This window comes from Peromyscus eremicus, chromosome 10, assembly GCF_949786415.1.
Source record: "Peromyscus eremicus chromosome 10, PerEre_H2_v1, whole genome shotgun sequence".
Classification (NCBI taxonomy): Eukaryota; Metazoa; Chordata; class Mammalia; order Rodentia; family Cricetidae; genus Peromyscus; species Peromyscus eremicus.
Window position 1 is genome coordinate 92,878,996 of NC_081426.1, and position 72,089 is coordinate 92,951,084.

Here is a 72,089-nt window from a genome sequence, read left to right on the forward strand (position 1 = left end):
TCAATGTGAGGATTTATGTATTAAGCTTCCTTCTACTGAGGACTTAATCCCCAGCACTGGTCATAGTGCAGAAAATAAACCACTGTAACAATACCAGCACAAACCTCCCACAATAATCATAATGGGAATAATGAAATAATGGACAGAAGGTGGTGATGCACACTTTTAATCCCTGTACACAGGAGGCAGAGGCAAGTGGATCTCTGAGTTCAAGGCCAGCCTAGTATACAGAGTGAGTTCTGGACAGTTAGGGCTTCCAAGAGAAACTCTATCTCAAATAAACAACAACAAAAAGATGTAGAAGGTAAGATTAGAACAAAGAAAAGAAAAGAGAAAAGAGCAAGAGATTAAAAACAAGACAGCACCAGAACATCATTCACTCTAAGACCGACTGTCTTTGTATGTTCTTTGCCACTGCTAGTCCCAGAGGTCATATGGTCTGTGGTCCAGGTAGACACTTCCGATTGTGGGTTTGTCTAAACAAAGCCTTGTCTACTGGATGCTCTGGGGAAGTGGGGTTGAAAACAGAGCATAGAGTTCTGCAATGAAGAGAAGACCTGGGAGCTGAGCTGTGTGCCCAAGCATTTTCAGATCGTACCAGCAGCAAACCACCATGCAATAAGCAAGAAGCTGTGGAAATGGAGTCATCCTTTCACTTGGGTTCTGAGTTCTTAGCCCCTGTCTGCTAGACACACAAATTGCAGCATGAGGCAGTTTCAGAAACTGAAGAATCTTCCAGCCACCTGCTCAGAACTCTCAGGCTCAGCAGTCGTCCACAGGAGCCTTGTCATTCCCGGTACAGGAGTCAGGGCTGCCTGTCCTCATGCCTCCACAGCCTGAACCAGGAGTGTGTCTGTCAGTCACTCCCACCTGTACTACTGTCCCTCATGGCTGCCTACCACCCAGCGCATCCCAGGGAACCATGACATGTGCTTGATGGTTTTGGATCCCCACCACAGCTCAAACTCAGAGAACAGAAGCTCCTGGTTCTAGCACTGAGAGAGACAGAGCTTGTAGAGCGTGGGCTGTGCCCATCTGTGTTCCTTTGTATTGTATAGGACAGTAGTTTTCAGAGTGTGCCTTGCCCTGGGTGACTGACTCCATTTTATACAGCAGTGGTTTGCTTCATTTTGAAAGCAATGCTGAGGGAAAATGACTCAATACCTTATATGTGCAAATGTTCAGCAAGACAATAATACATAGATTGATAAATAACTTATCAATACAAATGAATTATTCCTACATATAGGCATATCAAGCTAGAAACATCTAGACCCATGATATTTGAAAACCTTGCCTAAGAAACCAAGCTTGTGTGCGTGTCCAGAACACCAGAGCAATGAGCACTGTCTTGCCCTCACTTGGGTCACACCCACTGAGCCAACATCAGGCCACCTGATGTTTGCATCACTAGACACAAGGCAACAGACTCTCAACTCTGACCCCAGGACTTCTGCTCACCAGGACCACATAAGTGAAGTGGCTCACTTGAGCTCCCATTTGTTCAGACCCTTGTGCCTGGAGTCAGCTCTGTGCTATGGAGCAATCTGTCCTTGAACCATCTCTGTATCTTGAACTGACACTGTGTCTTGAACCAACTGAGCATTTATTGGCCACCCTGTTCCAAAATAGCTCTCTCGGCTGCATGTGTATCAACTCTGTTTTTCCTTCCACAACTCTGCTTTAAACCTTGCACCACTGTAACCTTTCTTGATACTGTGTTCAATACACTCTGTGATCTGAGAGACAATATTGGTCACTCAGATGGGAAGGAACCAGTTTACACTTGCCAAAAGCAGAAGCCTCAGAAAAAACAAAAGTGCCTGAGAAGTGAAAGGCAAGAAAGTTGATGCAGCTTGTGAAAGCATTGTTCTTCAATAATCTGACATGTGGACGACATAAGTGTATCCATGCATGTTTTTCCCATGGCATCCCCATGACAGTGATTGGTTCAATGATTTATCCCCAGTACTGCTCTGCCATGCAGGAGACAGTGTCAGGAGGAGATACCCGAGCTGGATTTAAGGCTCCAGAGAGTGATGGGTTTCTCCTGATAGTCTGTTGTCACCAGGGCAGCCTGTTTGACCTTGGAGTTGCTGCCCTGGCCCCCACATACTGAACATGCACTGACCTGTCCTCACAGGCCCAGGCCAGTGATTCTCTATGATCTAGTTGTCTTCTGCAGGTTCCCCCTCACAGGCGATCTTGTTCAGGTACTTCAGACCCTGTTGTCAAGTCTTCTTCTTATGCTCTCATGTAGATCTCTGTCTTTCCAACTTGCAGCTTTTTTTCCCTATGATAATTCTCATCCAGAATGGATTTCATTTCAATATCAATTGTGTATTTTTCCAGTTCTCCTTCCTAATCTATCAGTGTTTAGGTGGTTGCTAAATGCATTTCTGAAATCTTAATTATGATGGTTTTTAAAATAGATTATGTGTCTTGGTATAAGAAATATGTAATCTCTTTCTTTTTATCTTTGAGTGTAGCAATCAATTGTCATATTGTTAATGATTGCTAATCGAAGTCTGGATTACTTGTGAACCTCTTTCTATGTCTCACTCTAGGGATATTTAATCATGTTTACTGACATGCTAGAAATTTGCAATTGAAATTTTGGATAACATTTTTTGAGCAGGAGAAGTTTAATATTCTTCCAGCAATGTCTGCTTAGAGCACACTAATGTGGCAGAGGCTAGGCTCCCTAGTTTGGTTTGTCTGAGTTCCCAAAGCCTCATCAGCCCTCTGGACCTCAAGGCACAGGGTTTAGAGCATGCCATTGTTCTGAGGATCCAGGTTTGCCTGGTGACAGATTGCTAACGGTTTCCCCAGGAGGAACAGGGCATCTGGCAGATGTGTTTAGCAGGTTTTGTTTTCCTGCCTTTCCTGGAGTCGCCCTGCACTTTTGAGGTTTTAGGTGCCCATGGCAGGAGGGAAGGCAGGAGGGGCGGGGCTGGCTCCAGTGCTGCTGTCCCTCAGCCCTGGCTGCTCTGGTTGGTGTCATCAGAGCTCTTCACACAGCTGCCTCCCACCCTGTCTGCTTTAAGGTTGCTCCTGGAGGAAGCTTGCCTGAGTGCCTGGTCCCTCACAGGCAGGAGCTCCCCACCAAGATGTCAGCTCTTAGAAATAAAACCAGCTGTGTTGAAGATGGTATTTTAAACTGTTTGACAAGCTCAGTTCACTAAAGGTCTTACTTTAAAGCAGACATTAATAACTCATGAAATGAGACATTTGTATTTCATTTATATTGTTTTCCTTGAACGTCCTAAGCTGCTTAGCTACTGATTTGGTGTCCAATCATTATCATTTTAAAATCTAAGTCTTGCTGGAATTTCAACATTCCCATTCCATCAATGATGATGTCATTGTCAGCAGTTCATCTTCTTGGAGTCTGAAGATGCCTGATGACCAGAGGTACAGTCTGAGTCTGGAAATACCAGAAATTTCTCCTGATCACTGTGCAAGGCCAACTTATTATTATGTTATAACCCATAACCAGACAGACAGACAGACAGACAGACACACACACACACACACACACACACACACACACACACACACACGTACACACAGGGCATGTAGTAATGATGGTCATGTATCTGCCTCTGAACTTATATTGTTTCACAATGTGCTTTTGAAGTAAGACAAATCTGCCCCCTCATCTGTCCCCTTCTTCCTTTATCAATTATGAATCACATTTATACTCTGCTCATTAGGGCTCATTTGTTTCTTAGGAATTGGGTGTCTAAGGAGAGTCTATGTACTCAATTCCATCTGCTTCTCGTTGGGTCCTTAGGTAATCACAGTGATATGTACATCAAGAAGGAATCTGCCTATGACTGTGCAGTTTAAAACAATCCTGAAGTGTGCTGTGTTGTGTAATAATGTTGTGTGTGTGGACCATCAACTCACTATTGCTGTTTCTTCTACAGGAAGGAAGAACCTCTGGAGATGTCTTCCAATAATGACCCTGTTACAATCCCGATGATAGAAAGAAATCCCAGTGACCTTCCTGGAATGGACACCAGTGACCCAGACACATTGACCGGAGTGGCTGTGTTGAGTTTTCATAACATCAGCTATCGAGAGACAGTGCAGAGTGGCTTTCCATTCCGTAAAAAAACGCGTATAATAGAAAGACTATCTAATATCAAGTATGTTCATGAACTAAAGGGACCACAACATTGAACAACTTTTCAACCAACAGACTTTCTCTTTATCAATTATCTGTGTGTGTGTATGTATGTGTTTGTGTGTATTCAGTGTATATACCTGTTTAGTGTGTGTTTAAGTGTATGTGTGTTCACATATATATATGTTTATATGTGTGTATAAGTGTATGTGTGTGCACAAGTTCACATGTGCACATGTGTGCATGCTATGACACACCCATGGCACAAGGACATCACAGGACAACCTTGAGCACTGGTCTTCACCTTCTACCGTGTTGCAGACAGAGTCTCTCACTGTTCACTGCTGGGTATGCCAGACAAGCAGCCTGCAAGTGTCCTGGGATTCTCCTGTCTGTTTCCCATCTCTCCATAGAGCATGGAGTTATAGGTACCCACTACTGCACCCAATGTCATGTGAATTCTGGATGTTTAACTTAGGTCCTCCCCTCACACAGCAATTGATTCATCCAATGAACCATCCCCCAGCCTCAGCTTGTCATATATACAGATAGATTCATGATCACAGTGAAATTAATGAGATGGAGACTAAAAGAACAGCTTAATGGATTAATGACACAAAAAGTTGGTTCTTTAAAAACACAAACAAGCTTGACAATCTCTTAGACATATTACACACAAAAAACACCCTGAAAAATGATTTTAGTTCAATAAAATTAGGGATGAAAACATAATACCAAACATACTATTAAAATCAACATATGATGAGGGAATATTGAAAATTTAATACCTAGAAATTTGAATATATAAAAGAACTGTATACATGTCTGTACGCACATGCACTCTCATAACTGAACTGAGAGTTTCTGACAGGCTGTCTGGGTCAGTTACAAGTGATGAGATGGAAGCAATGAGGAAGTCCCAACAGCAGAAAGTCTGGGTCCACGTGTATTTGCTCAAAATTTATTAAGAGCTAAGAAGAGCTAAAACCAATATTCCACACATTGTTCCATAACATAGAGAAGGCTTGCTTCTGACCAAATTCTGAGGACAGAGCACACATACCAAGATTTCCCCGCTCACTCTGTATAGACTCTTCCTCCCAACCCCAACCATGGCCTCTATTCTTGGGCACCGGTCATTTCTGCTCCTCCACCAGAACTTCCATCATTTTCTTACTAAGAGGGGAATGGGCAGGGCAAAGGTTTAACACATTGTCTGGATATGAAATAATAAGAAATAGGAACATACCTAAGTTTTCTATAAGAATATGCTTTTTTCAATCTGGATATTTACTACTCTGAATCAACCAATCAGTTTTTTTTTTTGAGACATAATATGTGTTTGTGCTGTACCTATACATCAGTGAAGAATTTCCTCTGCTTGAGGGATGTCTCCCAGTTCTGAACTGATTGTATTCTAATCTCTTTATCAGGTCGGGAAATCATCATTTTGTGGGTGTGTGTTTAGCTTTTCTATTTTGATTAAGGAAGTGTTTTATTTTAGTTTGTTTTGAGTGTTAAACTTGGCCGCGATCCTGTCCTCTGTAGAGCTTCTTCCTAGTCTTTGGATTTCTACTTAATATGCTTTGATCCTATTTTAATAGTAATGACACTGCTACTGATATTCCATAAATCACTGGTTTCTTGTGATGAGGTTTACGAGGGCTGTATGAAGATATTGATCATCAAACATGCGCAAGAAGTTGTTGTATACTTGACACATAAAGCCCATATATGTAATAGAGTCTTCATGAGAACCTGCTACTTGCTTAAAAGAAACTTAACTTAAATGTACCATGTTTCAAAAAAGACAAATCATTTAAATAATAAACAAAAGTGCTTTTATGATATCTGTGGCATTTTTCTGTCCCCACTAGCAATTGACATCTTTTGTAAATAATAGGCTTCTATTATTATTTTAATTTTATGAATTTATACTTATATTCTGTATCAAATTTCAACCAAATTCAACAGCATACTCACTGTAGACACTAAATGAACATAACTTCTTTTAAATAGACAAATCAGCCAGTATGATTTTGTGTTAACAGTGGGATCATGAAACCTGGCCTCAATGCCATCATGGGACCTCAAGATGGGAGCCGATCTTGGTGAGTATAATGGAAAGCATATGCAAGCCCTTTGTATCCAGTTTCTGTGCTATAAAAATCACGTCTATAGGAGTTATTTAAGTATTTTGTAAGTATATCTAGTCTGGTCCCATGTGCTGTGGATAATGTGCAGGAGGGTACATTTTAATTTTCTATCAAAAACAGAAAGTCTTACTAGGTCCACTTTACTGATAGGAAATGATAGAGTGATTGGCATATGTTGTTGGGTCATATTATTATCTAATGTGGGGGAGATAGTATTAAAATTGGGAAGATGAAGCAGAAGTTTTCTGGAGACAAGAAATCATCACCAGGGCTAATTCTCAAAATACAGCTGCACATTACCAGTTTGAGTCCCAAGATAAGATAGCAGGGAGGGATGGTCATATGCATCGTGTCTTGCATTCATAATTCTGGGCTGTATTAGAAAACATACTGAACAGGAATGAGTGTGTGTGCTTGTGTGTATGTGTGTGATCTCAGTTAAACTTTTGACTTGTTTACTACTTAATTTTATGCTTACTTTATATGCAGGATTTTTATTCTGAATAGCTAAAAGGTGATAGCTTTTATTGAAGGGAAAAAGTAAATTATGCAATATATGTAACTCTTTGTAGGTTACTAGATGTCTTAGCTGCAAGGAAAGATCCACGTGGATTATCAGGAGATATTTGGATAAATGGAAAACCTCGACCTGCTAATTTCAAATGTACTTCTGGTTATGTACCACAGGTAAGTGTTGGTGGGTTTGTAATTTTATATTTCTCCTGGTTTTGTATGGTTAGATGCTTAGCTTATAGATTTGTGTGTTTCCAATTAATTATATGACACATTTATAGTCCCAACTTTCTCTGCACCAGCTTTTCCTACTGACTCATTAGCCTGAGGCAGGCATTATTAAATAGGAAGATGGGGAGTATTGGAGTCTGACAGCTGTGGTACAGCATTAGTAACTGCAGCTGGGATTTAATTCTACAAATACTAAACTGTTGTCCGATTTTGCCATTCCTTCATCTTTCTCCACTGCTTAGAAGTTGTGTTCTGCAAATAATTGCAGGTAACAGTCATCTAAATCCCTGTGCTCTACTTGGAAGGCAAATGGAAAGGGGTGCAAATGAATTCATCAGGCTCTCTACTTGAAATTAGTAAAATTGAAAGAACATTTTAAAGTAGAGCATTACATTGGGAATGCTGTATGTGTGACTAGGTTACATATATTACAGTGATAGTCTTACTGATATCTGTTTGTAATTAAATTTAACATTCCATTTAACCTTAAGAATGATGTGGTAATGAGCACAGTGACTGTGAGAGACAATATAGAGTTCTCAGCAGCTCTTCGACTCCCAATGACTGTAACAAGAGATGAAAGAAAAAGACGAATTGATGAGATCCTTGAACTTCTGGATCTGGATAAAGTGGCAAATATCAAGGTAATGTGAAGAAAAATCTTGACTCAGAGTCAAAAAGTATGAGAGAGAGAGAGAGAGAGAGAGAGAGAGAGAGAGAGAGAGAGAGAGAGAGAGAGAGAGAGAGAGAGAGATCCCTGTGTGGATTATATGACCCTCTGTCAGCAGTTTCCTCTAATGTGTGTGGTCCAGGTGGCTGCTCTCTGTATTAATGAGTAAGTGACTGGTTACATGATGTAAAGTGGAGATTGAGCTGGGAAGCCTTCTTAGCAATGGTTAAACCTGGGAATGGAGTGTGATCCAGAAGGGAAGTGTTCCTCACATGGCCATTTCCAAGTTTCCTCACATGAGCCTCCTCTTCCTCAGCCTTAAACTCTTGACTCATGGAGAATCTGGCAAGTGCTTTTTTCTGTTTATTGTCTCTTCCCTGAGGACTTGTCCCTTTGTTGTTTCAGAATGTTTTCTGGACTGACATATGACGTGGGATTGAGGACTCTGGCTCTGTGTTTCACTCTGTATTTATTTCCTCCAGGGTTGTACCTGGTCTCTTTAGCATTTACTTCTGACTTGTTCAGGGCTTGTTATTTTCTGTAGCCTTTCTGTGTTTTTATCCCATCCTGTCTGTGGTGGCTAGTGTTAACTGTCACCTTGACACAGTCTGGAGCCACCTGGAATCATCTAGAAGAGAGTCTCAATAAGGGATTGTAGTCAGTTGTCTTGTGGACATTTCTGAGGTGACTGTCTTGATTTAAGCGATGTGGAAAGACCCAGCCCACTCAGGCAGCACCATTCTTTGTGTTTGGGTCCTGGGTGTCATGAGAATGGGGAAAGTGGGTTGAACACTGACAGGCCTGCACGCATTCATCCTCTCTGTGCTCTTGACTGGCTGTAACCAGCTGCATTGGCTTCCTGCCTGGACTTCCCTGCAATGGTTAACTGTACTTTGAAATGAGTGCCGAAATAAAACCTTTTGCTCCTTGTTTACCTTTTATCTTAGCGACTGGCCCTAAAACTAGGATACACTTTTGCCCTCACTCCCCATTTCCTTATCTTCTGTTAATATTTATTCCCAGACCCTGTGTAAGGTTTTATACACACAACCTTGGGCAAGTGTAACAGTGAGTAGACCAGTGATGCCTCCTGTTGAGACTTGTGCAGGACCAGGAAAGGTAATAAATAGATGAGCAGTGAACTTCACAGCTGACTATTATAATAGCTAGCTTGTTTCTTACTGACATATTAAAAAGAATATTATATAGTATTCTATCCCTTTATACCTATTCTCTATCCATGAAAAATAAGGACATTTGTTTATCTTAATAATTCCATTTTTAACTATCAAAATGAAATAAATCTTGATATACTCAGGCCTGTCAGGCTACAACCATTCACATTTCCCAAATATTTTTTTATTATTAAATTGTTTATAAAACCTGACTAAGTACTGTATTTGCTATATGCTTAGAGATTATACTATCAAGATTGCTTTCCTTTTCTTGTGTTCTCCAAAACATCCTGTCTCTTACAATGACATCAACTCATTGAGAAGTTTATATGTAGATGTCTTCTGAGAAGACATTTGGTGGTACTGATGAAAATGTGCTCCCCAGAATATGATTTTCATGGATTAACTCCTATGGAGGCTCCTCGTTAGAGGCAGTGAGGAACAGGAAGGTAAGGGTTGTTGATTCTCACAATACTTCTCCACAGTCATGTATGAGATGTTTGTCTTGTTGGGAAGAATAGAAAAGTTGATGTTTACCATGCTTTCTTTTTTCCTGAGCGATGGAATTTTGTTTCCTTTGGCTCTGTTTATTTACATGGTTTTATGTCTACAATAAGGTACATTTTAAGGTACATTTTTTAATTTCTTGACAGTCATGAAATGTAATACATTACAAGAATTTTCATATAATTTTTTAATGATAGCTTTCAAAAAAGGTGTGTGTGTGTGTGTGTGTGTGTGTGTGTGTGTGTGTGTGTGTGTCTGCCTGAATGCCATAGTATACATATGGAGGTCATAGGACATCTTTGTCAAGGGTCCATTCTCTCTCCCCACCTTGATTTTAAGTCAGCCTCTGTCTCATTCTGCTGATGCCCTACACACATGCCTAATGCTCCTGATCCACCTCCCATCTCACTATAATTACATCTTGATGGAATTATGGATGCATTCCACTGCATATGGCTTTTTATGTTAGTTCCAGGGATTGAACCTAGGCTTCAGGCTTGTGTGGCAAGTGCATTTCCCTACTAAAACTTCTCTTCAGCCTTTCATAAGATTTTGATTTAAGAAATGTAGAGGCAGTAGGTGGTTTCTGTAAAGTTTGACTGATATATAGCCAGCACATTAGTACACTTGCTAATATCAGCCTCCCGGGCTTCTGAATATTTACAGCATCACACTCACTAAAGCCGTTTCTCACTGCGGCATTTTAAAAGAACCTTAGGGAGTATCTTACTCCTGAGTACTTAATTACTTTTCATCCATAAAAATAAGGACATCTACTTACCTAGAAACTCTATTCTTAACTATCAAAATGAATAATTCCTTTATATCCTCAGCCTTGTCTTGACCACACTCATCCACATTCCCCAGACATCTTTTGTTGTATATTGTCCGTAGGGCTTGGTCGTGGTTTTGATTATCATGTTTGAGAAGAATTGTTCCCTATTTCTGTGACCCCCCTCAACCTTTTAATCTCTCTCACTTTACACAATGACATTGACTGGTGCAAAGACCAGAACAGTTTGACCTGTAGACTATACCACCTTTTGAATTTGCCTTTAAGGATGAGTAATGAATTCTGTAATGCTGTACCAAATAAATATGTCAATTCATGAACTCTTAAGGAAGTTGAAAGGCCCTAATAAGGCAATGTCAGATTTTTGATAAAAAGCAGTATATGTGTGTGTGCTGTGTAGTATGTGTTTTGTTGTGTGTCTGTTGTGTGTATCTGTGTGAGTGTGCGTGTGTTGGGAGGGTGTTAAATGATAACTAAATTACTAGAGATACTTCATCTTCTCCTGTCCCGTCTTCCTCCTCTTAGACAGAGATCTCACTGTGCCAGTCTTGGAGTGTGATAACTCATTACCCTAGAACATGTGACTTGATAAAGAATGAACAGTAACTGTCATTAGCATGGGCTTCATGTCAAGTCTGACCTGAGCCTTTATCTCCTCACTTGGGAAAGAGAATAGTCCTTCTTCTCCCAGGTACCCATACTCTGCTCCTGGGGATAAAGACATAACAAAATCTATTCTTGCCTAGACAGTCTAGTTCACCAAATGACAATGACTGTGATTGTTCTTGTTGATAATGGTGGTCATTGGTGCTCTAGCCTAGATCAAAAGCACTCAGGAAAAGGACCAGTATAGCAATGGAGCTGGTCACAGAGCATCCCATTCTGTTCTTGGATGATCCCACCACTGGCTTAGACTTCAGGACTACAACAGATGTTATCTTGATCCTGAGAAGGTAAGTGCTGAAGAAACATTAAGTTTTATTCACTTAATACCTGGTCACTTGTGTGTATTTTTGGTGCAGGGATTCAGAAGTAAGCATCAGAATTTCTTCCTTGATTGTTAAAGGGAAACTTCAATTAACAAGGAACACACATCAAGACAATGAGACAAGAGCATAGGGAAAGATGGCTGTGGGGAGGTGCAACACTGCTTTAAATAAATGTCCCCATAACCCGCAAGCATGTGACAAGTGAGCTGAGGATGAGTGGGTGAGATCTGAACAGAGTGCTGACAAGACAGAAAACTAATTTTCTGAGGCAAAGCATGTTTAATGTGTCTTCTGAGGCCTGTCTCACTGAGCTGTGGATGGTGTCTCCTTCCTCTTTATGTGTCTATGCCCTGATCTTAAATGGACACCAGTTACATTAGGACATACTAGTAATGAGGACCTATAGGTGCCAGCCCTAAAGGCCTCTTTCAGGGTCCAAAAAAGAAGCTTCAACAAGTGAGGAAAATCTAATGATCTTAGGGTGAAGGAATGAGTCCGCTCACACTGTGCTCTTTCTATGCATGCTTCTTGTTCTCTTGTCTCTGTTTGTTCTCCAAAGTTTCCAGTTTATATACACATACAATCAGTAATTCTCTGGCCAAAACAAGGTCACAAGGCTTGAGTCTTTCAGGGTCTTAAAGGCAGATAGGGAATGCACCAAGGAGTGACTATCAGGCTTTCTTTATGACTCACAGTGGGAGTGACTTGTAAAAGCCTCAGTGAACTCTTAAAATGAACGGGGTCAAATGAAAAGGAGAGAGATCTTAAATCAGTAGAGAAGTCTACAATGGGAAGAGGGAAATTCGTGTGTGTTATTACATTCCTAAGTGCGGTTAGAAATAAGCTAATCAAAGAATGGATGTGAAAATATGTGTAAGGAGATATATGTGTTAAGAACTTGTTTAAGATTAGTGTGAGGTTAGCTTAAGACAATACTTTCCTATCTACTGGCAGGGTGAGTCCAGGGCACTCTTGTTCCCTATCTATGTGAGGGCTGTGAATCAACAAATTCAAGCATGTCATAATTCTATGTCCTTGGGCATCTGTGAATGTCTCAAATGAGAATCTTTTTCCTGGACACTAACATTGACCAACTGCCTGTCAAAGATAATTGAAGGAAAGCAGACTTCTAAGTTTATACTGGGAAATGGAACAAAGGTTTGACTGTATGACTTACTTTCACACATTGCTGGAAAAGTCATCCAGTGTTCCAGTGCATAAGAGAAATTGTGCCCAATAAGTGATCAATACACTGCTAAGCTGTGGGAAGAAATCTCAAAGTTGTAATACGAGGGAAGGAGCTATGGGTTCACACAAGAAATCTACAATAAAAAATCAGCCAATTCATTCGAAAGGCAATAATTCCAATATTTAATCCTCCATCAAAATATCCATGTTTCTAGTAGGTTCATGTTCTAAATAAGAGCTGAGATCTCACTGCATAATCTTGTGGCCTGCAATAGCTCATGTTAATGGTTCCTGACACACTAGTATTCTCATTTAAACTCAATTACCTTTTAAAAGACTGTCTCCAATTATAAAAACATTCTAAGATCTTAGATGTGAGGACTTCAACAAATGAGTCTTTGGAAGGACAGAATTCAGCCCTCCACATTCACAGTTGAAGAGAGGGGGTTGGTTGGGTTGGGTGTAGATTGCCTGGACCACCTGGGCCACTGTTAGGACTAAGGTTTCCATGGCAGGGGATGTGAGAAGGCTTCTGAGTTTAGAGCAGAGCATGCATCATGGAGAAGGTTGTACACTTGCATCATGGGGATGTAAAAATGTCAGCAGGAGGCTGAGATATGCGGGTTCCTTAGCTAGGGAATGGTATGTTTTGAGTGTGCTTTGAAGATAGAATAAATAGGGTTATCTCTGGGGTTAGCTCTGGATGTGATGGCTGAGGGAATGATTCCCAAGGTCTAAGTCCTTCACCTGGGGAAGAATGAACTAAATGAAGTGATATTTCCTTCTTTCAAGAAAGGTGTCTGGGGCTAAAATATTTATAGGGAAAAGTGTAAGAGGTAGGTTTTTACATTTTAAAATATAATAAAAGTTTCACACTGACTGAATAACCCCAAGAACCATATAAGGACTGTCCCATTCCCATGACCTGGGCTCCTGGCTGTTGAACTTTACTGCACTCTCTGTCTGTCCTTCCTTCCCCTTCTTTGTTTTGTTCTAACATCACGGTCCATCACCCTAACCACTCCTGCCTGTCCCTCCAAGAACTACATCATCCACCCTTGCACCTTCCCAGTGATGAAGTCAACACCTGGGGCCTTGTCACCTTCTAGTCTGTAAACTCCTCAGGTGTCACACCTTCCCTGTCTGTCCCCTCTCCTGTCTGCTTCAGGACACTCTAACATCAAGTTCTTGCTCATTTTCAGTAAGGAACACTTCTCTCTGTCCCTGTGTCTCCTGCCATGGCTAGTCTTAGTGCATTGCATGGGGCCATCCTAAGTGTGGTTTCTCCCAGGGTTCTTGGAGTAGACTCAAGCCCTGATATGCTGTGTTCTCCTTTGTCTCCAACAGTCCTCGAAGTGCATCCTAGTGATAGAATCATTTTAATTTTTTAAATTTTATTTATTTATTTATTTAATGTGTGTGTGTGTGTGTGTGTGTGTGTCTAGCATGCATGTAGAGGTCATAAGAAAACTCAAGAAACTTGCTTTTCTCCTTCCACTAAGTGAAGTCAGGTCTTGAGACTTGGGATCAAATGCCTTTATCCATTGAAACATCTTGCCTTCCTTGCTTGAATCTTGGTCATCTAACCATGCTGGTGCTTGCTGGTTATATTATATGAAATTGTAGCTTTTCCTCTGTGATTTATGAATAGTCTTTCTGGGAAAACAGTTGGCTATTATGTCATTAGTCTGCCCCATCTCGTCTCTACCAACCAGTTGTCCTGCTGGAGTTCAAGAAGTACTCTATCATGCCCCACTCTTTTACTCCCTTTTTTCTATCTCTCCTTTCCTCCCTCACTCTCTTTCTTTTGTTCTGTTTGTCTTTTTTTTTTTTTTTTAGTTTTTCAAGACAGGGTTTCTCTGTGTATCCTTGGCTGTCCTGGAACTCACTCTGTAGACCAGGCTGCCCTCAAACTCACAGAGATCTGTAGCTAGAGTTTTCCTGCCTGACCCACAGTCAGGACAAATCTCTCTCACCCGCCAGTCCCACAGCCACTCAGACCTGACCAAGTAAACACAGAGACTTATGTTGGTTACAAACTGTATGGCCGTGGCAGGCTTCTTGCTAACTGTTCTTATAGCTTAAATTAATCCATTTCCATTAATCTATGCCTTGCCACATGGCTCGTGGCTTACCGGCATCTTCACATGCTGTTTGTCATCGTGGCGGCTGGCAGTGTCTCTCTCTCTCTCAGCCTTCCACTTCCCAGCTTTATTCTCCTCCTTGTCCCGCCTACACTTCCTGCCTAGCCAATGGCCAATCAGTGTTTTATTTATTGACTAATCAGCAACACATTTGCCATACAGAACATCCCACAGCAGAGATCCACCTGCCTTTGCCTCCCAAGTGTTGGCATTTAAGGCATGTGCCACCATTGCCCTAGCCTTTCTATTTGTCTTAATGAAACAGAGTCTCATGTAACCTAGGTGGGCCTTGAACTCCTGATTCTCCCAAGTGCTGGGGCATTACAGACATGCCACAATACCCAGCTTTTACAAGAAATGTAATTCTTTATTGGTTCTTTGGGAGTTTTACATCATGCACCCCAATCCCACCCAACTCCCTGTCTGTCCCCCTGTATCCACACTTCACCCTCATGGCATCCCATAAAGAAAAACTTAAAAAGAAAAAAAAATAAGAAAATAAAAATATTAATTAAAAATTAAACAAAACAATACAAAAGAGAGACAGCAACAACTGAAACAACAGAACAAAACAAAAACAAACACTTCACTCCTCTGTCTCTCCCCCTCCCCATCTCCTCTTCATTTGTATTAGTGGCACTGGGAACTGCAGCACGTCATGGAGTAAGACCCTTCTTTCCAAACAGCTTTACTTGTATAACCAGTTGTTGGTGAGGTTCAAGGCCTCTGGCTTCTGGTACACCGTCAATGCAGGACCCTCACTGAAACTCCTCTGGGATATCCTGCTGCTACCCTGAGTCATGGAGATCCTGCAGCTATGGTTCTGCAGGATCAGTCCCTACATGTGCTACAGCAGGTCACAGATGGGGTAGATGTTGGGTTGGGCAAACTCAAAGCCCTGGATGTGTGCCTGGGTGGTAGCTGGGCTGGTCAGTTCAAGACAGATGTGCCACCACACCCAGCTTTTATAAACGTATTTTCAAAGAGTTTTAAACAGTGTTTTGGGTTATCGGTTCTCCTAACAGAAGATATGACTCCCTGAAATGGTAGTTCAGCTTATTTTTTCCTATCTTGGAATTAAACCAACAATCAAATCCCAGGTTTGCCCCTCACTAACTATGACCCCTTGGCCTGCTGCTTGATCTTTTAAGCCTTATTAACAAGAAGTGGGAAGTTGTATTGACATGCCTTATGCCGATATTGTGAAATTTGAGATGAGGTTCTTGCTGAAAGGTTTAGAAGGGAGAACAAGTGGTTAGTAATGTGAATAACATTATCAGAACAATGAAAACCAATTCCTGAAGAGGAAGAACGTGAAAGGGATGGAAGGGAATTACAATCATAGTTGTAATCTTTGCTCTGTCATGGGTTCTCAGGCTTGAGTGAACCTTCTGAACACTGGGCTGCATGTTCGTGATATGGATTCTTTACACTGACTCCCAGATATTCTGATCCAGTGTCTAAAAGACTATGCAGCGATCTATATACTAACACTTGAGTGGACCCCAGACTACGGCTGTCCCACATTTTAGAAGTCCTAATCTTTTAAATAAAAGCTTGGAGCTTGGTTTCTCTATCAAGTGCATAATACAAGTGAGAGGAGATGTTTTTAAGAAAAACTCAAGCTGAAATGGGAACAAAGAGTATACCTTCAGGAATAAAATATTTTGTTAAGAACTTCAAGTTTTCAATGTCCAGTGACTTATGATTTTTCCCTCTTTAAACTTAGGATGTCTATGAGGGGATGGACAATCATCTTCTCCGTTAATCAGCCCCAGTACACCATCTTCAGATTTTTTGATAGCCTCACCTTAGTGGCCTCAGGAAAAGTCATGTATCACGGGCCTGCACAAAAGACGTTGGAGTACTTCACATCTGCAGGTATGGCTGGCTTTTGCTGTGAGAGCTCCTTCATTCTTGGGATCTAGGAAGAGAAAAGGGCTTCTCAGGAGTACTGCTTGACCCTCATGCAGACTTACTGTGTGTGTGTTTCTCCATTTTAAATACCTTTGGTTAATTTGGTGACAGGACTCTGTTAGTTGTGCAGCAGAGGCTTGTTGTTCAGGTCTCTTTTCTTTCTGCTGTTCTGTCTCATGCCTGTGTTACAGTATTTTTCCTGAGCTTCTTGTTCTGTTTTCCAGTTGTGGTGACCCTCTTAATTAACATACTGGCCTCAGGCCCAGTTATCTGTCACTGGAACAGCTTTGGAAAGCCCAGCATCATCCTGTTCTTGTTCAGGTAGCAGATGGTGGTTTTCAGTTTTCTCCTGGTGTGGTCTGACTCTGAGGAGCTGTGGAGATGTTACTTAAGTCAGCAGTAATTTTGCATTTCAGGTTTAGTCAATGATTGGGGGATAGAGTGGCTTAAGTCTGGCTTCTGTGGACTCATGTTTTTCATCTACCCGGTTTGTTCAGAGTCAGATGGGATGAAGACATATTTTGTAATGGTTCATGCTGTCAGTTTCATCTTAGAGAAATATGAATATAGTTATGGAAGATTCTCTGTGACTACAAATATAGGTTTAAAATATTTGCAGTACAATACTCTTTGTTTTTGATTAATCTTGGTCATTTAAAAAGGTGCAAACATTTGTGAGTCTATGGAGTCCAATAAAAATTTAAACCAAATTCAAATGATTCTATCACAGGAAGAGTTCACATATCTATGTCTATGTCCAGCCTATGTCTAGTTCACATCTATGTCTATGTATAGCCTATGCCCATGTCATGTCTATATCTAGTCTAGGTCTATTCTGTGTCCATGTCTAGATTTGTCTATGACCATATCTGTGTCTTGTTTATTCCTATGTTTAGTCTATGTATCTGTCTAGTTGTCTTTGTCTATGTCCTAGGTTATGTCTATTCTATGTCTATGTATTGTATATGTTTATGTGTATATGTATGTATAGCACCAACATACACACGTATACAATAGGCAGTGAAGCAGAGATTGCTGAACAATTATGGGTATATATATAATAGGAAAGGGCAAATTAGTGGGGGAGGGACAAAAGAGGAAAAAATTTGTTGTAGAATATTATTTCAAGCTTTGTTACTTTTTTTGTTTTTGAATGTTTATTTAATGATGCAAAGATGTGTTTGATTAAATAAAATTCACCTGCGGTCAGAAGGCTGAGTCAGCAACTAGCTGAAAGGAAGTGGTAGAGAGGAGCCAGGTGAAAAAGGATTTATAAGGACGGGCAAGAAGCATGAAGGCTTTTTGGAAGATGCCAGCAATGAGGAGGTGAGGTAATTGCTATTCAGCCTCTGAAGAGCAGAATTCCACCTTAACCTTTGAATCTTGAGTTCTTTAGAGGGACAAAGGTTTAGTTAAGTTCCCTTCCTACCTTTGCAAGAGTTGGAGCCGGAGGGAACAGAATTCCCTCTGGCTACAGCCCTTGGAGCCTAACTGCTACTAGTGGTGGAGTTGCAGTTGCTGATTTGGACAGCTGTGGCTTAAAAGGCAGCAATAATTTAAAAAAGACAACAAGAAAACCTTTAGGCTACATTCCTAAAGGTAGCCACCAAGGTCTGTTCCCTTATTTGGCCACTTCTTCCTCCTGAAGTTGACTATCAAGGCCCAGTTATCAAAATATTGAAGTCTAGCAATCAAAAGCCCCATTTGGCTCACTTAATTAACATTCTCAGTTAAAACTAAACACCTCATCCTAACAGGAGGGTCCCCTTTTGCCTTTATAACCCACCTTTGCCTATGAGCCATGCCTGCCTCCTCTCTATCCTTTGTCCCTCTGGGACAAATAACCTTTTGCCCTCTCTCTTACCCCTTTTCTCCCTTGTTACCTTCCCTTTTTCTGGGGCAAATGAATCTCCTTTGTGCTGAGAACTTGATCTTGGGGGTCCTGAGCAGATATTGGTCTCTTACAGCCATCTTATAGTAAAAGCAAATGAGGTTCATTTCTGTTTATGATTAACCCTGTTTCTCAAAACTGGGCTATGCTTCATTTTGGGTGCCATATTGTTGTTGCTGTGTGTCTTGACACGAGTGTGTGGGTTCACTCAGGTCCGTGGAATGAAGACTCAGAAGCATCTTAAGAATGAATCTAGCCTTTCATGACTGCAGGGGGGGGGGGGCAGCCTGGAAGGACTGAAACACTTTCCCTCCAACCTAGGGCATTTTTGTTTCTCTCTAATTACAGATTACCCAATTAATTTCAGTACCTTCAAAGCAACCTGAAAGGAGCTCCCAGAGATAAAATGCCAAGTGCAGATTCCTTGATTTCTCAGGTACCAGGATTTTCCTGGTTTCCTGAATCAAGTTTTGCATAGGCCTTTGATCCTTGGGGGACTCTCTGATCCTTGACTCTCAGACAAGATTCACATAGGGTGATCAGAGAAACAAAAGGTGTGGTTAAAAAAGGAAGGATTAGGACCAGGTGCTACTCTTTGGAGCCAGGCCAGGGGCTCAACAGGATTGCAGCCACAAATTGTTGTTCTTTGTTTTTGTTCTTTTGGGAGGCCTGCCACCCAGCTCCCAAATAAATCACAGAGGGAGGCTTCTTCTTAATTATGAATGCCCAGCCATAGCTTGGCTAGGTTTCTAGCCAGCTTTTCTTAATTTAAATTATCCCGTCTACCTTCTTCCTCTGGGCTTCTCCTGTTCTCTTACTTCTGTAAATCTTACTCTTACTCTGTAGTTGACCATGTAGCTGGGTGCCTAGCCCCTGGAGTCCTCCTCCTCCTCTGGCTCCTAGCTCTCTTCTCCCTCTTCCATTTCTTTCTTCCCACTATATACACTCTCTGCCTGCCAGCCCCGTCTACTTCTCTCTCCTGCCTTACTGTTGACCATTCAACTCTTTATTAGACCATCAGGTGTTTTACACGGTCACACTAGCACGGCTTCACAGAGTTAAACAAATGCAACACAAACAAAAGTAACACATCTTAAAATAACATCCCCCAACAGAAGTTGGTAGATTCTGTCTCTCTTTCCCATCCCACTCTCTGAAAGAGGGTCCTCAGGTTTGTGTTCTTGCCTACCTTTGTAGATTACCAATATGATTCCCACAACAACCCTGAGTACTTCTTCCTGGACATCATTAATGGAGGTTTCTCTGCTATATTAGACACAGAGGAAGATGGCCATGAAGGTATGTGAGTCTTCTAGAGTTACAGGTTTTCGACTGATTTCATTAAAACACATCCATAAGTCTCATTAGAATATAACTTTGTATGCTAATTAACTGTCCTAAAATTAGCTAATTGCCATTGCTGTTACTTAGTACTGGGTGTTTTTTTATTTAATTTATAAAAGAACATTTATATGATATTGTCACAAGGGAAATTTCTGTTAAAAAGTAAATGTAATTATTTGTCATATTATTCTTGTTATTATTTTGGATAGAGTTTGCTCATGTAGCCAGGCTAGATTTGAATGTGTGCTCTTTCTACCTCACCTCCCAAGTGTAGGTACTACAGGGCTATGCCACCATGCCTGACTTTGTTTATAACATTTTAAAAACAAGGTACTTGGCAGTTTATACATTTGCATATACATTCTCATGTGTCAAAAAGCAAGGACCAGACTTTTATGTTAAGAAGTATAGATCTATAGGGAAGGAAGACTTTGTTAAGACATGGAGTTTGGATAGGAAAAGGCCATTCAGTTTTCTGTATCCAGTAGTCAGGTCAATTAGGGACACTTTTCTAATCTGTAAAGGAATTACACAGGAGTAATTTTATTATGCTCAAACTGTGGTGGGTTGAAGATGAAGGTCAGCTGGTAGAATGCTTGCCTAGCATGCACAAAGCCTTGAGTTTGGTTCCCAGCAGCACATAGCTGTGTGTGAAGTGCATGCCTGTCATCACAGCACCTGAGATAGACACAGAAGGACCTGGAGAAGTTTAAGGTCACCCTTGGCTTTATATCAACTTTGAGGTCAGTGTAGGGCACATGAGACTGTCTCAAAGAAAAACTGACACATAATTTATGTTACTCATGAAAAGTGTCTCAGAAAAATCAGTTAAATTATTGTCTAACTGTTTCTTGTCTTTATCCACTTTTATCCCAAAGCTGACAAATATACAGAACTTTCTATGAGACGGCACCAAGTCACAGAAAAATTAGCCAATATGTATGCCCAGTCCTCCTTATACAGAGAAACGAGAACTGAACTGGATCCACTCTTGGGGGAACAGAGGGCAGGGAGGAGCTCAGCCTTGGAGGAGATCACGTGTGTCACCCCTTTCTGGCATCAGCTTGGGTGGATTATCTGCCGTTCATTCAAACATTTAAAGGATTTTCGACAGGACACTACGACTCAGGTAATCTGATGAATTATTTTAGTTGCATTGTGAAAAACTCAAGCGGAAACAGTTTGTTTCTGAGTCGGTCTACTTCAGGTCACATTTATCTTCTACTCTGTTCCATGTGTTTGTCATCTCCACTCGGCATATGGAAATATTCAATAAAACACAATTGACTTTTTACTTAGGAAAACATTTTTAGTGGTTGTTTTTTATTTAGAGGAGCTATAATGACTAATCCCAGTAGGAAATTGAATTCAGGGAAGGCAACAAGAACTTCAGCACAACTGGGAGTTCCTCATACCTGTCTAGTTTAATTCACCGGTGCATCCTACAAGTTCAAAGTCCAGGAATGAGGAAGAGAGTCAAAGGCTTCTGTCCTGTTGTAACTTTTCATGGGGTGGATGGATGGTAACTAATAAACAGATACAATTGTAGCACATCAGATGAAAGAATGGACTTTGGAGAAAGTTTAAGTAGGAAGGGTGGAGGTGACTGGGGAGGGAAAGGGGGTTGATCTGTAGTTGAAATCATGGGATGAGGAAACAGGGCCATTGATCCCCTCTGAGGGAGCCTGTGCATGCACTGCCTGAGAGATGAGCCCAGTGCAGAGTGCTGTTCCTTATTGGAGTCCAGGGTGAGAGCAGAAGCCACTCAGAGTGCAGTTCACACACAGATAGTGACTGGACTGAACAGTGCTCTTCCCTGTCAGCTGACTGTGAACTGGGAGGAAGTGAGGTTCCACTTTTCTTTAAACCAGCTCTGTAACAAGGATCGTCATGCCTTAAGATTTTCTGTTATTTTAACATGAATGTCACACAGAAATGTGGTTCTTCCAGCTCATAGGGCCATCACTTATTCATTCATATTTATTTCATGATGTTGAGAATTCTGCTGTGTTAGTGTTTGATCCTGGGGCCTCAGCCATGAGAGGACAATCATTCTACCATGGACCTACCTTCCTGTCCCTGTAACCAGAACTTATAGTCAGTTCTGTTGTTAGTGTGTTGTTATTTTATTCTCAGGAATTTAGTTTCTGTTGAACACTCAAAGGTCATGTGTTGTTGACCACAATGAAACACTACTTACTTCTTAACATGTGTGCTGCCCTTTTAATATTTCAATGCTGCTTCCTTCCCTGCATGTATGTGAATTTTCTTATCATTTGAGTTATACTGTCATTTGCTCCAGACACTTTGGCCATTTACCTGGGCATTTATGTCATAAAAGAGGCATTTTTGTGTCCATTTTTGGGGGGGGGGCGGTGAGTTTCAATATGATTGGAAAAAAGTGAGTTACATTCATCAAATTGGGTTACTCATTGTTCAACAGTGAGGCAACATCATGAGATGAGAAGTGTGTGTGTGTGTGTGTGTGTGTGTGTGTGTGTGTGTGTGTGTTAGCAATGCTAGGAATTGAGTGCTAAATTTTTAAATTATTTACTTTTTATGTATGGGTATATTGCCTACATGTATATCTGTGCATCATACGTATGCCCATGGAGGCCAGGAGAAGGCATCAGATCCTGTAGAACTTGGAATTACAGAAGGTTGTTAGGGGCCATCTGGGAGCTGGGAACTGAATCCTGGGTCCTCTGCAAGAGCAGCAAGTGCTCTTAACTGCTGAGCCTTATCTCCAATCTCTAGGATTTTGGTTTCTAATTTATCAGGTTACATGGAAGGATGCTTTCCCTTAGAACATAATAGTGTACTTTTAAAACATCATCAGAGGAATAATAGTTAGATTTTTTCAAATAACTTACAGCATTATGTAGCCTCAGACCTTTGTTAAGTGAAGCACCTTTTAAAGCCATTTTAACCCAAACCAAAGCAGTGCAGGTCCTTGTGACTGTTGCACAGACTGAGTGGATGGAGGTGGATGAGGGTCTGCAGGAGTTGGCAGCTTAGATGAGACTTGAGCACAGGCCGCTCTGGCTGAGGCTGATGGAGCAGCAGTGACAGAGATGAGGGGCAATGGGGCATCAGGTGACCCAGAGGACGCTGTCTGAACACTGTGGTGACAGCAATAGTGCTCGTTCCCACACATGCACAGACTTCCCAGAGGTGACACAGTGAGGACCAGCTCCCCCCTTCTTAGCACACAAGATCCCACTGCTAGGAACTGGGTTGTGAGTCATTTTTAATTTTCTTACAAATGGCGCCACAATGTGGGGCAAGAATTTCCACCTAAAACCTGAGAAAGCTTTAAGAAAAGATTCTAAAATGGATCTAAAAACAGCTTCCTAGTTGTGTCTCTCAGGCCATTCACAGCCTGAGGGCTTGAGCTACTCTATGGTGGGTTACTGGCCTGCAACATGGTGGAAATGAGGTGTCTCCAAGCCACACATGATGCTGCTGCAAGGTGGATTTGCTAATACAGAAAAAAGGAAGAAAAGGTTTTTGGGCTACACACTGCTGGATGGAAGCATAGACCCACTGCCTCCCAGAGTCAGCAGACAGCATGGCTCCCAGAGCTGGCAGTGAATTATCCCTACCATGTTGGAAAGCTGAGGTGGACAGGGTCATTCAGTACTAATCACTGCAGTTTAAAGCAATAGATTCACAATAAAATAGATTCAGATGAAATAAACCTCCAAACGGTTTACACTGTGTGTAAAAATGGGCGTAGGCTTGATAAGAGAGAAAAAGGAATATAGGCAGTTATATTAAAGAAACAGAAAGTTTTAAAAAATAAAGTCTTTAAAGAGAAAGTAAGAGTAATATAAAAAATAAGCCATGTAAAGATGGATATTACACATAGAATCTGGATTGTAGCCGGGCGGTGGTGGCGCACGCCTTTAATCCCAGCACTCGGGAGGCAGAGGCAGGCGGATCTCTGTGAGTTCAAGGCCAGCCTGGGCTACCAAGTGAGTTCCAGGAAAGGCGCAAAGCTACACAGAGAAACCCTGTCTTGAAAAACCAAAAAAAAAAAAAAAAAGAATCTGGATTGTGTTGTCTTTGGGATTTTTAACTACAGAAAGACATTCCCCTATCACTTAAGGGGATCATGGATAGGTCTAGTGTATGTTGTACAGGGCTCTGCCACTGAGCTGTCCCCTGGCCTGGGGTGAACTTGTTTCTAACTAGAGTAAAGAAAGCCTGAGTTCTTTAAACCACTTGAAGTAGAAACTGCACATGTTCGCTGCACCAGAGCTGAGAGCTCAGTTTAGGTGAACGCTTTTGTCACTTACTTTGGTTCGTCCCCAACCTCCCCAGGTGCCTGCATTCTCTCCACCCTGTGTCATCCATGTTTCAGAACCTGAACTGAGCCCTTCACTGGCTGTTCCTGGTGGAGCACTGGGTGAAGTCTTAGCTTTTCCAGGATCTGTACTGTCAGAGCCTCAGATTGCAGAGACCTTAATCTTCAGATTAACACACAAGCAGTCTATTAACATGTGTGTTTTACGCATGAACTGTGAACCAATAGCTGAGGAGCCCCCATGGTACTGGACTAGACCCTCTGGATAGGCGAGACAGTTGTTTAGCTTGAACTGTTCAGTGGGATCCCAGGCAATGGAATTGGGTCCTGTCCCTGATACATGAACCGGCTTTTTAGAGCCTAGTGCCTACGGTGGGATACCTTTCACAGCCTTGGTGCACGGGGGAGGGGCTTGGACCTGCCTCAGCTGAATGTACCAGGCTCTGCTGACTCCTCATGGGAGAACTTGCCTTGGAGGAGGTGGGACGGGGGTGGGGGTGGGGGGGTTGGGGGAAAGACTGGGGGTGGGTGGGAGGAGGGAGGAGAGTGAAATCTGTGGTTGTTAGTCAAATGAATAGAAAATCTCTTAATAAAAAAATGTGTGTTTATATTCTTCCAGGGACTTTGGCCAAAATATAGTGTTTATCTCACTGGAGAGATCTGATTAGGAAGCCATATATCTTAAAATAATGGACAGTGTGCAGAATACTTACTACTCCTAATGGAAGTTTGTTCTTTTCCCCATTTTCCTTTTGAAAGGCAATTATCAGAGTCATAGTGGCCGTGCTTGTGGGCACCGCTTTCCATTTCCTACGAAATGATTGTACAGAAGTCCAGAGCAGGTAAGCAAACTTGGATCCTGATTTTGAGAAATTGCTGTCACTTTTTTAGAGCTTATAAAAATCCATTAAGAATCAGAATTCGTGACAAGAACAGAATAACCATTTTATCATGTGATGGAATGTGTTGTTACATTGAAGGCTGAGTGGAAGAACTCACTTTTCACATGTGTTTGTGTGTAGATATCGTGAAACTGTACACACCACACATTTAACATTTTAGCAGTTTTAGTGTATGGAGTAGCTTCATGTTTTGCAACTATCACCACACTCTAAATATATAGGGCATTTTTTTTATCTTCTGGAATGGAATCTCAGAGCTCTGAAAGACGACTCCCCACACTACCCATTCTCAATTCCTGACATCAGCCATTCTACTTTCTGTCATTGAATATGACTAACGTGGGAATCTTGAATTAGAGTCATAAAGTATCTGTGTTTTGCTGTTGTTTTGTTTTTCTTTTTGTTTGTTTTGACTGGCTTGTTTTCTTGGTGTAATGTCCTCAAGACTCATCAAAGTGTGGCATGTGTGTGGATTTCTTAGGCTTTGTAAGGTGTGGTGATATATTGTGTACCCTAATAAACTTGGCTGAGGATCAGAGGACAGAGCTAGACACTAGACTAGACTTAGATGTCAGGCAGTGTGGCATACAGCTTCAATCCCAGCACTTGAGCTCTCATGCCTTTGCTTGGGAAGCACACACGCCTTTAATCCTAGAGGTGCTGTCAGGGCAGAGAAAAGTATATAAGGCATGAGGAAACAGGAACTCTCTCTATTTAGGCTGAGGATTTGGTAGAACTCATGGCTGGCTGCTCTGCCTCTCTGATCTTTCAGCTTTCACTCTGATATCTGGCTCTGGGTTTTTAATAAAAGACCATCCAAGATTCGAACAACATCTAGTGTCCAACTTGTGGGGCACAAAGTCACAATAAAGCCACTTGCCTGTGGCCTTTTAGGCCCTGGCTCAGACCTGAGCTGCGTGCAGCTGGCGTCTGCACCCCACATAGGCAGGAGTCTCTAACCCACTGGCTAAGTTTTTGTTGCAGCCTCTCTGCAAACAAACTCCATTAGTTTTTTGGGCTCCAAAACCCATAGGTGTTAGCTGCTTTTTCCAGTTCCCTCATGCAGATGGCTGGATCTTTGGCTTCTTCTCTCATGGTGAATTGTGGGCTCTCCCTGGATCTCTAACTTGGGCTGCTACCACACTAGGTAGCTCCTTGAAACCTGCTCGGGCTTCTACTGTTCTACACAGAAGCAGTCAGCCCCACATCTGAATCATCATTGTCAGCAGATTTGGTGAGACAATTAGGGTTTCTTAAAGGGAGAAATTAGTTAAAAAAGAATTTCTTTCCCACATTAAAAATGGGAAACCTTTTTACAATGGAGGGTGTTTGGTCTCTGTTTGACTATACATTAAGCAGTCTGAAAATGGAACAATTAAATGAGAGGATAATTAATGTAGATGGGATTTATGTAATGTCAAATATAAATATTATTTATTTGATCATTTTTGTTTTATCATTAAAAAAGTTGGTTAATATGAGTACAAATATAAAAGTTTTAGAAAAACTTGTTAAAACAGATCATAGAGAAATTCAGACCCAGACAGAAGAATATAAAGATGAACCAGTCTTGGCATTGCATTATAAGGTTACAGAGAAACAGCCTAAGGCTTTCAAACAGCTAATCTTAGTCTATCCAGTAACCTTACAGGAACTGCCAAATGCTCAAGGCTGTGTACAAGCTGATTGGACTCCTGTGCAAATGTTAGATTTGAGGAGATTCAAAGAACCTATAGTGTTATGGTATGTATTCCCTGTTTGTGAAGCAGATGTTAAACTTGTAGTCAACGTGTAATAGAATTATCCCTGAAGACTGGAAAGATTTCGTTACAGTGATCTTAGAGGCTGTTCCTCAATTCCAGTGGTGGAAGGATGAAGCTAAGAACATTGAATAATGAAGTAGGGCTAGAGGTATGGAAATCTCCCAAGATCAACTTCTTGGAGAGAGAGATTATGGTAATATAGAAGGACAATCTCTGTATGATGACCACACCCTAGCTTTATGCCAAATGGCAGCCTTAAATGCTTGGGACAGAAGTGAAGACCTGGAAAGAAAATTGAGCCATTTACAAAAGTTATGCAGGACCCAAAAGAAACCTTCACTAATTTCTTACAAAGGCTGTCTTCAGGAATAAATAGAATGATAGCAAATTCAGAAGCTAGACAGATAATAATTGAATCTATGGCTTTTGAAAATGCTAATGCACAATGCAAAAGGGTAATTAGGTTGTTAAAGGCAAGATCAGCACCTTTGGAAGAATGGATCCAAGATATAATGAATATTGAATCTCATGACCATGATGACACTTGGATAGGAGAGTGATTTCCAGAGATTTAAGGAAAATAATAATGTCAGGTAATTGTGGTAAACAATGTAACTTAAAAAGAGACTGTAAACAGGGCATTCTTAGAAACAATGTTTTCTCAAGGAATAATCCCAACAGAATGCCTCTCCCTTCTGGATTATGCAGAAGATGTGGCAAAGGTAAACATTGGACTAACAAATGTAGATCAATAAGAGACAGACAAGATAATCCCTTTGCCACTGGGAAACTTCTTGCAGGCCTCCATGACAAATTCAGTTCAGTCCTTTGCTGCCATCATGGAAGAAACCCCTTCCCAGAGCAATTAAATAACCTAATGCCTATTGTAAAAAAAAAAAATACTCCTCAGGGTGATAGTATAGCAATAGAAGAGAGAAAAAAAATTCAGCAGAAACTATAATCAAAAGTGATAAAGATTAGAAAGGGACCCTCCCCAAAGTTAGGGTTGGAGAAGGGTTTAGTTTTTATCTTTCAGGAAAGTGAAGGCTAAAGAATCTCAAGAACACTGGACAAATGAGACATCTGAAGAAAAAGGACAAATCATCCAGAAAAATGGTCTTAGTTTGGACTACAAACTGCTCAGGACATTTTCAAGATGGCTAGCTGAGATGACCCAGCCTCACAGACTACTAGAGCAAGGACGTGAGATAAGCCCTGCACTTCTCCATTATGCAGAGACTAGGCAAATGAAATAGCTGCCTCTCCCAGGACTTGACATTTAATCCCCAAATTTTCTTTTCAGGATCCCCTTAAGATACCATTTTCCCCAGAAAGCAGAAAGCAATTTTAAGAAACATGACACCCACATTCCCAAGGGGTGGGGTGGGTGATTTTTGGTTGTTCAATGGGTTATGGATAATTGTCATTGTTTAGGATGGTTGCAAGTTGTTACTGTTAATGTCAGGAAAAAGGATAAACAAAGGAGATTGGATTTAGGGTTCTTGTTTGAAAAAAAGAGAAAAAGAAAAAAGAGGATATAGATATAAGATAAAAGGTAGATTATTGAATCTACTTTGAAAAGAAAAAAAAAGGATATAGATATGATAAGATAAAAGGTAGATTATTGAATCTATTCTGAAAAAAAGACATAGAAATGATGGATAAAGGGTAGATTATTGAATCTACTCTGAAAATAAAAAGAGAATATGGATATGATAAGATAAAACGGTAGATTATTGGAGTTGGGGGTTTAGCTCATTGGTAGAGTGCTTGCCTAGCAAGCACAAGGCTCTGGGTTCAGTCCTCAGCTATGAAGAGAAAAACAAAACAAAACAAAACAAAACAAAAAAAGGTAGATTATTGAATCTACTTTAAAAAAGCAACTATTAGTTTTAAATATTTTATATTTTTGTATATTGTATACAAATTATGTATAGTGTGCTGCGGGCCGCAGGAATATATCATAAGAACTCAGCTAGTTATGGCAAAGTCACTACCTGGAGGGATGAGGGAATTCCTCCAGAGGAAGCCAAATCCCAAGGAGTTTTTGGTGTTACTTGGCTTGTTATATATAGCTGTATTCTGTTATGAAAATCATGCATGCCTTCATAGTTTCCCAATTGACTTTTCCCTAAGAAGGGCTAACAGTGTGGACTGATCACTCTCTGGACATACACATTCCAGGTATTTGGAGAACAGCCTCAGGATGTTTTCTCAAGGAATAATCCCAACAGAATGCCTCTCCCTTCTGGATTATTTCTCTGGAATCACATATCTCCCTTGGCCACTTTCAAGGACTAGCAGTAATAACAGTCCACATGCAAGTCTCCTGATTTAAGGTAAATTCCACAAGGAGACACCACCTAGGTCAGGTGGACATTAAGTAATAGCTTTACACATTTCAGCTCAGACCCTCCTTTCTTACAGCCTTACTAACTTTATAGACTGCTAACTCCTTACCTAACCACTTCTAGGAATATTTAGATAACCTTCTGCACTGACAGCTATGCTCAGCCAGAACCCCAGTTCAAGCCTCCCTGTAATTATTATCATTAGCAGCATCCGGCCAGGTCCATCCCCAGATGGAGGAGAGTACTTTATCAGAGATACCTCTGTATTCTCTAAGAACAGACTTAACCATCCAGGCTACCTGTTTGAGAAGGCCTGGCGGATGTGCCAATTAAGACTTACTTCCTCCTTTCCCAAACCTTACCTCTAGTTCCAGATCTCCCTTTAACTATCACCAGAGGCATCTAGCTGTACACAGGTTGCCTAGCGACTGAGCACACTTTCCCCTACCCTGCAGAAAAACAGAAGATAGCTTGGAGTGATAGGAGCCACAGGAAAAAAGAAGACAGTTTTATTTTCTCCCATTGACCTAGCAACTTATAGATTCTTAACATTTTCTACCAATCACGTTTAAGATTATAGTTGAGCACATAAGAGCCCTCTTCTTAGATATTACCTGAATTCAGCCTTTAGTTAATTCATTTCCCCATCGGTCACTTCCCTTTGGGGTTGCAAATGATAATTAATGGTTATTGCCTCTCAATGTGATATTTTTTTTTTTTTGGTTTTTCAAGACAGAGTTTCTCTGTGTAGCTTTGCACCTCTCCTGGAACTCACTTGGTAGCCCAGGCTGGCCTCGAACTCACAGAGATCCGCCTGGCTCTGCCTCCCGAGTGCTGGGATTAAAGGCGTGTGCCACCAACGCCCGGCTCAATGTGATTCTTATCACCCCTCTGTTTGACCCTGGAAGCCTGGCTTTATATACCAGGACTTCCAGGGCACGGAGAGATGGAGAAGAGAAAAGAGAATGGAAGAACTAGACGGGTAAGAACTTGAGAGGAACAAACTGAGATGGGGAAGAATTAGATTGAAGGGCTAGAGGAGAGTACCAGAGGAATGAGATGGAAGATGAGGAAGAGTCGGATGGAGAAGTACTGGCTGGGTAAGAACAAGATGAAAAGGACCTAGATGAGGCAGAGTTAAGACAAGAGAATTAAGATAGAACTTAGAGGAAGCAGTAGGTAAATATAGAGAGAAATCAGCCAAGAAAGGAGCTAGACATGAGAGAAGAACTGAAGCTGGGTATAAAGGATGTTATGCCAGAGGAATTAAAGCAAGTGGACTATAGAGCTTGGTGAGCTGAGATTCTATTTCCTGAAAGTAGTCCTCGCCATTAGTAGTTCTCTCTCCTGAGCCCCTGGGATGTATAATATTAAGGCTGGACCCTCTAATATTATATAAGAATAGTGATACAAATTTGAGATTGATTTTGTTAGAAAATATCATATATTTGTAATCTTGTTCAAGGTATTGTACCTATACAGTTCATTTAACTATGTAATGCAAATTGCTAGTCATTGAAAACTATTATTACTAACAAATTAAGATATAAAGAAATGCAAGTTAGTAGTTAGTCATTACAATCGAACTTGTAGTCATATTGGGTATGTTTTCAAGGTTAAACAGAAATATATTTTAGATAAACAGGTCATCTTCAAACACTTCAGAGATCAACAGGATATGGAATTTAAAATGTTTTAATAACATAGATTATTTTTCTTATGACAATGAGACATGTCTGCTGCTGGCAGCACCAATCTACTTCAGAGATGAAGGGCATTTAAGAACCTCTCCATATGGAATTTACTTTCATTGCGGCAAGTTAGCCACTGGGCAAGAAAGTGCCCTTACTTTGACTGCTGACAGTGTGCTGTCCAAATGGGACAAGCAGAACACAAAAGAAAGGATTGCCAAACCTTGCCAAGACAAGGTAGGAAGGCCCTTTAGAAAACCCTGCTTCACAGATAAGTCTGTCAGATATGCTAGGCCTTAGGACAAAGATGGGTGCCCCAACATTGCCGAGAAATTTTGGGTGACTGTCCAGGCAGCCAGCTGTTTCTGTCATTTCTCATATTTTTTGGAAGTTGCTTGTTTGCACTTCCTGCTTACTTAGGTAATATTATTTCCTTCCCTGGTATCTGAGGGAGTTGAAGAATAGATAATTATAGTTTTGCTTGTTAACAGATTCAGAAAAGAAACTCACTAAAGTTGTGTAAAGTGTGTAAGTTTGAAAGACATCAAAAGATAGTTTTGGGTTAGTAATACAAGTTAGTATAGAATGTGAATTAGGTACAACATTTAGACTCACCAAGATAGGATAAATAATGGAATATTTTCTCTGACTCTGTCAAATGTTAATGGATTGGACATTGTTAATGTAATTCTTTTTTTTTTTTTTTTTTTTTTGGTTTTTCAAGACAGGGTTTCTCTGTGTAGCTTTGTGCCTTTCCTGGAACTCACTTGGTAGTCCAGGCTGGCCTCGAACTCAAAGAGATCCGCCTGGCTCTGCCTCCCGAGTGCTGGGATTAAAGGCGTGCGCCACCACCACCCGGCTGTTAATGTAATTCTTGACTGTATATATTATATATACTTATTGTAGTTATTGTATATAATTTTTCTTATATTAGTTATTACTTTCTTTTATTAGACAAAAAAGGGGAAATGTGGTGATATATTCTGTACCCTAATAAACTTGCCTGAGGATCAGAGGACAGAGCCAGCCATTAGATTAGACATATAGGTCAGGCAGTGGTGGCACACACCTTTAATCCCAGCACTTGAAACCTCATGCCTTTGCTTGGGAAGCATACATGACTTTAATCCCAGGAAGTAATATGGCATGAGGAAACAGGAACTCTCTCTCTCTTTAGGCTGAGGATTTGGTAAAGGTAAGAACTAGTGGCTGGCTGTTCTGCTTCTCTGATCTTTTAGCTTTCACCCTGATATTTGCCTCTGGGTTTTTTGTTAAAAGATGGTCTCGGATTTGAACAACAGTAAAGTAGAGCAATAGTCTATTGTGTGTATATACTGTGTTGCTTCCCATTCATATGTGGCTGAAAATGTGGTTTGCTCTCACCTCTGGCTACTATGAATGATGCTGCTGAGTGTGCAAGTATATCTGTTTGAGCTCTGGACTTTTGTTCTTTAAGGTAGAAAGCTTGAGTTGCCAAATTATGGGCCATTGTGTTGTTTGAGGAACTGCTACCCTGTCTCCAACTCCACTATACTATTTTATATCCTTACCAGCATAATACAAGGGCTCCAATACATCCACATCCTCACCCAAACTTATGTTATTTCTTGTTTTGAATAAGATATCTAAGAAAAAAGAAATCATAATTCATTGGATAGTTTATGAAGTGTCTGTAGAACCTATTTTCCCATTTTAAATTGGAATGTTTTCTTTCCGCTCCAAAATTATTTATTTCTTTACTTAGTGTGTATTTGTGTGAGGGTATGCGTGTCCCACAGCATGTACATGGAGGCCAGAGGACAATTTACAAGAGCTGATCCCTCCATCAATGGGTTTCAGGATTATACTCAAGATCATCAAGCTTGGTGGCAGTCATCTTAACTGCTGAACTATTTCACTGGCCCTTAATTTTTCCCTTCTATTGAGTTATAGTTATTTTTGTTTTTGAGATATCAATCCCCCAGAAGGTACATGATCCACGTACATTTTTTCCCTTCTGTGTGTTGCCTTTTTATTCTGTTGATAATGCCTTTTGTACATAAATGTTTTTAGTTTACCTATTTATTCTTTTGTTGCTTTGGTGCCAATTTTCTTGAATATATTAGGTTTCTTTGAATGTGAAGTGAGGTAATAGGATGTGATTCAGTTTTTCCTGACTTGTCTTATAGATGTCACCTTTGTGGTCCTTGTCTAGTTTAAGCTATAATGTGGCTTTAAAGATATGCTTTCATGGTAAAACTTTTTAATGACTATAGCATGTGCCAAAAATTGTTTCTCATCAGGATCACAATTTTCAGAATTTTCATTCTAATTTATGTGTGGCACACCACTCTTTGTTCAACTGGATTCTGTGCTTGACACCTACAGCTTTAGGGTACCTCCAAATGGCCAGAGAGGCTTGACTATGGAAGTTCTGCTGACTTGGTGTTTGTGTGTGTATGTGTATGTGGTTTTGTGTGTTATATGTCCAGGTTTGTGTGGGGTGCACTCATGTTTATGTGGGTGTGTGCACATGTGCATGTTGGTGAGCATACATGTATCTGCATGTGGAGGTCAGAGGTTGATGCCAGGTTTTCCTCGTGACCCTCCACTTTGTTTTTCAAGGCAGGTCCCTCACTGGATCTAGAGCTCATTGACTTGGCTAGGCTGGCTGGTCAATGAGCTCCAATCATATACTCTGCATCCTTCACCACTGGAATTACAGAAGAGAAGAACTGTACCTGAGTACTTTTACATGGATCTTAGGAATCTGAACTCAGACCCTTATGGCTGCATGGCAGACACTTTGCTGAATGGGCCACCTTCCCAGCTCCACAAATCTGCTTTGATGTGTGGAAACACTGACTAGTTTTGAAGGAAAGAATAAACATAAAAATCAGTTCTTCTATGAATTGACTTCTGTGTGGATCAGAAGTTAGTCTGCAGTGAGATGACTGTTATAGATGATCCCAGGATGGAACATATTAGTGTTATACCTTAAATGTGTAGCTATAGATTGTCATTTTATAATTATTTATCTAAAAAATCAGATGAGAAAGCAGATGTGGTGTATTGGTTAAGTATAGCCAGGGCAATAAGGTTCCCTTTCTAAGTACTTGGCTTTGTTGATAAAAACATGAAAGTAAACACAGATGTAACTCAAGGACAATTTATTGGAGACAGAGAGAGGGAGAATTCCCTGAGCACCAGGGAACAGATATGTGTGAGAATGGAAGAGTGGAGAGAGAGAAAGTTGTACATTTATTATAGTAAAGTTAAATAGATAAGCCTTGAAAGCAGGATTGGCTCGTTAGGAGAGGAAGGGAATCCCAGGTCCTCTGCTCTGTTTGGTCATGGGGCGCCTAGGTCCTGTGCTCTTTGTTTGGTCACTGGGTGCCCAGATACTCTACGCCGTTTGGACCTTAGAGGCTGGGCCACAGTTGTTACCTTACAGGCCCAGAACTTGTCATGGAGCTCAGGATGTTCAAAATCTCCAACAGTTCGCCTGTCTGCCTCCCAAGTTCCTATAGTCTTGGAGGTCAGACTTCCTGCTCTTCTCAGAGTCTTGTTCACATTTTTTTCAACCCTTTTCTTTAATCTGTTCTTTGGTAGATTATAAAATGGAATTTTTCTTTAATGTAGGAGGAACTAGTCTCCAACAAGGTCCCACCTCCTATGATCTAGATAGCTAACCACCACTGTGTACTTAGATAAAGAGAGTCACTGACCTCTGACTGTCAGTTGAAAAGGTGTTATGTGGCAGGCTGTTAGGACACAATCATGCATCTGTCTAGAGGAACCTGATATGTGTGTCCAGGAAACAGATAACTGCAGAGGGCTTTTTATTCCCCTCCTCCTGCTTACCATCCGCTATCACAGAAACACAAATTACATCTTCATAAATAAGCGTGACTGAGTTTACTTTTTGAGCTCTTTGGAAACCATGCAGGAAGTTGTTGGCCTATTTTATGGATAATCATCAAGCTTTTAAAGATGTTTCTACAGTCCATGTCTGCAGTAAACTGTTGAGTAGAGATTCCCTCCACTGTTTCATGTTTTCATTCTTACTCTTCTGTAAATCAACACAGCCAACTGAATACAAAAACTCCTTGGAGTTTTATTAATCTTTATGTTTTTCTCTTTATACATTAGAAATGATTCTTGCCTATTTTGTTAGTTAAATTGAAGTGGTGGCTTGGGCTGCCATGACTAATATCACAGGCTCAGTGGATTTAAAAGCAAATGTGTCTCCACACTGCAGTGGAGAGTGTGAGGTGAGGATTCTTTCCCAGGCTCTTCCTGTCTGGCCACCTTCTCTCAGCCCTCTCCTGGCAGACACTACATTGCTGTTTTTTCCCATGATGAGGACACAGATGACATTGTGGGGCCCTATTCTCATGATTTCATCTAAAAACCAATTAACTTCTAAATTACATACTCTAGGATCATTACATTAAGGGTCATTATCCAATTGTTGGATTTTAGAGGGCACACTTTAATTAATAGATACTGCTGTGGAGACAGAGAGAAAAATAACTCATGGGACTCATATTTCCTGACTTTTTAACCAGAACAGTTCTACATTTTCCTTCTTTTTTTAAAAAATACTTATTTTATTTTTATGTATATGAGTGTTGCCTTCGTGGTTGTATATGTACCGTGTATGTGCCTTGAGACCTATGGAGATCAGAAGAGGGCAACATGTCCACTGGAACCCGAGTGACAGATAGTTGTGATCCACCATGTGGGTGCTGGCAGCTAAACCTGGGTTCTTTGCAATAGCAACAACCTGTAATGATAGCTTCAATGGGGGATATATATATATATATATATATATATATATATATATATATATATATATATAAGAGGTTCTATGGGGAAAACACACTCACTGATGCAGGATAAGGTAAATCCAGTCGCATAGTCCTTGGAAAGCTGGGGACTGATCATAGACTGCTTCACACTGCCTGAACCATGCACCAGGACCATGCACCAAGAAACCGTTTAGTTCAATAGAGAGCTCAGGACCCCCTCCCACTTCCCTTTTATGAGGTCACATAGACAGGCAAGAAGCACTGCCTCTATCAGGCCAGATAGCTCAAGGTCATGAGTGGAGCAAATTCCAACTGCAACAAGCACTCTTTACTGCTGAGCCATCTCTCCAGTCCTGCCTTTTTTTTTTTTGAAAATTCTATGCTATGTTATTTAATCAATGGAACAAGCTCTGTCGGGGGAAAAATCATTCTAATTCTAATGTTGAATCTGCTGTTTGCTTTTGCTTCTGTTCTCTCCCTGCAGAGCCATCCTGTTCCTCCTGGTCACAGGCTTTGAGTGTATCACAAGCTTGACCACCTGGGAGCTCTTTATGATCAACTGGAATTGCTTTCTGTGAGTAGCCCCTTCACTAGAAGCAGGCATCAGGGGCTGGTGATCAAGCTGATTACATTCATACTTGGGCCTAGGATGTTATCTCATGAAATATCAGTATTTTTCCTTTTTTTTCTTATTTGTTTAGTTGAAAAGTAAACAAATTATGAAAGTTTGTGTTCATCATTGTTGTGGACCCAGGTTTTGAAGTATGTAAAGAGATTACTAATATTAATAAAAAATGGATGGGAAATCTAGAGTGGAGATGACTCCTGCTCAGAGAAAGCTTCAGATTTGGGGTGTGGTCACCAGATCTCGGTGCTGCAGACCACACAGTAGTAGTTGTCTGCACAGCAAATTCATGACCCCCCACACACACCAAATAAGGATGTCAAGGGTTCCACAGAGCTTAAGTGTACAGGGTTTAGCAGCACATTGGAGTTGGAGAGGTACAACTGCACAAGAATGAGAGTCTCCTCTTGATGGAGGGCTGGAAAGATCTAGACAGCAGCTGTGTAGAAAAGGGCTGTTTATCTCCTGTGTTTTTCAAACATGGAAGAAACTTTTCCTGGTGGCCTATGCTTAGGATTCACTGATCTCAAAGATGGCCAACATTTGCCTCCAAGTACATGCCATGAAGAGGAGTCCTCAGAGAGGAGCTAAGGGCCTCAATCAGATGTTAGAGTGCTTGCTTTGTGTGCCCAAAACCCTGTGTTAGATTCACAGTACCACACATAAACCTGAGAATGGCTGTATTTCTGTGATCCCAGAAGTTGGGGGGGAGGCAGGATTTTTGTTGGCTGTTTTTTCTCTTTTGGGAGGCCTACCACCCAGCTCACAAATAAATCATTCACAGAGGCTTATTCTTAATTGGGAATGCCGTGCCTTAGCTTGGTTTGTTTTTAGCTAGCTTTTCTTAACTCAATTTATCCCATCTACTTTTTGCCTCTGGACTTTTCCTATTCTCTTACTTCTATAAATGTTACTCTTACTCCATGGCTTGCTGTGTAGCTTGGGGACTGGCCTCTGGAATCCTCCTCCTTTTCTCTGGCTACTTCTTCCTCCCAGATTTCTCCTTCTATATATTCTCTCTGCCTGTCAGTCCAGCCTATCCTGTCTCCTGCCTTGCTATTGGCCATTCAGTTTTTTATTAGCCCATCAGGTGTTTAAGACATGCACAGTAACACAGCTTCACAGAGTTAACATCAATGTAAACAAAAGTGACACACCTTAAAATAATATTCCCCAACACAGGAGGCTGGTCATTCTTGGGTACATATGGAATTTAAGGCCAGCCAGCACTGGTAATCTTGTATCAAAAAAAAAAAAAATCAGAGATGAAATGAAGACACTGGGATTTGGAAGGGCCAGGAAGGGCAAGAATTAGGTTTGGTATCTGGTAAAGATTCATGGCTGCAAAGAAAGATTATTGAAGGAATACATCTGTCCTACAGAGAGTAGCAGAAGAGAAGGGTGTAGTGTCCTGAAGCTGCACTGTGACCTCAGAGTGACAGTGTCACCTTCATAAGAACTGGAAGTCTCCATGACCACTGTCTGAGATGAGGTAGGAATGAGCTGCTCCTCAAGAAGCCAGCTTCAGAGGGCAGAGACTCTGAGGAGAGGCACATTGGGCTGCTTCCCTGGAGGAGCTGTTGTGTGACCAGAGTGGACAAAACAGGGGAGAGTTCTCTGATGGGGAGAATCCTAGTGAGAATGTCATCAGGATGCTGGCCTAGGGATGCTGGTCCCTAAGATGGGGACGTGTATGGGAGTCGGCCTGGAGCACAGGGGACACTGTCCTGTGAGGCTCCCTGTGGTAGAAGTCAGGGTAGCCAGCATCTCACCTGTACCTTCTGGCATAATCGAAGGGTGTATAATGTGATCTTTTTCTCTGTAGACATGAGCATACCAGTGGATATTACAGAGTGCCACCATATTTCCTTGGGAAATTGCTGGCTGAGCTGGTACCTAGGAGGTTATTGCCAAGTATTATATTTACTGTTATAGTATTCAGCATAGCAGGTAAGTGACTCTGGGGGGCCATCCCACCCCCACTTTTCCCCAGGGTACTCTTGAGCAGGAGCAGTAGGAAATATTAGATAGAAATATAGCTAGAGAGAGACAGACAGAAACATAGAATAGTCTCAAGAGGGTCTGGATCCTTATCCATCGAGCCCCAACTGTCTCTGCCAAAGGGCTTTTAAAGGAATGCCAAAGGCAGGAGCAAAAGGGCTCTACCCAGGCACAACCAAGTGCAGACCAGCCCAGACACCTGGCAACCTTACCTGTGGCCAAATCATCTCCTTATGCAGCTCTGCTGTGTCAAGCAAACTCAGATCTTACAAGGAAACTTCTGTGGGCTCCCACAGGTCCCCCCTATTAATTTTTTTAAAGAGCCCCTCAGGCCCTTCAGGTAGACTGAGATCTGTCTTTCTGAGTACTCAGCCTCTGGCAGGAGGGGATACTAAGCTTATCTCAGTTCTGCCCACGTTTCCCCCGAGCTTACAAACATCCACAGCAATCTCCATAGCTGCCACACCTCCCAGTACAGGAGTAGAGGATGATAGAGATGGCATAACTTTTTCAGAATGGGTCTTAAGATGTCTATGACAATTTTAGCTGTGCCCAGCCCCTTTTCAACTTGAACTCCGATGCAAACTGCATCCAATAAACTACATCAAACTAAAAGATTCCCTTAGCTTTTTACCAAACTTTGGTTCATTAACCTCAACATAATTCTGGTATAAACATCATTATACATATTTAAAACTCTATTAATTGAACTATTATCACTATACATATTTACACTTTTTTTTGCTAACTTACATTAAGCATTTAGACTTACATTTTACATGTGCACTTCTTACAAACTCACATTCAACACCAGCATTTATCTACAAGAGATCTCTTAGAAGTACTATATTTAACAAGGAAACTCTATAGAAGTATTAGAATTTCTTAAGAGAATTTATTTACACTAGAAAGAACTTCTTAGCAGAACTAACTTTTTCCAACCAACACCTAAAAGGAATTTCTTAACTGAACTATTTACAGTATCTTCCAACAAGACACAAAGTAATTTTCTTTGGACTTCATTTAGGAAATAGAAATAAGAGTAAACTGTTAATTATCAAACCCAAAAAGGAAGAAAAGAGGATAAGAAGAAAAACCCCCTAAGGGCATTATGTTTCTGGACTGCTCAGGTAGTAGTTCTACAATAGTCATTTTCCCACGCTGGTCTAGTTGGAGTGAGGTTCCAAATCTGCATCACTCAGCAGGTTCCCCTGCTCGAATGTATTTCTAAGTGACTTCACTGTCCTTATAGGTAGCTCTTTGTACGACATAGTATCATTGTTAAGGCTGTAATCCTTGGGGTAAAGCTAATTTTCCCCACTCGGCTTTCCTGCCAGGTTCTGTCAACCGGTTCTGTTTCAGAACCGGCAGCAAGGTACCCTGCAGTAGATGGCTTTTAGGGACTGTCATTTTTCCCAAGCTTATCACAACTTTCCAGTCGATGCAATTCAGACCGCCATTGCTATCTTAACCCAGCTACTGTTAAAACAAAACAAAACAAAACAAAACAAAAAACAAACAAACAAACAAACAAACAAACCTGCTTTAGGGCAAGGGTGAGACTACTGTTTTTGTTTGTTTGTTTGTTTTGTTTTTAAAACAAAAAAATGCTGCGCAGCTATTAAGCAATATAAGGCACTTTCTCAAAGGAGCCTGTATTGATCTGCCACTGGTCAAAAGTGGTGCAGCTCCAAGCTCCATTTCTTTTCAGTTTGTATTAACCAGCGATGAAACCTCTGTCCCTAACTCCTCAGCAGTCTGAGGGTCCCCTAAGTCTTCTGCCTTCTCCAAACTGCAGGAGAGAACCTCAAATATCAGGAATATTGGTTCAGCTACTTTCATTCCCGTTTCTCTAGAGGAGCGTCATTGGAGCTGACCTTCCTCTGTTCCATGTTCCTTACCAAGTGCTCAATTTTCCCCCTTCTTAATATTTTAAAACTGTTTTAAGTTTACCATGGGCATTTTTTAATGATGTCAATGTTTCTCTTTTGAATCTTAAGCACAACTCAATCTCACAAGCTTTTTTTCACGCCTGAACCCATCTCCCAGTGTGAGGACCGTTTTCCCCTGTTTTCTAAAGGATTTTAAATGACTTGTTGATAAACAGTATTAGCATTTTAATTATCTCTTGTGAGGCAAGCTGTTTGTTCACTCTCAGCTTTTTGGGAAGTAAATCTAAGCTTTCTAGCAGTGCTTAGGAAAGAAACTTCATTTTGAGCTGAAAAAACAGAGTTTTGGGCAGTACTACCATTTATAGCAAAAAAAAAACCCAAAACAAAACAAAAAAAACCCCCAACCAACCACATTTCCCATAATTCCTTTCGGGTCCGGGGGCCAACTTCCAGTTCCCTTTACAGGGCTTGTTTTCCTATTAAAAATCAAGAGCAAATGAGCTTTTTTCTTCACTATGGGAGTTTTCTTGAGTCAAAATATTTCTGTTCAAGCAAGACATGAGATCTCAAGCCCTGGGATTAAAGGTGTGTGCCACCATGCCTGGCTCAGTTTCCAGTGTGGCCTTGAAATCACAGAGATCCAGGTGGATCTCTGCCTCCTGAATGCTAGGATTAAAGGTGTATGCTTCCACTGCCTATGTTTAATAATGTGATTGTTCTATTCTCTGACCCCCAGATAAGTTTATTGGAGTGCACAATATATCAACCACATTTCCCCTTTTTTTGTTTAAAATAAAAAAAGTTACAACTAATATAAGAAGTATATAGAATAAGTATATAGAATATATACAGTCAAGAATTATATTAACAATGTCTAGTCCATTCACATTTGACAGATTCAGACAAAAAAAAATCTATTATATACATTAACAATGTCCAGTCCATTAACATTTGACAAATTCAGACAAAAATTTTTATTTCTTATCCTATTTAAAACAAGTGGTTCCATTTAAAAAGTAGATTCAATAATCTACCTTTTATCTTATCATATCCATATTCTTTCTCTCTCTTTTCTTTTCTGATTAGATTCAAAAGTCTGCCTTTTATCCTATTATTTCTATATCTTTTTTTTAGAGTAGATTCAATGATCTACCTCATATCTATATCCTCTTTTTTTTTCTTTTCTTTAAACAAAAACACTGAGTCTAATCTCCTTGTTTAGCTTTTTTCCTGATCATTAACAATAACTTGTAACCAACTATCATAAACAATGACAATATCCATAACTCATTAAACAACCAAAAAAACACCCACCCCACCTCTTGTGAATGTGGGCATCGTGTCCTTAAAATTACTTCCTGCTTTCTGGGGGTGAAGACATCTTTAGGGAATCCTGAAAAGAAAATTTTTGGATTAATTGTCAAGTCCTGAGAGAGTTAGTTGTATCATTTGTTCAGTATCTGCATAATGGGAAAGTGCAGGGCTTGTCTCAAGTCCATGTTCGAGTAGTCTATGAATCTGGATCATCCTAGCTAGCCATCTCAAAATTGTCCTGAGCAGTTTGTAGACCAAAGCCAATCTTTGGGTGATGTTTGCAAGCTTAGTGGTATTATTATTGTCCACGTGGAATCATTGTTGTGGGGCCCCATCATCTTTCTGGAGACTTCAGATTCATTGTTAGGCCTGGTCATGGTTCCCTGCATAAAACTGATAGAGACTCAAACACAAAAACGTGCACAGGCAGCTAGGTGAAGCCTTCTTTCTAGAATTAATTAATTAATTAATTAATACTCTATATGACCTTAATGTCATGACAAAAGTTTTATATAGTCAGTAACTATATTGAGAGGTTCCGAAAAATCCATTAACACCAACAGAATAGCATACAGTTCTGATTTTTGAACCAAATTACAAGGGCTTTGAACTACTTTACTTAAATTTTCTGATTTGTAACCTGCCTTTCCTTGTTTGTTTGCATCTGTATAAAATGTACAAGCTCCAGATATGGGTGTTTCCCATATAATGCGAGGCAGGATCCAATCAGTTCTCTTTATAAGTTGAATTCTATTGCTTTTGGGATATTTGCTGTTAACCTCTCCCCAAAATTACTGCAAGCTCTTTGCCAAGGTTCACATTCTGCCCATAATTTTTCAGTGTCCTCCTTAGTTAAAGGTATGACAATTTCTACTGGGTCTATTCCTGCTAATTGACGAAGTCTCAATTTTCCTTTTAAAATCAAGTCAGAGATCTTTTCCACATAAGTCTTTAATTTTTTACTCTGTTAGAAATATCCATTCCAATATAATATCTTCCCTCTGCATTAAAATTCCTGTAGGAGAATGCCTAGAGGGTAAAATATGCAATCCAGCTTTAGATCTGCATGATCCATGTGTCTATCTTGTACTTTCTTTTCCACCAAGGCCAATTCTCTCTCAGCTTCAGGTGATAATTCTCTTGGACTATTTAAGTCCTTGTCACCTTCTTAGCATTTTTGCTGTCCCAAGGCCAAAAGTTTCCACTGGATTTTTTTTTTTTTTGTTAATTTTTCCCCTCTTTGATAGATTTTTCCCCCCCAGTTTGCATTCTTAGCCCCATAGTTAGAAAATTAAGGACATAGTTTCTGTGTCTTGTTGCTTATCATATTCTAAGTTTTCTTTATGCTATATTCCTACATTCTACTTTTCTAAGTTTTTTCTACACTATATTACTGCACTCTGCCTTGCTTAATTTTCATAGATAGAATGTTAAGAGAGAGAGAGAAACCTTGATAGAGAGGATTCTACACTGCAGCCTTCTTCAGACATCCTTTTAGTCCCCCTTTTCTGTTTTTCTCCTGAGGATAAAACTCCCTGCCACATTTTTCTTTTTTCACTACAAAATTAGACCAGTCCAACTGCTTTCTTGCAGGACCTAACTCCCACTTTTGCCAAGTCCCTCGATTTTTTTTTTGTTTTTTTTTTCTTTGTCTATGTTCCTGTTCACTGGTGCCATCTGTGAGGGGCAATCCCACCTCCCCTTTTCCCCAGGGTACTCTTGAGCAATTGCAGCAGGAAATATTATATGGAAATGTAGCTGGAAAGAGAGGCAGACAGAAACATAGAAAAGCCTCAGGAGGGCCTGGATCCTTATCCATCAGGCCCTGTCTGTCTCCACCAAAGGGCTTTTAAAGGAATGCCAAAGGGAGGAGGAAAGACCACCCAGGCACAGCCAAGAGCAGATCCTTCCAACCACCCGACAACCTTGTCCCTGGTCATATCATCCCCTTATGCAGCTCTGCCCTGTCAGGCAAACTCAGATCTCACAGGGAAACTTCTGTGGGTTCCCACAAGTGACAAAGCAGAGAATGTGTCTTTACTCTTGGGGGAGTGTGTTTTGATTTGTACAACTGTGGCAAGCCTAAAGTAGAAAAGCATGTCTCCAGTGTGTGCCATCTAAAACAGGTGTTCAGTGTGAGAAAAGTCTCCAAGACTTGTTCACAAAATACTACAAAAATTGTTTATGAAGCTGTGATTTTACTAAGAGATTCTGTGTATTATAATGAATTAATAAATAACTTATACATTTGAGACAGTATCAATGGAGCAAAATCAATTATTAGATATCTGTCCATAGGTATTGTAAAAGATTTATTTTTTTGTTTTATTTATTTATTTATTTATTTATTTATTTTATTTATTTATTTATTTATTTATTTATTTAGTGTGTGTGTGTGTGTGTGTGTGTGTGTGTGTGTGTAGTAAATGAATGCAGTGCCTGGTGAGGTCAGAAGAGGACATTAGATCCCCTTGAACTGGAGTTATAGAATGTGAGCTCCAATGTGGAAGCTGGGAGTGGAATCCAGGGCTTTTGCAATAATAGCACATGCTTTTAATCAGTGAGCCATCTCTCTAGCCCAGCTGTATATTTTTCTCTGTGTTTCTGTGTAAGTGTCTCTATATGTAAATAAAATACAGAAAAGTGGATAATATCTCATACATATTTATAAGTGTGTCAAATTTTTAAATGTATACATTGTCTTTTTCTACCATCTTACAAAGAGAGGACAGTGAATTTGGGGTTTGTAGAAATTATATTATATAAATATTATTTAAAATATGTGCACAGACTCATCTGTGCATATGGTTAGGCTTCATCCTAGACTGTTTAGATTCCATAATTTTCATACATACAGAAACACATATGCATGCACATACATACAAACACATACATACACACAGGCACACGAACATAGACACAACAAACACACACATTCATACACAGACACATGAACACATTCTTACGCAGACACACAGACATATATACACACACACTCACACTTTCAAGGATAAGCACTGATACAGCTTAGACTTTGTTTTATAAGAGATTTATCTTTCAGAACCAGTCATTTAGACCATGGGATGATTATGAGAAATGTGTTTGTCCTGCAAGCCTGACAACCTGAATTTGATCCTCAGAATCCACAGTGAAGAAAGAATCACTTCAGAAAGATGTCCTTCCTTCAACTCCACATATATACCATGACACATACACATGATAGCATGCAAACACCATGGCATATGTACATCATGATACATGCACAGCTATACCCACACATGTACTATACACACCATGGTAATCATAACAATAACTAAGAAAACAATTAGGCATTGATCTCAGCTTCCTCCAGACTCTAACTGTGTCCTTGTGACTATTATAAAAACACAAGACTGTGTATGACTCATAGCATTAGCTCCTTAATATTACAAAGCAGCTTATGGAACCCATTGTCTTCCTGCATAGCAGTTACATGGTGATTTTCTAGGGAAAACTGAAGTTGGAGGCACCTCCTCTCCTCTAGATATTAAAACCACTACAAGGTTGTTTAATCCATGCCTTAGTTAGGTTTCTAGCCTTGCGATGAACATGATGATCAGAACCAACTTTGATAGGAAAGGGTTTATTTTGTCTTACAGTTCAATGTACTTCTAGAAGGGAAATCAGAGCAGGAACTCAGGACAGGAACCTGGAGCAGGGAGTGAAGCAGAGGCCATGGAGGAGTCATGCTTACTAGCTTGCTCCTAATGGCTTCCTCAGCCTGCTTTCTCATAGAACCCACGACCACCTGCCAAGGAATGACACCACCCACAGTTGTGTAAGACCTCCCACATAAATCATTCATCCAGAAAATACCTCCACAGGATTGCCTACAGGCCAGTCTATGGAAGCATTTCTTTCTGTTTTTGTTATTTTTTATTATTAAGAATTTTTTATTCATTTTACATACCAACCACAGATCCCTCCCTCCTCCCTTCTGCACCCCAGTATTCCCCCCAAACCACCCCCCATTCTTACCTCCTCCAAGGCAAGGCCTCCTACAGGAGGCCAGCAGAGTCTGGTAGATTCAGTTGAGGCAGGTCCAAGCCCTTCCCCGAAAGAAAGCCTGTGTAAGGTGTCCCACCATAGGCACTGGGCTCCAAAAGGCCCACACATGCACCAGGGGTAGATTTCGATCCCACTGCCAGGGACCCCTGAAACAGACCAAGCTAAACAACTGTCTTGCTTATGCAGAGGGCCTACTCCAGTCCCCATGGAGGTTCCACAGCTATTGGTCCACAGTTCATGAGTTCCCATTAATTTGGTTCAGTTGTCTCTCTAAGTTTTCCCATCCATGATCTTGACCCCTGTTGCTCATGTAATCCCTCTTCTCTCTCTTCAGCTAGATTCTCAGAGCTCAGCCTGGTGCTTGGCTGTAGACCTCTGCATCTGCTTCCATCAGTTACTGGATGAAAGCTCTATGATGACAGAGTATTCACCAATCTGATTACTGGGGTAGACCAATTCAGGCACCCTCTCCACTACTGCTAGTAGTCTAAGCATTTTCTTAATGAGGTTCCTTCTTCCCATAAGACCCTAGCTTATGTTAAGTTGACAAAAAAAACTAACCGGGACAGTCCTGGTCCTATTTTTTTTTAACTAAAGCAATTATAATAAACACAGGGAAATGTGGATGTGAACGTGTTCTATTGTTGATTCTCATGTGAGGGAATGCAGTAGAGTTTTGGCCAGTTGTACATGTCAGGATCTCATAATTGGTCATGATTATGTAGAAAAGAGAATAGACATTATACAGAAAGGTATTTCATGGCAAGTATAAAAATAAAGCCATATGATGAGGCTGGAGAGATGGTTCATTGGTTAAGAGCACAAGCTGCTCCTCCAAAGTCCCCAAATTTGGTTCCCAGCACCCACATCATCACACAGCTTTCATTTGCCTGTAACTGCACACCTTGGAGATCTGGTTCCCTCTTCTGGTCTCCAAAGGCAACTACACACATATGGCATACATTCCCACAACACACAAGATACACATAAATAAAAATCAAATCTTTAAATAAAATTAAGACAATTTTATGTAGTCACATGGAAGGAAGCAATTAAATTAGAGACCCAGAACAGTAGGGTAGCTGTAAAATTGTTACTAGATGTTTTGGTGATTGAAGTATTATTTGAAAACTGTACAATGGTCTGGACTTTGGTAGCTGAACTGACCCCACTTGTTTTCTTTCTAAGGAGTAAAAACAGATGTGAATGGTTTCTTCGCTATGATATTTACTGTCATGATGTTGGTTTGTTCTGCCAGTTCCCTGTCACTGTCTTTAGGAGCAGTGATGAATGCAGCATTTGTACAAACACAACTCATAACCATCTACTTTATGTTCATGCTGGTGAGTGTAAATTGTGTTTTTCTGAGGGGAAAATTTTCCTTGTGTTCCTTCTTGCACATGTACATGCTTGACACATCAGTACTTGGGACATGAGGCCTTATGCTAAAGCTTATTATGGTCTGTAGGAGAGAGGGAGCCACCTTTCCTCCTAGGCTTTGTGCCTATTGCTCTGATGTCAGTACTATGATGTAGTTAACATGCCCTTTCTAGTGAGCTCTTACCAGACATTTCTTGGAATCATATTATAAAACCATAGTAAATTGGGACTTCAAGAAAGTGGTATGATTGGCTAAATTCTCCACAACAAGACAGATTGCAGCCTTCCTTTCATGCTGGTGTGAGAGACTCACCTGCTGTTTTAATCACAGCAGATGTGATTTGGTTCATTCAGTAGCCTTCAATGGGAAAGTAGAGGTTGCGTACAGCAGGAGGAGTCTATCTCAGGGTTCACTTGTGTTCTGAAAAGTGTTAGAAATAGTGGAAGATTCTATTCTCCTAAGTAGTAGTCTCCTGAATTAACATACTTCTGCTCATCTCTCTGTAATTGGTTACCCCGTCTTAGTCTTTCATGCCCATGAATTACACACATAAAGTAAATGAGTCAACCAATTAATGGAACCAGATGCCCCATTTCCCAAAAAGCATATCAAGTAAATCTATTTAGTATCTTAATATTCATATTCTTTTTGCTAGTGTAAGAGCATACTGTAGGTTGGCAATGGCAGATGCATCTGCCTGGCTACTGACCAATCAGTGTTTTATTTATCAACCAATCAGAGCAACACATATTCACAGCATACAGAAAGATATCCCACAGCATTTCCCCTTTTCTGTCTAATCAAAAAGGAAGATTTTAACTTTAATGTAAAATTATATATAACAAAAACATTTATTAAGCAAGAATTATAGTTATAATATCTAGTCTATTTATATTTGGCAAAATTAAAGAAAATATTCTATCCTATATTTGTGAGTCTAAAGCTTTATATCTAATTTATCTTTTATCATAACCAAGGAAAATTATAATTGTAACTATCTAGTCTTCAACTACATCAAAGACCCCAGAAGGACATAATATTACCTAAGTAAACAGGAAGAGCATTTTAAGCAATTTCCAAAAATCTAGAATGACAGAGACAGCTGGCTACCTGGACAGTTACCCAAAGTTCCTCTGCAGCATTGGGGCATCCTTCTTCAGCCTATAGGCCTAGAGTCCCTCAGTCACTTCTCTCTGTGTCCTGTAGAAAGTCTGGTAGTTTCTTCTGCAAAGCAGAAAACTGAAGGACCATCTCGCCTTGCAAAAGTTCATTGGTCACCTTCCTATGAGTCCTACATGTCCAGTTTATACAACATATTGTCAATCAGTTGATGCAAGGGCACTTTTTTGCCCAGTGGCTAATTTTTGCCACAAAGAATTAATTGGTGCTGCCAGGAGCAGACATGTCTAATTGCCTGGAAAAGTGTAGCTAGAGTTTTCCTGCCTTGCCCACAGTCAGAACAAATCTTTGTCACCCGCCAGTCCCACAGCTGCTCAGACCCAACCAAGTAAGCACAGAGACTTATATTGGTTACAAACTATATGGCAGTGGCAGGCTTCTTGCTAACTGTTCTTACAGCTTAAATTAATCCATTTCTATAAATCTATACCTTGCCACGTGGCTCGTGGCTTACCGGAATCTTCTCATGCTGTTTATCATCATGGCGGCTGGCAGTGTCTCTCTGACTCAGCCTTCCACTTCCCAGCTTTATTCTCCTCCTTGTCCCGCCTACACTTCCTGCTTAGCCAATGGCCAATCAGTGTTTTATTTATCGACTAATTAGCAACACATTTGCCATACAGAACATCCCACAGCACTTCCCCCCCCCTTTTTTTTTCAAAAAGGAAGGTTTTAACCTTAAAGTAAAATTACATATAATTTGGGAATTTGGGCGTAGCTTCTCTTACTACTTCCTGCTGGAGGGGGGCGCTGTATCTTATGGGGATACAAAGAAAATTTTAGAATTATGGAATAGTCCATGAGGCTGTATCATCTGAGCCAGTTGCCTTCAAATCGTTCTGGATGTTGGATCATCTGGGCCATGGTGTCATCGGAGACCTTTCAGGGGGTCTTGGCTGGTCAAACCTGATGTATCTTAATCTGGAACAAATCCATAGCCTCTGGCTTTCTGTGGGAACAAAAGCAGAGTCTCCTTTCCAAAGCAACATATCCTTATATTCAAATTTTGAAGTCAAGGTACCCTTAAAATATACATTTTGGCATAACTCAACAGCTTTTACAATCAAATGTTTTTCTGCAGTTAAAAATCCCAAAGACAACACAGTCCAGATTCTCTGTGTAATATCCATTTTTACGTGGCTTATTTTTTATACTACTTTTACTGTCTCTTTAAAGACTTTATTTTTAAAAACTATTTATTTCTTTATATAACTGTATATATTCCTTTTTCTTTCTCTTTCAAGCCTACGTACATTTTTACACACATTGTAAACTATTACACCTGAATCTGTCTTATTGTGAATCTATTGCTTTAAACTGCAGCAGCTGTGGCTGCTGGCTCTGCCCACCTCAGCTTCCCAGCATGGCGGTGGTTTACCATGAGCTCTGGGAGCTATTGTGGATCTATGCTTTTATCCAAGCAGCGTGTAGTCCAGAAACCTCTTTTTTTGTTTTGTACTAGCAAAGGCTAAATCCACCATGCAGCTTAATGTGCCACTTGCAGAGGCCTCATTCCTGCTATACTGCAGGTCGAGCACGCACGCTAGGAACCCACAAGTAGCTCAAACCGGCAGCTGCCACTCATTTGAGAGAGACAATTAGGAAGCTGTTTTTAGCTCCATTTTAGAATCTTTTTTCTCAGTTTTTAGGTGGAAACTCTTGCCCCATGTTGGACGCCATTTGTAGCTAGAGTTTTCCTGCCTTGCCCACAGTCAGGACAAACCCGCCAGTCCCACAGTTGCTCAGACCCAACCAAGTAAGCACAGAGACTTATATTGGTTACAAACTACATGGCCGTGGCAGGCTTCTTGCTAACTGTTCTTACAGCTTAAATTAATCCATTTCTATAAATCTATACCTTGCCATGTGGCTCGTGGCTTACATGCATCTTCTCATGCTGTTTGTCATCATGGCGGCTGGCAGTGTCTCTCTGACTCAGCCTTCCACTTCCCAGCTTTATTCTCCTCCTTGTCCCGCCTACACTTCCTGCCTAGCCAATGGCCAATCAGTGTTTTATTTATCGACTAATTAGCAACACATTTGCCATACAGAACATCCCACAGCAGAAAAGTCTAAGTTTTTAAAACATTTTAAATGCCATATTCTGTAGGTCTTTGAAATGTTTGAAGATTACCTACCTAATTGAATTATATCTTTGTATACTTCAAACAATTAACTAACATGACTATAAGTTTGATTATCCTAGATGACTAATTATTAATCTGTATTTCTTAATTATACATTATAATTTTAAATGAGCTGCACAAACGTGATACCTTAAACAAGAGTGGAAATATACATACAGTTTGGCACATACCCTTAATCCTATCACTTGGGAGGCAGGGATCTGTCTGGATCTCTGTGAGTCCAAGGCCACAATGGGAATAGAGCCAGGCATGGTGGCACACACCTTAAATTCCAATACTAGTTAACCATGGAGGTCTGGAGGTCTGTACAGACAGACAAGAAGTGACAGAGCTGGGCATGTAGAGGAAGTGATGTAGCTGGACAGAGAGAGCAAACCAGATGGCAGAACAGCAAGGCATATAGGTGTGGGTAAACAGGAAGTCGCTTTTTTTGGAAGCTGTCCAGTTGGTGAGGTAAGGTTAGCTCATGGTGTGTCCTATTCCTCTGATCTCTCTTAGGCTTTACCCCAATTTCTGGGTCCATGTTTTTTATTTAATAAGACCGTTTAGAAATTTGTCTACAGGAAAGTCTGCCCCTGGGTGGGGAGGGTCTTGGGTGTTTATAGTCCTGTCCCCTTCCTCTTCCCTCTCTCCTTTGCACTGTCACGTGAAGGTGTGAGCATTCAGCTTCCTCTCACACTTCCTAGCCTGCTGCCTGCTGCCATGCCTCCCTGCCAAGATGGCCTCTTGTCACTCTGGAAAACTTAGGCCAAAGGAACTCTCTCTTCTACAAGTTCCCTGATCATGGTGTTGTGTCACAGCAACAGGAAAGTGACAGCTGCATTTCCTGTCACTCTCTCCATTCTCCCCTTCCTGTCTCATTCTTTGTTTGGTTTTCTGTAAACCCCTGGGTCTACTTAGCACTGCCCACATAAGCTGGTGTATAGGGTCATCTACTGCAGCATGGGTAGGCCCTCAGGTGTAGATGTAACCAACCTTCTTATTAAATAAGAAACACAGAACCAATGCAAAGAAGAAAGCCAAGAGGTCAGAGCTAAGAGCTAAAACCTTACCCTTCCTCCTGCAGTGGTCCTACCTCTCAGAACTCACTACCCCTGTGTTAATGTCTTTATATAGTGTTCCTGTTCTGCCTTCTCATTGGTTGTAAACCCAACCACATGACCGCCTCGTCACGGCCTGTCTGTATAGGCCTCCAGGTTTTCCTTGCTTGGTATTGAGATTAAAGGCATGTGTGTCCAATAATGGCTGTATCCCTGAACACACAGAGACTTACCCAGCTCTGCCTACCAAGTGCTGGGATTACAAGTGTACGCCACCACTGCCCTGCTTTCCTATGGCTTGATAATAGCTCTGACCCCTGGGCAACTTTATTTATTAACATACAAATAACATTTTAATACAAATAAAATATCACTATACTCAGGGGCCACATCCTTAAAGAAAACTAGTTCCCCCTTCCAGCAGCCATCAACTGCCAGTAGTTCCTCAGGTAGGGGTAGGAGGTCATGTCCACCTCTCCCCTCCATGCAGGGATCTTGTCTTGATCTTGTACAGGTGTCCCCATGTTGTCACACTGCACTGCATTCCTATGTGTCACTGCCCAATAGTGACAGGAGAACCCTGTTTTGTTGTAGTTGTCCACAGCCTCTGGCTCTTACCATCCCTCTACCCTCTTACATCCTGATCCTTGATCCTTGGGAGGAGGGGTGTGATACACAGATGTCCCATTCAGGGCTGGATCCTCTGTAGTCTCTCTTCTCTGTATGTTGGCCTGTGATGGGTCTGTGTTAACCACCATCTCCTGCAAAAGGAAGCGTCTCTGATGAAGGCCTGAGATGTTCTAATCTATGGGTGTCATAACTCATTAGAAGTCAGTTTAATACCACATCCATTCAGAAGAACAACAGTAGATTCTCCTCTGGGACCTGGGACCCCACTAGCCACAGTGTCAGACATATTTCCATCTCATAGAGCAGGCCATAAATACAATCTGAAATGAATGGTCGGTCACTGGCATTGTAGTTGTCTGTCCAGTGTCCCCTGTGTACTTCCTTCCCCCAAGGAAAGAAAAGCAAAAAAGAGCCAGGTGGTGTGGTCACTGTCCTTGAGCATACTTGTAACTTCAGCCCATGTCTCCTGGAACCCCTCCTCCATATTTCAGCATTTCTACTCACTGTCCACAGTGACAACACCTAATCAAGATGAAAGTCACCACAGACAGGAGACAAAGAAAAACGGATGAAGAGTTCTGCCCCATCATATTTGGACTGAACTCAGAGTCCACTTCTGTGGCTGATGCCCTGGACTGTAGACTAGTTTCTGTAAAGGAAGCCTTGGTGTTTTGGTTCTTAGAACTAAAAGTCTGAAACATCCTTGGATGCTCCTGTTGGGGTATGGTGATGGGATTTTCACAGTACATGGGATATTATGATATTAAACAATCCTGGAAGTCTCCCTACGTTCTGTGAAATAGATTGGCTTTTGTTGGGTTAGGAATCCAGATGAAATTCCACAAATACAAAATAAAAAATTAACAAACTAAAAGAAAACTTTAATCTACACTGGTAGGAATACATACCTCTTCAGATGGATAGAGGCCTCCTTCCTTTCCCATGCTGCTGCTAATATGATGAAGACTATTTTAGAGTAACTCAGAACTAAATAGATTTGTTTCAGATTAAAATAGCTTTCAGAAAGGGCTGGGGGCCTCTCTCCACATGAATGTTACATGTGTCTCCTGTCTTAGGGAGTCTACAGGCATTCCTACCAGGGAAACTAAAATCAGTTTCTTATCAATTGTGTTGAGGATCTCTCTTCCACTTTGCTTTCTCTTAGGTTACAAAGTTTTCACCCAGACTCCTCTGCTAAAATTTACAGCCCATGGGTTATTTGCTTGGGGACCAAATACTGCTAAAAGGCTGAAAAACAAAACAAAACAGAAAACAAATTGAAAGAGACCTGGGAGGCCCCTTCCTGTGACGTTAACTGAGAGCACAGTCCAGAAGGTTGAAGAGGTGGGACACTTTACACCCAGGAGAAAGGCTGCTGACATCATTGTCCAGGGGAAAGGCACAATCTCAACACAAGGAAAATCATTGAAGTTAAGATTGAAAAAAATCCTGCTTATTTTTTAAACTATAATAGAAACTTGTCAATGTAACTGAAACAGTTTATCTACTAACAGTTCAATTTGATAAGTGTCTAGTCTTACTTAAAAAAGAAAACATAATCAGGAAGCTTTCTTGGATGTATAAGTACATATGTCCCAAATTGTCCTCTTTGGATCATCCAGACATTGTTTAAAATTAATTCTTAAAATGTACCTAACAATACCTCTTTACCTAAAGTACATGTTAGTAGAGTTCACTTTGTTTTTACTTTTGATAATGTGCTTATAAAGCTGATGTAGAGAATTGAATACTTGGGTAAACTGTGTTCACTGCACAGTGCATGTGCCCAAGGAGGGATTGCTAACTTATGTGGCAGGACATCGCCAGGCTCAAGTGTCCTTTTCCTTTGAATGGGACTCTGGTTCTACCAGAGCAAGTGGCATATTGTCCTCTTTATGAGAGAAGGACACATGGGGTCGTGAAGTTTGCCAAAGTCTGTTGCTCTTGTTCCCAGATGTGCAGGCAGGCCCACTGAAAGCCTCTTATCCCTAGAGAAGATGAATTATTCCTCACACAAAAGGGGGATGAATTCTTTCACCAATGGGTGATGATACCTCTGACAGTTTTGTTGTTCAGGCTTGTTTTGCTAATGTGGGACTTTTGTATATCCATGTGAAATTTAGTATTGTTTTTTTCAATTTATGTGAATTATATTATAATTTTGATGAGATTGCATTGAATCTGTTGATTGCTTTTGGTAGGATGGATATTTTCATGCTGTGGGATGTTCTGTATGGCAAATGTGTTGCTCTGATTGGTCAATAAATAAATCACTGATTGGCCAGTAGCCAGGCAGGAAGTATAGGCGGGACAAGGAGGAGAATAAAGCTGGGAAGTGGAAGGCTGAGTCAGAGAGACACTGCCAGCCGCCATGATGACAAACAGCATGTGAAGATGCCGGTAAGCCACGAGCCATGTGGTAAGGTATAGATTAATGGAAATGGATTAATTTTATCTGTAAGAAAAGTTAGCAAGAAGCCTGCCACGGCCATACAGTTTGTAACCAATATAAGTCTCTGTGTTTACTTCGTTGGGTCTGAGCGGCTGTGGGACTGGCAGGTGAGAGAGATTTGTCCTGACTATGGGCCAGGCAGGAAAACTCTAGCTACATTTTCATATTTATTGTACCCATCTTTAAGCATGGGTAGTCTGTCTGTTGTCTAGTAACTTCAGTTTTCTTTTCAATGTGTTAAAGTTTTTATTGTACAAATATTTCATTTGGTTAGATTTATTCCAAGATTCCCCTCCCATCCACTCACCCCCTTTTTTGAGGTTTTTGTGAATGAGACTATTTCCCTTATTTATTTCCCATTATTTTTGTAATTTGTACTTAGAAAAGCTCCCAACTTGTCTGTTCATCATGGTGTTTTATCACAGCCACAGGAAAGGAACTGTATAAATTTTCTAAATGGGACCTTAAAAACTAGTTATGATGCCAATTGTTATATTTTCTGTAGAAGCATTTGGTCAGGTGCAGTCTGCATGCATGCACACACAGTTATTGTTTTGCGTATTCTACTGTACTTGAGAGCAGATAGGACAAGGTTTATGTGAACTTCAGAGCTGTCCCTGGCTCATCCTTGTTCATCATTTATAATATCTATATAAGTTAGATATTATAATGAATCTAAATAATCTTTTAAATATGTGGGATGGATATATTTAAAGTTTAAAGGGTGTGCATAGATTACATGCCCTTTTAAAAATAAACAACATAAGCATCTGAGGGTTTGGCTTCTGCAGAGTAGGGTGGCAGGTCCTTCTTTTTAAAACCACTAAGAGCCTTGGCTTTGTGAACAGTGAAGAATTCTGTTTGGAGTTTATTGAAAGAATGTTTTAAAGAGCTGATCTGAGCAGAAAAAGTCAGAAGGATGAAGGGGTCTTGAAGAGGGAGGATCTTGTTTAGAATTCTTAGTCACTGAACTGATTCTAATTGTTGTTTCTGTTCTTTGTAGTTTATTTCAGTTCTATCACTATTTTACATGATCTTCTTGCAGAACATCTCATGGATTCAGTACTTCAGCATTCTTCATTATGGATTTACAGTAAGTTGTCCTGTCTGTCACTGTACTTGGGGTCTCCAACTGTAGCAACTGAAATGAATCCCAACCAAGTCCTTCCCTACCTGTAATCTCTAACCAGCAGCTGCCCAGGATTTTCCTTCCAGGAGCAAAAGATGAGAACTTTCCTGTTAATTCTAGCCAAAGTTCAGTGATTCATCTGGGGTTTTCCCCAGTCACATGTTATTTGAGATTCATAAAGGGTGAGAAAAATCTTAGGGTAAAGAGAGAAGATAGATGGTATGATGAAAAGCATACAGTTGTGATTCTACCCAATAAGAAATAATGAAAGGATCAGGGACTAAGATATATAGTTTATATCAGGAAATTAAAAGAATAGAAACCACGTGATAGCCATAGCCATATTGGCTTTGCCAAACTTTCTCTGCTGTAAAGTGTGTCTTAATAGACTTTCTCACTCCCATAATCACAACTGGTTTTGATGAAAAGAAACAAGAAATATTGTTACTATAAATTAATAGTATTGTTTTAATTACAGTGTTTACATGGTTATGGACTGCACAGAGAAGGAGGTGCCTGAGGTAATCTAGTTAGAGAGTCCACCTCTTAGTAGTTGGGAAGCACCATCATTTCAATCCTAAGCCTCCTGAGTGTGAGGGAGGGGCACTGCTTTGCTGGGCAGACTAAACTCGGTGAGAGTTTGTTCATTTAAAAATATATTTGGAAATTACAGTCCAGATTGATCTTGAATTTATGGCTGTATTTATTCTTTAGAAACTTAGGTAAATATTAAACTATTTGCCTTTCCCTGTTCCTGTTTGTGTTACAGGCTTTGCAGCACAATGAATTCCTGGGACAAAACTTCTGTCCAGAACATAACACAGCAGACGTCAGTAGATGTCAGAACTATGTAATGTAAGCTTGAGTTCAGTGTCATAATGGGGACAGAGAATGCTGTTAGACTTAGAGGTGAAACCATCCTTTCAGGATTAACACTGTCCTCCCCCAGTTCCCCAGAGTGAGTCATTGTAATCAATGCACACAGGAATGTGTTTTGATCCTACTGCTCCATGGTGTAGATGATGTGCAGAAGGGTTCTTTGGGGCATTTAAAATGGTTTTGGTGTCTTGATTGTGGATTTGAGTTCTTTGTTTCAGAACATTTGAGTTTGACCTAGGCTTCTCTGATAGTTAACAAGGGCGTACAGTTTCCACATGTATAGATCATGGTACCTGTGAGCAGAGCCCAAGAACATCAGGGCAGCAAGGACTAAAGTGAGTGACCTTTGCCTGCAGATTTCAGGGCCTTCCCTCTGCCTTACATTCTAGAGGACTTGAAGAAATCAAAGACTGGTGTGTGTGTGTGTGTGTGTGTGTGTGTGTGTGTGTGTGTGTGTGTGTGTATGTATGTATGTGTATGTGTGTGTGTGTGTGTGTGTGTGTGTATAAAATGTCCTACCAGAGGATATGTCCTACAATGAAAGAAACACATATTTCAGTATATTGAGAAGGAAATATAATTTTTTGTCTAATACTATGAAAATAGAAACAATTTTTTAAATAAAATTAAAGTGTATTGTTTTAAAGTTTCAATATCTTCCCTTTCTACAGTTGCTCTCATTGATTTGATTTTGATTTATAAATAAGGGAGGGACATGCTGATATGCTAAATCTCTCATGATATTCAAAATAATAATGAATAATTGTAACCCAAGTTATGTTTGAACTACTGATAAGAAAACAAATATGAGGGAGTGTCTGATTTCCCACATCTCCTTTCTCCTAGTGTGCTCTGTGTCCTAATAGAAGTTCCTTACTAGTTATTGTCAGAAGGATGCAGATGGTGTTGTTGGTTGTTTTTACTCTTTTAGGGGGCCCCCACCGAGCCCCCAAATAAATCACACACAGAGGCTTATATTTAATTATAAATGCCCAGCATTAGCTTGGCTTGTTTCTTGCCAGCTTTTCTTAACTTTAAATTATCCCATCTACCTTTTGCCTCTGGGCTTTTTCCTTTTCTTATTTTGTATATCTTACTTTCACTCTTACTCTGTGGCTGGCTGTGTGGTTGTGTGTCTGGCTCCTAGCATCCTCCTCTCCTTGTTCTCTTGCACTTTCTTCTTTTCCCCCCATATTTCTCCTATTTATTCTCTCTGCATGCTAGGCCTACCTATCCTTTCCCCTGCTTCACTATTGGCTGTTCAGCTCTTTATTAGACCATCAGGTGTTTTAGAAAAGAAAAAATAACACAGTTTCACAAAGTTAAACAAATACAGCATAAAACAATGCATCACATCTTTGCATCATTAAACAGATGTTCCATATCACAAACAAAGGTAACACATGTTAAAATAATATTCCACAAACAGATGGGTAAAGTGAAACCAGAGGTGGGTCATCTACAGACCTCACAAGAGGAAGAAATCTGCCCTTTCAGTGGATTTGAAAACTATTAAATCCTAAGAGATACAGGGGATGAAGACATACAGAGATGGAGACACACAGAGATGGAGACACACAGAGATGGAGACACACAGGGATGGAGACACACAGAGATGGAGACACACAGGGATGGAGACACACAGGGATGGAGACACACAGAGATGGAGACACACAGGGATGGAGACACACAGAGATGGAGACACACAGGGATGGAGACACACAGGGATGGAGACACACAGGTGGTGATTCTAGTGTATCCAGAACTTTTAGCAGCAGCTGCTTTTCTAACTTGTGTCTGAACCCCTGAATCCTGCTGTGCTCCACCTGCTACCCAGGCTCTGTCTGTAGCCACGGGCTACTGGGGATGTTCCGTAGCTGGGCATCCCTGGTTGTCACTGCTGTCTTAGTTCAGGAGCTGACTGTACTCCTGCCAGAAATTCCTGGTCTCCTCTGATCCTGGTTCTAGCATTTGATGCTGTGTTTATTGCATGACTGTCTACTGAGTCAGCAGAACTGCACAAAGATTGATCTCTTAGAGAGTCTGTGTGTCATTAGGAAGCTGAGGCTTTCCACTTCGGGAGAAACAAGTCCTTTATCCACGCCTTTGCCCTTTGAGGAGAGGGCAGCATTGCAGATTTGGAAATGGATGACACCTTGAAGACTACAAAGTTGGATCTTAGTGTGGCTCTCTAAACTCGGCCTAGTTTACTGAGCCTACTTCCTCTATGCTTTTAAATAGATGTGATAGCTAAGCCTCTTTGGATGGTTTTCGAAATTAACAGAGGGAACTAATTCAAGTAGTTTAGATTGATATTAGTAATGATGTACTTACAATTTGTTTACATATTATGTCAATTAAATAAAGAAGAAAATTTTAATGATGTGTAGAAACTGAGTTTTTAAAAGGAAGCAACAGTGAATGTACTGAATAATCTTTGACATTATTTTTATGTGTGTTGAATTACAGATGTACTGGTGAAGAATTCTTGAAGATCCAGGGCATTGATCTGTCATCATGGGGCTTCTGGAAGAATCACGTGGCCTTAGCTTGTATAATGATTATCTGCTTATCAATTAACTATGTGCAATTATTAGTTCTTAAGAAAAAGAGACATTTTTAAAATCACTCTTCCACTTTCTTTGAATTCATCTGACATTGAAAATAAATTAAAACTTTACCTGTGTGTGGCTGTGTAGAGGAGCAGAAGGTGGCACTTAAGCTTCAGGAAAGTCACCAGAATGCAAGGAACTGATGGTTGAATCTCTGATAGGCAAGGCCAAAGGGGCTTCAGCTTCTGAATGTCTCTTGCTAGTGCTGTGTCTTCACATGTTTGCTGCTGCCATTTTTTTTTTCTGGAATGAATTGTGTGAATGGGGTTCAGGGGAATCCCCACTGCCTTTAATGTTGTATGATTATCTTGTGGAAATATCCCATTCTACTGGGCATTTTTCCTGTAGATTATTATGAAGATGATTTCCTCTTAAGCTGCATTGTTTAACTGAAGTAATGGTTTTATACAATAATACTGGTAGTTTAAATAGAATTTTGATGATTAAGGGTTTTTAACACATGTAGTAAGGGATTATGATAGAGGTTATTTTAGTGGGAAAATTAATATAGGTAAACATAAGATATAGTGTTGTCCCCCCTCCTCCCCCAATGAAGCAGGGCTGCATTGGAAGTGTCATGCAGCTAAGACTTATGAGTTTCTCTTGAGGAGTCCTATAGACTATGGTTTAGTTTAATGATTAAGGAAAACAGTCAAGACCCAGGAATTAGCTTAAGTTATTTTTGATATTGGGAAATGTTTTCATGGAGTTTGGAGTGCATCATAGCTAAAACAAAGCTTTAAATGATACTTCATGTAACTAGAAAAAAAAGAGTTGGATAGTTAAGATAATTGGGCAGAACTCTTAAAATTTAAACTTGTAACCCTTTTTTTGGCAATTATAAAAAACTACTGCCTTTATAACAGTTATGGCTAAAAGGCTCCTGATCTATGAGAATTCTAAAAGATAAATGGTTAACTGTATGTGAGTACTTTGGTACAATTTGTTTTTCACCTGTAATATGTAAAATGTTTACTCATAGAGAGAGAAATGGGAAACATGTTTTTCTTTTTCTTTCTTTTTTTTTTTTTTTACTGGTATTCATTGTAATCATTTACTTAAAAATAGAATGTAACCACATTGTAATTTTTATATTGCTTGAAAGATTCCACTGGGGTATATAAGCTGTAAGGGAAAAAATAAAGAAGTTTGAAGGAAGTCATCAGAAAGGAGTGAGAAGGAAGACATCAGGAAGCAGTGAGAAGGAAGTCATCAGGAAGTAGTGAGAAGGAAGTCATCAGGAAGTAGTGAGAAGGAAGTCATCAGGAAGTAGTGAAAAGGAAGTCATTAGGAAGTAGTGAGAAGGAAGTCATTAGGAAGAAATGAGAAGGAAGTCATCAGGAAGTAGTGAGAAGGAAGTCATCAGGAAGTAGTGAGAAGGAAGTCATTAGGAAGTAGTGAGAAGGAAGTCATCAGGAAGTAGTGAGAAAGATGTCATCAGAAAAGAGGAAGAAGGGAAACACCAGGGTAGAAGAACAGATAGAAAAGGGATAGAGTAGAACAAGCAATGGAAACAATAATAAAATGAAGAACTAAGCTTTGACCCTCAGAAAAGTCCTAATGTGTCTGTTTGTCTGTCCGTTAGTTCACCTGCTCTGCATTTCCTCTTCAGTTTCTCTGTCCTGCTGAAGGCTTGCTATTTATCAGCACCCTAGGTGAGAACCTGACATGTTGGAGGTGTGTGTGTGTGTGTGTGTGTGTGTGTGTGTGTGTGTGTGTTAGTTTCCCTTTTTTTTCGGCCCCAGAGAAATAAGTTTTACTCCCTCAGATAGAAAAGTTAATGGAGTGATTAGTCCACAGACTCTGTGGCTCCCCTTCAAATCCTGGGGTGCTGAAGGCTGGTCTCTACAGCAGCAAAACTTGATTTGCTGTTTTTGTTGTGTAAATCCAGCCTAAAAACCAACAATCAGGGTCTTAGATTCTTTGGTAGAAATTTTTTTACAGTTATTTAAAGAAGTGTGATTGTAAACTGCCTTCAAATATTTATACTTATATGGTGATATTTTATTTGTACTGAAAAGTGATTTTATTTGTATGTTAATAAGTAAAGTTGCCTGGGGGTCAGAGCTAATAGCAAGCCATAGCAGAAGCTGGGTGGTGGTGGTGCACGCCTTTAATCCCAGCACATGGGAGGCAGAGCTAGGCAAATCTCTGTGTGTTCAAGGATACAGACAGCATGTAGACACACACCTTTAATCTCAATACCAACCATAGAAGACCTGGAGGTCTGTATAGATGGGCAATGAGGAGGAGGTCATGTGGTTCGGTTTACAACCAATGAGAAGGCAGAACAGAAAGTCTATATAAAGACAAACAGACAGGAAGTAGGTCTTTTGCTGAGGAGGACAGCAGCAGTGAAGGGTAAGGTTTTTAGCTCTGACCTCTTGGGCTTTCATCTCTGCATTGGCTCTGTGTTTCTTATTTAACAAGATGGTTACATCTACATCTGGCACCCAACGTTCATGGTACAGCTGCTTGCCTGTGGCCTGCCAGACCTGAGCTACACAAAGCTGGTTGTGGTGGTTTGGCGGCCCGCTGACTCCCCGGCTCCCCAGCTCAGGCCTAGCTCTATCTAGACTGCAGGCCCAATGGACTGTAGTTACAAGCAGTTACCTGCAGCTGGAACTACTTGCTTAAAGCCGGTGCTACAAACAACTCAGGCCTGCCCTGCCAGAGCTACCGCTAATTGCAGTAGCTACACACAGCTTTTGGCTGAAACGCCAACACACATGGTCGGAGCTTAAGGAAGCCAGAGCCCAAGCTCCACTCGGAAAATGCAAACTCTCTGTATCATGCCAGAAGAAAAGAACCATCTTCTGATATGGAAGAGGAGAAAAAACAAATTACTTAAGGGACTATTCTATTACTACTAATCTCAATTCTTTGATTCTATTCTGATTCTTTAAACTTTTCTTCAAGTATGAATTTTATATCAAATTTACAAGATTAACATATATATACACATTTTAAACTTTGTTAAGATATGGTCATATAGAGTACAAAATAATTCTAGAAAAAAGGCTTCAATTAGCTGCATATATATGTCTTTGTCTTCGAGTCTCTTATCAGTTTTCTGCAAGAAATCATGGCCAGGCCTAAGATCAACTGAAGTCTCCAGGAAGAAGATGGGGCTTCACAACAACAACAATTCCACGTGGACAATAATAATATCACTAAGCTGACAAACATCATCTACAGATCATCTTTAGACTACAAAGTGCTCAGAGCAATTTTGAGATGACTAGCTGAGATGATCCAGTTTCAAAGACTACTTGAATAAGGACTTGAGATAAACTCTGAACTTTTGGCATTATGCTCAAACAGGACAACAAAGGATATAGTTACCTTTCCTAGACTTTCACGATTAACCCAAAATTTTTCTTTTCAGAATAAAGATACCTTCACCCATACCCAGCAGGAAGCAATTTTAAGAATACAACGCCCACATTCCCAAAGAGGTGGTGTGGGGCGGGTGGGGTTTTTTTTTTTTTTTTTTTGGTCTTTTAATGGGTTTTGGGGCTGGGATAATTTTCATTGCTTAGGAGGGTTGATTACAAGTTGTTGTTAAGGGTTAGGAAAAGGGCTAAGCAAAGGAGATTAGATTTAAGGTTCTTGTTTTAAAAAAAGAAAAAGACAATTACTAGTTTTAAATACTTTACATTAGATTGGATTTTTTTTATATTGTATACAAATTATATATAGAGAGATTGATATTGTTAGAAAATACTATATGTGTATTTCTAATTGTACTTATACTGTTCTTTTAACAATGTAATGCTATTGCTGATTCTTGAATGTTATTATTACCAACTATTAGGATATAAAGAAATGAAAGTTAGTAGTTAGACGTTACAATACAACTTGTGGCCATATTAGGTATGTTTTCAAGACTGAGAAGATATATTTTAGATAGACAAGTCATCTTCAAACCCTTCAGAGATCTACAGAATATGGCATTTAAAATGTTTTAATAACTTACAAAAATTTTCTTTTTTGTTATGATTATGAGACATTTCAGCTCCTGGCAGTACCAATCTACTTCAGAGAAACATGGGCATTGAAGAAACTGCATATGGAGTTAACTTTCATTGTGGCAAAAATTAGCCACTGGACAACAAAGTATCCTCAAATCAACTGCTGACAAACAGGACAGACAGGACATGAAACAAAGGACTACTGATTCTTGCCAAAACAAGTGTGGTTGTGGCTTTATCAAAAGGTATCTTCTGAGGCCAGGACAATCTGGCACCATCCATGAAGTGACCTTTGCAATCTGGAAAAGGTACAGTGCCCTTTTCTTCAAAGGCAGCTGAACAGGTAGTGGGCCAGTGGCTTCTGATGTGCAGTGGAACAGCAGCTGAAACAGTTATTCTTGAAGAGTAACTAACCTCACACCTCTCAATAGTAGACTGGCATTTAATAGAGGGATGTGGAGAAAAATGGGATGCCAAGATGAAGCCACACACACACAGCGCCAAGAAGAATGGACAGCTGAATTCAAAAACCATCAACAATTTCCAGAATTCAAAATCCTGAATCATAACATGACACTAGTGGAATTCAGGTATTTCTGGTACATGGACTGCTCTCACCCAATGTGAGGTTGAACTGTTGACCTTGTGTACATCCTACTTCACAAATGAGTCTGTTAGATACACTAAGCCTATCGGCTGAAGATGATGCCCCAACACTGCAGAGAAACCTCGGTGATTGTCCAGGCAGCTGGCTGTTTCTGTCAACTCACATTTTTTTTTTTTTTTGGAAGCTGCTTGCGTTAACTTCCTGTTTTTATTTTTGTTAGGTAATATTTCCTTTTTGGGTCTCTGAGGGAGTTGAAGATTAGTTAGTTATAGTTGAAGATTAGTTAGTTTTAGTTGAAGATTAGTTAGTTATAGTTGAAGATTAGTTAGGCTAGAAAGTGAATTAGGTACATTTTGGACTTACCAAAATAGGATAGATAATGGAATTATTTTCTTTGAATTTGTCAAATACAAATGGACTAGACATTGTTTAGGTATTTATTGCTTTTATATATGGTATATAGTTATTGTACTTTTGTATATAGTTTTTCTTACATTAGTTACAACTTTTTTCCTTTTTTCTTTTTATTAAAATAGAAAAGGGGAAATATGGTGATATTTTATTTGTACTGAAAAGTGATTTTATTTGTATGTTAGTAAATAAAGTTGCCTGGGGGTCAGAGCTAATAGCAAGCCATAGCAGAAGCTGGGTGGTGGTGGTGCATGCCTTTAATCTCAGCACTTGGTAGGCAGAGCTAGGCAGATCTCTGTGTGTTCAAGGGTACAGCCAGCATGGAGACACATGCCTTTAATCTCAATACCAACCATAGAAGACCTGGAGGTCTGTATAGATGGGCAGTGACGAGGAGGTCATGTGGTTGGGTTTACAACCAATGAGAAGGCAGAATAGAAAGTCAATAAAAAGGACAAACACACAGGAAGTAGCTCTCTTGCTGAGGAGGACAGCAGCAGCAGTGAAGGGTAAGGTTTTTAGCTCTTAGCTATTGCTCTGACCTCTTGGGCTTTCATCTCTGCATTGGCTCTGTGTTTCTTATTTAACAAGATGGTTACATCTACATACTTATACTCATGAACAAATGCTACAGCCATCTTTACCCAGAAAAGATTCTTACTGTAATGAACTGTGGTGAAGGCAGAGACTCATGGCTGCTCAAGGTACCAGAGTAAGTGACACTTGAGCACTTAACCCTAAACTGGACATGTATACCATCTCCTCTATAGCTTAGGAGTGTGGAAGAGGGTGAAAAGAGAACAGGGACCAGAAGATGAGAAGAAGTGTTGGAAATGCTATTTTGTGGGCAAGACACATACAGTCATTGCTACCCTGGTCTGTCTCACAATGTCTACAGCTGCCTGCACTAAACTGGGTCCCTCATCAGCACAGCAAGGTTCAGAGAGGGACTCAACAGGACCGTACTCCATTCTGCTGAACTATTTCTACTGGCAGATTATGGGTAGAGGCAGTCATTGATTTCACATATATACTCACAGGAGAGCCAGCTAGACTCCAGAGGATATTCTAAAATCCAGGGTCACACAGATAGCTCTGGTTAAACTATGGGTCACAAGACAAAACCCAAAGATATGAATGTGAGAAAGGGACTTGTAAAGAGGGGCATTTGAAGGGGTTGAAAGTGAAATAATAAAGGTGGGAGGGAGTAAGAATGAGTGAAATTACTATGTGCATATATGAAATTGTCAAAAACTTTTAAATAAAGATTACAAATATAAAAAAAAGAACAGTATCTAATGAAGACATTTTAAATTTGGTTTCTGTTATACTGTAAATCAGCAATGGTTAATTTTTTTTTAAGTTCACAAACTAGATTATATGTAAAAGAATCTAAGCTTCAAGGTAATGTTATTAACTATTGCATATTAGTTTGTCTCAACAATCGTGAGAGGCAATCAATCAAATTTCTTTTACCTGGAAAAGAAAAATTTTGTCCTAGAAAATCTTACATTCTTTACATTTTTACATCTTTATCTTTACAGTGAGAACATAAGCAATCATCCACCAAATATAATAGTGAATGAATCCATCATTGGCCATTAAAAATTGTATTGATTCCGTTTTAAAAGCATGGTTCTAAAATACGTTATAAAAACCTATGTTACTTCTAAGGTTAAAAAAAATCAATGAACTTGATAGTGGTGCATACATACAGTGTCTTCACTTGGGAAGTGGAAAGATTAGGAGTTCAAGGTCATCCACAGGTAGATTGGTATGTTTGAGGCTACCCTGGGCTAGAAAAGACACAACCTCAAAACAAAAACAAACTAACAACACACACACACACACACACACACACACACACACACACACACACATAATTAGTGACCATAAAACATCTTTGATGAGCTTATTAAATAAGATTTATGGATGGTGTCTTAGTTAGATTTTCTATTGCTTTAATGAACCACAATGACCAAATGTAAGTTAGGGAGGAAAGAGTTTATTTTGTTCATCCTTCTATATCACTCTTCATCATTACAGGAAGTCAGGGCAGGAACTGAAACAGGGCAGGAACCTGGAGGAAGGAACTGATGCAGAGGCCCAGGAGGGGTGCTGCTTACTGGTTTACTTCACATGCTTCCTTCAGCCTTTTTGTTATAGAATCCAGGACTAGCAGCCCAGAGGTAGCCCCACACACAATGACTGGTCTCTCCCCACTGATCACTTAGTAAGAAAATGCCTACAGCTAGATCTTATGAAGGCATTTCCTTAACTGAGGCTCTTTCTTGTCTGATGACCCTAGCTTGTTTTAACTTGTCATAAAACCATCCCGGACAGGTGGATACTGCTCTCTGGTGATGTAATGGCTCAGGAGTCTTGACTAGGGGCTTTGGCTATATTTGCAGTAAAGACAGGGTTCTTGTGATATGAAATGGCTCTTGTGACATTTCAGGGGAACTCTGATCAGAAAGTCCTTAAGCTACAGGTTAACTCAGTGGAATTGAATTTGGCAAGAGGCTCTCCTGAGGAACATTGCTGAGACACAGATGTTGGGGCCCTGCCTTGCACATCAGTATCTGTGGAAACTGCCTCTTGGAATAATTACCCATTCCTAGATCTGCTGGTTCCCAAGATCTTTTGCATTCCTAGAGATTACAGAGTATGGTTTTATAGCTGTTGTATCTGCACCTTCATAGGTCATTATTTCCCTTATGATTCTATAATTTAAATTCACAAGTCCTTTATTCAGTCTTTTTCCACAGCAGGATAGTACTCATCAGTAATATGGGTGTTTTTTCAACATCTTTGCCAAATTCTCTAGGTGTCTCAGGTCTCTAGATTTCAGTTCCATTGCATTTGATATTCTAGAAATTTGTCTCTTTGGCTTCTACTCCCTCCATCCCCACCTTGGTGTGTTTCCTGACTCTACTCACTTTCTCTGTTTTCCTTGTGAAACAGGTAGGAAGTATATTTATTCACTGAGACTGGATCCTTGACTTTCTTTTCAGATGCCTTAGTCACAGCAAAGCTTCACATAGAAGCTCCTTGTCCAGCCTCTTTCATGAGCTAGACACCTGTGCCAACTTCTCCCAGACATCCTCAGGTGCACAGCAAGGGGCTAGTTTGCTGTTCTAATGGCCATGTGAGATGTAAACAACAGGAAACAGAGGCCTTGCTCAGTCTGCTGCTGTGGTCTCTGCCCTGAGAACAGCTCTTGTCATGACATGGGCATGCTTCCTGCGTAATAAAACAGAAATTGCTGTGCTGGGGGTAGGGCTCAGTGAGAAAGGGAAGATATAATCCCCTTCTTTCCTTAACAGGTAAATACATAGCATAAAATTTACCACTTTCCCAATTTTATTTTATTTGTGTGTGTGTGTGTGTGTGTGTGTGTGTGTGTGCGCGCGCGCGTGCGTGTGCTATATACTGAGTGAGGTGCATGTGTGCCTCTGTGTGTGCAGGTGTGTGCCCTAGGGTAGCCAGATGTCAAATGTCAGCATTATATTATTTTTTTCCATTGAGAAACCAAAGGGTCTGTGGCACACTGAGATATTGTTGTGGACAGCTGGTCCATGGCCCTGTTAAGTTGGATAAATTTGGAAAGCTATTAGAAAGGGAAGACTAGTAGATGAATGGACGATACAGTATGATGATAGCATATAATGGAATATTATTTCACCCTAAAAAGATATAGAATTACATATGTGATATGGCAAGAACTTTGAAAACATTATACCAAGTGAAGCGAGTATGGCACAAAAGGACAAATAGTATGATTTTACTTACATGCTGCATTTAGAGTTGTCATTGGTGGACAAAGTGGAGTTGAGAGTACCACAGACTTGGACAGGGGAGGAAAGAGAATGTGATAATTAAGAATATAAGACTTCATTTAAGATTCTGGAAAACTTTAGTTAGTAATGCATCATGGTGGTATTGTGCAGCATCGTGAGTACATCACTGACTGGTTCGTACACTTTAAAATGGAGAAAATGGGAACTTGGGAGACAGATCCACTGGCAATGTGCCCACTGTACAGCATGAGGCCTTGAGTTCAGATCCCCAGCACCCACAGAAAAGCCAGCATGATGGTGCATATCTGTAATGGAGCAGGGATGCTGGAGGACCCATGGAGCTCACTGGGCAGCTAGTCTAGCTGAATCAATAAGTTTCAGGATTAACAAGGGGTCCTGACTCAAAAAATAAGGTGCAGTGCAATTGAGGAAAACCACCCATTTATAATAATACAATATATATAATACAAAGCACAGTTATATATTATTTATCATTTTTAGTATATATTCATCTGGCATTTAATGTGTTCTGTTACCCAGGTTGACGACTTCAGTACTTTCCAAGAGTATATGCAATTATAGAAACAATTCAGTAGAAAAATATAGCCAGTGATGTCACTGCCTCCTCAAGGCTTAAATAAATATGCCATCTAGTTGACCTTGAAGTGTCAAAACAGCTATCTAAAATACAATGAGGATTAGAGAGCTAACTGCATTCATAGAGTGCCTGCTGCCTCCCCGAGTGCTGGGATTACAGGCCTGTTCACCACACTAGCTTCAGGCAGTGAAGGAGACAGAATCCAGCATTTGTGACACGCCCAGATTCTTAGGTGTTGTTGATTGTTTTTGCTCTTTTGGGGGCCCTGCCACCCAGCTCCCAAATACATCACACACAGAGGCTTGTTCTTACTTATAAATGCCCAGCCTTAGCTTTGCTTATTTATAGACATATTTTCTTAACTTTAAATTATCCCCTCTACCTTTTGCCTTTGGGCTTTTTCCTTTTCTATTCCTGTATACCTTTCTTTGTTTCTTACTCCATGGCTTGCTCTGTAGCTGGGTGGCTGGCCCTTGGGTCCTCCTCCTTATCTGGCTACTTCTTTTCTCTCAGTCCTCGATCTCTCTTCTTCCTCCTCCCAGATTTTTCCTTCTGTATATTCTCTCTGCCTTCCAACCCTGCCTATCCTCTCTCCTGCCTTGCTATTGGTAGTTCAGTTCTTTATTAGACCATCAGGTGTTTTAGACAGGCAAAGAATCACAACTTCACAGTGTTAAACAAATGCAACATAAACAAAGGTAACACACCTTAAAATAACATTCTACAACACTTAGGTGAATGCTGGGATCCAAGCTAAGATCCTCATGCATGCACACCAGGCCATTACCAAATGAGCCTTCTCTCCAGCCCAGTGTTAAGTGGAGAGCAAAATGCAAACAGAGATGCAGGATTGCTCGAAATGAAGCTCCAATTCCAGCTTCAAAGGTTTCTTTTTCTTGTGTTTTTTTTTCTTGTTTTATTTTGAGACATGCTCTCAGTAGTTGGGCATGTTCCAGCATGCCAACTTCATGCAGGTGCTCAGAACTGAACCTACAGTTGCCTTCAAGGTAGACAAGCAGTACCACCCCTGGGCTGGTGGCCCTGGGTGCTGTAAGAGGGCAGGCCGAGCAAGCCATGGAGAGCAAGTCAGTAAGCAGCACTCCTCCATGGCTTCTGCATCAATTACTGCCTCCAGGTTCCTGCCTTGAGTTCCTGCCGTGACTTCCCTGGATGGTAGACTACCAGCTTTAAGATGATATGAACCCTTTCTTCCTCAACTTGTTTTTGGTCATGGTGTTTTATCAAAATAGAAACCCTAACATGCCTTGATATTCACAACGTATTAGGACACACAGTAAATTATAATGATACCAATGTCATGAGGGAAAAACCCTTTCCCATAAAGTTCAAAGATTAAAGTGTACAGTAATCTCTTCTAGACTTTTGTTGAAACAATGCTACAGAGCATCCACTGTGTGCTAAATGATACTCAGAATCCAGTCACGGGGGCTAAATTCAGTGATCTTCTAGGCCTCTTTTGTGGTGATATTTTATGTGCTGAAATGTGGTAATATTTTATTTGTATGTTAATAAATAAAGCGTGCCTGGAGATCAAGGAGAAAAAGGCCAGCCATTTTTAAGTAAATATAGAAGTCAGGGAGTAGTAGCACACACCCTTAATTTGATCACATGGCAGGCAGAGTCTCTGTGTTTAAGGAGACAGCCAAGCATGGTGACATATGCCTTTAATCCCAGTGCCAACCATAGAGACCTGGAGGTCTGTACAGACAGGCAGTGACAAGGAAGTGAGGTAGCTGGGCTAAGAGCCAATGAGAAGGCAGAACAGCAAGGCAATAAAGGCACAGGTTAGACAGGAAGTAACTCCTTTTTGGTAGCTTCAGAGCTGGAGAGGAAAGGTTTGGGGCTATCACTATTTCCCTGATCTCTAAGGCTTTCATGCCTATATTTGGCTCTGTGCTTATTTAATAAGACTGTTTAGGAATTCGTCTACACCCTGTATTTCTAACAGTTTACTTTTTAATGAGGGAGCTTGATGCAATGTAGATCCCAAATTAGATCCCTAAACAAGAAAGGAGTATTAGTAGGAAAATCGTAGAATTTGAAAATAGTGTTCAGTTTAATGAACAGCAACGTTAATATGAGCTTTAACCAAAGTATCTTGGCAAAGGAAATTTTTACATTAACAAAATATGGGCAAACAGGAGACAGTCAGGAGGACATGGATTTCAAGCAAGTATGTCCTAAAGGCATAAAGAATCTGTCTCAATAAACTAAGAAAAAATAAATTAGCTTAAGAAGTAGATGGGAAACTTGAATCCATGCCTACAAATACTAGAAGACAAAACTGAGCTGTAACAGTGCTCTGATGGCAAACAGAGATGTGTATATAATGTCATTTCAGAAGCAACACATGGAGATGTTGGGGGAATTCTGCCATTTGGTCCAATGGCCAATTGGAGAAATTAGGCCCAATGGGTATGATCTTCTCTGAAAATACAGGACCCTTTGTAGCTAGAGTTTTCCTGCCTTGCCCACAGTCAGGACAAATCTCTCACCCGCCAGTCCCACAGCTGCTCAGACCCAACCAAGTAAACACAGAGACTTATATTGGTTACAAACTGTATGGCCGTGGCAGGCTTCTTGCTAACTGTTCTTACAGCTTAAATTAATCCATTTCTATTAATCTCTACCTTGCCATGTGGTTCATGGCTTACCGGCATCTTCATATGCTGTTTGTCACGGTGGCGGCTGGCAGTGTCTCTCTGACTCAGCCTTCCACTTCCCAGCTTTATTCTCCTCCTTGTCCCGCCTACACTTCCTGCCTAGCCAATGGCCAATCAGTGTTTTATTTATTGACTAATTAGCAACACATTTGCCATACAGAACATCCCACAGCAACCCTTTAAGAATTGGAGGGGAAGGGCCATGCTCTCTCTTTGGCTGGTCAGAGCAGGCAGCAAGCAGTGGAAAAGCATGGCTTGCAGTTTGCTTCCCACCCCCAACTTTGTGGTAAGTGTGGAAAGTATGCCACAGCAGCCACAGAGGAGGCTGAAGGTGGAAGCTACCCAGGCCTTTGGAATTTGCCTCACATGAGCGCCAGATATTGGTGGATGTATTAAGGCAACTCTATGTAGTTAAAAGGAAGGTTTATTTTGTGGGGTAACTTACAAGCAAAGGGATAGGTTACAGGGTCCAGGAAAGGTGTAGTGCAGTCCAGCAGTGTTCTCTGGAAAACTCTGCTTGGTTTACCTCCAGCGTCCAGGATCCAGAAAGCAGCAAGAGGCTATAGATTTGTTCCAGATTAAGATACATCAGGTTTGACCAGCCAAGACCCCCTGAATGGTCTCCAATGACACCATGGCCCAGATGATCCAACATCCAGAACGGTTTCAAGGCAACTGGCTCAGACAATATAGCCTCACGGACTATTCCATAATCCTAAAATTTTCTTTATGTCCCCATAAGAATACAGCCCCCTCATCCAGCAGGAAGTAGTATGAGAAGCTATGCCCCAAATCCCAAATATACCAAGCTGGCTTTGGAGATGGAATTGGCTCACTCCTCAAAACCCAAGCATGTTGTTAAAAAAATGTTGAGAGATTTTGAGAGATTTTCTGTCCCATATCAGAAGAGCCCTCTGGTGTGAGACAGAGAAAAACCAATATTTTTTTAAAGCAGGTTAATTATAAATACAATCTCTTTCTAAAGAAGAAAAAGGGGATAGTATGGCTATAATAGGATGAAAGGATAAATTAATGAACCTGTTTTAAAAGAGCAATAACTTGTTTAGAAATTCTTTACATTGCTATGGATTTTAGTTTATTGATACAAGTTTAAACTTAATTTTGTTATACTGTATATATATTTCTACTCTCGTTTGAGGTATTATGTTTATGTAACTCATTTAGATTGTAATGGATAATTAAAAAATACAGATTAATAATTAGTCTT

General features: G+C 40.5%; 1 protein-coding gene across 2 annotated transcripts; it reads left to right on the forward strand.

Moving 5' to 3' along the window:
- Positions 1 to 3,936: 3,936 nt before the first annotated feature.
- On the forward strand, positions 3,937 to 58,860 carry LOC131920496 (ATP-binding cassette sub-family G member 3-like). 2 transcript variants are annotated; one of them, XM_059274870.1, is made up of 15 exons: positions 3,937 to 4,154; positions 6,184 to 6,243; positions 6,861 to 6,975; positions 7,524 to 7,676; positions 10,994 to 11,130; positions 16,228 to 16,379; positions 19,504 to 19,605; positions 20,529 to 20,779; positions 24,719 to 24,801; positions 35,944 to 36,033; positions 37,910 to 38,034; positions 46,527 to 46,681; positions 55,171 to 55,260; positions 56,066 to 56,151; positions 58,645 to 58,860. In XM_059274870.1, the coding sequence occupies exons 1-15, from the start codon at positions 3,952 to 3,954 to the stop codon at positions 58,796 to 58,798; spliced, it is 1,956 nt and encodes a 651-aa protein (XP_059130853.1). In that variant the 5' UTR covers positions 3,937 to 3,951; the 3' UTR covers positions 58,799 to 58,860. The 2 variants fall into 2 exon arrangements, with proteins under 2 accessions (XP_059130853.1, XP_059130854.1); XM_059274871.1 differs by lacking the exons at positions 55,171 to 55,260; positions 56,066 to 56,151; positions 58,645 to 58,860 and adding an exon at positions 52,881 to 54,110.
- Positions 58,861 to 72,089: the final 13,229 nt, after the last annotated feature.

What these genes read in the sequence shown, in the direction of transcription:
- LOC131920496 (XM_059274870.1), top strand. Translation starts at nt 3,952, where the DNA reads ATGTCTTCCAATAATGACCCTGTTACAATCCCGATGATAGAAAGAAAT. An exon ending in CTTCTGGTTATGTACCACAG is followed by an intron (nt 6,976 to 7,523) that starts GTAAGTGTTGGT and finishes TTTAACCTTAAG; the next exon opens with AATGATGTGGTAATGAGCAC. An exon ending in TGTACAGAAGTCCAGAGCAG is followed by an intron (nt 24,802 to 35,943) that starts GTAAGCAAACTT and finishes CTCTCCCTGCAG; the next exon opens with AGCCATCCTGTTCCTCCTGG.